This window comes from Plectropomus leopardus, chromosome 13, assembly GCF_008729295.1.
Source record: "Plectropomus leopardus isolate mb chromosome 13, YSFRI_Pleo_2.0, whole genome shotgun sequence".
Lineage (NCBI taxonomy): Eukaryota > Metazoa > Chordata > Actinopteri > Perciformes > Serranidae > Plectropomus > Plectropomus leopardus.
In genome coordinates this window covers 32738428-32810516 of record NC_056475.1, presented here as the reverse complement: position 1 = coordinate 32810516, position 72089 = coordinate 32738428, and the positions used below count along the sequence as shown (strand labels likewise).

Genomic DNA, 72089 nt, shown 5'->3' with positions numbered 1-72089 from the left:
AAAATATATCTTATTTAAATGCAACTTTTCCAAGCTCTCTCATGTAAGAAAACATACCCCTCAAATTAACACACCTGACTATGTACAATTAAACAGAATAGACAGCCAAGGCTACAATTGTTCTTTCAAGTATAGTACTTTAATATGCTTTAAAAGGGTATGGCTTGCCTGTATTTTCTCCAACAACAGAGAGAAACAACACAAGCCCAGCACAACTCCAAACACCACATTAAGGTGTTTGTTCTCGTAGAACAATATACTGAACCACATATTCAAGTAGAACTTGTACTGGATTAGGCTCTATGTACTGTAGTAGGCTACGAAGGCTAATTATCTGAACAAAACAAAACTCACTCAGCTCATAATCACATAGATTAACTACACAAAAGAAATGCATTTGAAAATTATTTGCATTTACTGGACAATGCCAACTAAAGGCACCACTGGGTATAAAATTAGGCACTAAATAAAATAATAAGGAAAATAAATAAAACCAGAAATACAAATCAGAACTGGTCAGGAGGAAACAAAAACTTATATTAAATAAAATAATATTTTTCAGTTTTGTCCATCATATTAACACAATTAATGCTCTTCCAGCACCAAGGAGAGCACCTAGCTGAATTTTTTTTTTAAGTTTTGTGCATCAAAAGCAACAACTGCAGGCAGGCCAGGCACACACAGACAATGCACTTTCAGCACCACAGAAAGCACCTGGTGTTGAAACACAATAATAGAGCACTGTCTTAAAATCAAGCACCACACTGGCTCAGTGCTCACATTGTTCTAATCTATGTCTCTGACAATGTTTATCTTACCTTAGATGTTCCTCTTGGCTTGATACTTTTTGCTTGAGCGTGCAGCGTGCATAGCTGTAGAATTCCTTATAACTGCATTCAAAGTTGGTCTTGACTTGAATTCCACTCTTGATAAGCTCCACAGAGCAGCGGTTCCTCTGGTCAGTCCAGGCTGCAGTCATGAGGGAAAACACTCTCTCTACAGAAGCATTGGTTATGGGAATGCTGAAGAGAAAGGATGCAAAAGCAGTCAGATTTGGTGTCTTTGTGCTTTTAATCAAGATTGACCACCTCTCCACAACAGGAGCTCTTCTCTCCACAATTTCAGTTTCAGGAGTCACACAGTACTCCTCATACAGTTCATCCATGTCCAGTTCCCCCCTATCTGTAGGACCTCCATGGCATCACTGAGCTGGGAGAATGTGAAGCTGCTCTTCAGCGCCAAGCATGCAACATTCTTCTGGTGGTTGTTGTCTGTGAAGTCATGCCATTTTTCCAGGTAGTTGAGTGCAATCTTGTAGAAGTTGGAAAAATCATGTTTGATCGTTGCTGCCTTTTGGTCAGGAAAATGTTGGAGAATAGCACTCTTCTCCATTCCAAAGGACTCAATTTGTCGTTGTTGGAGCTTTGTCTTGAGAGTGAGCATTATGTCATATAGCTCACAGACGGTCCCATCCTGTCCCTCCAACAGTAGCACAACATCATGGAAGATCTTCAGTAGTGTTATTGAGGAAAGCAGGTAGGCCTGTAGGTCATGGGGTATCTCCTCACCATCCCGATCCCTTTTGAACAGCTGCCACAGTGCTTTGGGACACTGATTCTCTCCAGTGACAAGGAGTAGCTCTTGATAGTTGCCCAGTTGTCATTTAGCCTCTGGACAGCAGGCCACAGACTCAACCATCTTGTGGGTACATGTCTCCGTACAATATGATAATCTTCCTCCACAAAGGCAAACACTGCTTTCAATTCCTCTGTGCGCTGTGCAGACACTGAAAAGTAACTGAATATTTTGTTCACTACAGAGTCAATGTCAATGTTCAGCATTTTTTCCAGCATGCTTTGCACAGTTGTGTCCTATGTGGGCCATGCAGTTTGCCTTGATGATACCACTGTTGTCTGCCTTTAACTTTTGGAAAACAGAACTGTTTTTCCCATAGTTTACACTAGCATTATCAGCAGTGTAAACTGAAATCATGTCCAGTTGCAGGCCATTCCTCTAACTTGCTTGTAATCTGGCGGTGTATAGTAGCAGCTGACTCATGGCTATCCTCATAAAAGTTAAGGATCTTGCTTTTCAAACCCAGCTCTGGTGTCCAATATCTCAAAGACAGTTGGAGGAGTTTTGTAGTGCCATGATTAGATGTATCTGAAGCCACTGAAAAAATGGCGTGTCGACTTTTTTATCACTTGGGAGTACTTGAACCACTGGCGTTTTTAATTCTCTCAAACAACTTTCCACAGAGGCAGGTGCCACCACAGCTGTAACTATGGATGCTCTTTGCAATCTCAGAGACTGGAAACATGGTCAATTTTAGCTTATTACCACAGTCTTCTGACCTGTATGATAGGGAGTGTTTTACAGCTGCTGTTCCCTTATCTGCGTTTGAATCTTGTTTGGGTTTTAGCAGGAACGTATGCATACTAGACTTGGAAGCCTCCTTTTGAGCAACACGTTTTTTGTGAGTCTCGCACTGTCTGTGTCATTTCATGTCGTATTCACCTCCATGTGAAATGGAAAAATGACTCAAGCAAACTTCATGCAAAACTTTACGAGACTCGCCTTGCATTGGTTTCACCCAGGAATAGATAGTTTCCCAGTCTTTGTTGTAGCTGCATTTCCTTTTCTTAGCCATACGGGTCCTGCTTTCCTCCCTTTCCTCCATGTCTTGTGCTGCATGCCGATGCCATTCTGAACTCATTTGCATTGCTTCTTGTTGGTGGATGCACCCCATGGATGTATTATAAGGAACTCTGGATGCAGCCGTGGGAGCGAGGCCTCATTCATTCTTATGAGAGCTGCTCAGTGGTGCATGAAGCAGAGAAAACTCTTTTTCCGGGTTTAGAAAAGTGTAAAATACCCCGATCTACTGGCCCATAGAGCATGCATAGAAGTGATTAATGCCAGCCGAACGCGGCGAGTGTACCCGAGCACTGACTTCGACTCACTGGCACGCTCACACAGATGACCCGAGTGCTCGAAGCAAACAGCGCCGGTGCGTGAGCCTTCCTCTTGTAGTAGCTTAGCTTATTAGCAACAGCAGCTAATAATGACAGCGCGACTGTCGGTTTTAATATTTACGTGATTAGCAGATAACACACACACACACACATATACATACAGCTCATCAGGGAATCATATCGTAATCACGACCGGAGAAATCAAATTCAGAATCAGAATGTGTTGTGCTCATAAAAAGGTAATAAAAGGTGGTGCCTTGTAATATTGCCCCGTGTTTTATCACACAGCTCAACTTTTAAAAATACTACGTTCAGTACCTTTCAGTAACTGTTACTAGTGCTCCGCACTGCTCACTGATAACCGGTAGTTTGAATACAGACTGTAGACTGTATGTACAGTCTCTGATACAGACACGGTAAGACATCCATATTACAGGCTTTACAGCCAACAGCGTATGGATGTGTTGTAAAATGGTAAAAATGATGCATTGTGATTAAAAAATGATGAATTACAGCAAAAATATCCATTACTACAGCCTGTACGAAGCCTGTGCTGTGTCAGGGACTCTTAGAGTTACATGGGCGCTCTCACGGTAGAGTCCCGCAGGTCTGATGCGCATTCATTTTATTTCTGGAGAAAGACCGAATCCCAAATCTTGATTCGGAAAATAGCGCATTTTACGTCTTTCGGACTTAATGTTTTTAATATTGGCTGTAAAAAAATGCGTTCTGAAAAGTCAACATGTCTCAAAAAAAATTATCCAGTGATTTAAGGAGGTCTCTTTCCCAATGTTAACAAATGGGGAAAAGTCTTTCTGGGCCAGTGTGCATCATGTGACGCTGTAGTTCCACTTTCGGCCACTATGTAAATTTTGCTTCAGAGGGTGGCGCACTTCCTGGGGGCTTGGTGCACCCGTCAGCGTTGCAGTTTGATTGACATGATCAAACAGCCCGCCCCGCCAACTGATGACAGCCCTCACTGCTTTCTCTGCATAGCCACTTGATAAATGGCTGATTACCGGTGTTGAAAGCGCATTTCAAAACTGGAGTCTGATTGTCAAGAACAATGCGGGACAACGTCTTAAATTGCGGGACGTGTGAAAAGTAATGGAAATGCGTGACTGTCCCGCACAAAGCGGGACATCTGGTCACCCTATATACGTACAGTCCATTTACCATTTACAGTGGGCATGGACCCCGCAGATCCCTGGCCCTCCCCGACTGGCTCTGTCCTCCAAACGAGCCACAGTGAGCCAGGCTTTGCTCTGCTCCATCTCCTTGTACTGCAGCACATGCTGTGAGACTCCTCAGTGGGGAGGGGATTGGACTAGCAGCTAGGCAGTTAAAGAGGCTAAAGAACCAAATAACAACAGCCACAGTATGGCACCCAGGGACTGACTCAAGTTCTTTAAAGTGATCAAAATCATATAACCCCAAAGTCATTCTTATTCTATAAATATATTTCCCTAGAGCCATTAGTCATAATCTCTCCTCACCTGTGAAGCCTCTCCCTGACTGCCAGTGCTGGAGCCTGGTCTCTGTGCTGACCACAGTGTGCTGCCTTCCCCCTGCTCTGTCTATTGCAATAATACAGATAAAAAAAATAATAATAGTAGTTGTGAAATAGCTGTGGAAATTGATTCATTAATTCTAATTAATTCTATCTCAAAGTCTCTTTTATGGTATAGATTTATTTTATCTGCCAATATTAATCTCTTCTTACCTGTGAAGCCCCTGCATGACCATCAGTGTTGCCTTCTGGTCCTCCTTCTCCTCCTTGCTCTTTCTATTGTAGTACTAAAGATTAAAAAAAAACATGTGCAAAGCAACAGTGAGCACAAATTCTGTGTAGAAATTAAGGGGGAGTGGGTCTATTCCTAACATGAAGCTAGCTACCCAGCCATAGGTAACAATGATGTTACTATTCTTGCTATATTGGCATCTAATTAATAATATAATTAATAATAATTAATTATAATTAATAATTAAATAAATAACATAATTAATTATGTTATTAATATAATTAATAACATAATTTAGCTAACATTATCAAAAGGCAACAGTGTTACAGTGACACCCCCACTTACCCCAGCTGTGCTGAAGTAAGGTTAAAATATCCAGTAAACAGGTATTGTCATCTTGCGAGGGTGATGTCATTGAGAGCCGGCATCTGCGCAGTAGCGATATCCGCTGTGGGGGATTTCCTGCCGAAACACCCGTCCGACCAATCATGAGATGTGAAATTTAACTTAAAACATTTAGATTTAATATTTAACATTAAGATTTAATAATAACATTTAGATATAAGATTTAACATTTCGATTTAAGTTTTAGTTTTCACATATAACATTTCGATTTAAGGTTTAACATATAACATATAGCTCTAACATGGAACATTTATATTTAAAATGTACATTTAGTATTAACATTCAGCATGTAACATTTAGATTCAAACAGTTTTATTTTACAGTGACATTATATTGAACATTTTTTTCCAGAAAAGAAAAAAATCTGACAAAGTTCACAAATACTGCTCTAAATGTGGCAGCGCAGCACAGCAGCAAAGCTACAGCACGGCACAGTGGCAGAGTTGCAGCATGACACAGCTGACTCCACATTTATGCTGCATTGACACTCCGAGCGACACACCAAGAGGTTACAATACATTTTCAATGGAAGCTGGTGACATGAAGCATCAAACTGATGCCTGACACTTGTTGCCACTGACAGGCGTGACCGACTATAAATAAAAGTTGAGCTGGCTTCAAATTTGGTAGCCCTCCAATGACGTGGTGAAGCTTCAACCATTCATATGGTTTGTTTTTATCATGGTGCTGTTGTAACCGTGCTCAGTTGCAATCACTGCAGCTGGCTGGTCCAAATAACCCCCTCGACTCTGTGTTATATACTCTGTGTCTGTTGAAATAACATTCAGGAGGCTGGTCTCTCTCTCTCAAGCCGCAATTTATTCTGAACAGAAACAGATACGTACTGGTCACTCATACAGTTGGCTCGATGTGGCAGCTCACACACAGCACTCTCTCAGGCACGTCCCCCGCTAACTGGCAACATTCAGGTACAACAAAATAATGTAGAAATAATAACAACATAAAAATGTGTACCTGAACAGAAACAGGATATGTACTGGTCATTGATACACTGCACTCTCTAGATTAACCAACAGGGTTTTTTTTAGCACAGGGGCTAAGGAGCTAGCTTAGCAAGTGCATTGTGGTGTTGTGTGAATATTTTAGCACATAAAAGAGCACAGCAACCCACTCATAACTATCCTTGTGAACATTTCCCTACATCACAGTGCATCAGTCTTCATACAGTGGACAATGGCAATTATAGCAAGTGGAATCACATCATATACTACTTAAACACTGTTACACCCCCCCCCTGAATTCTAGCTACTCTTACACAAGAATCAGCATGAGATGAAGTTGGCCAGACCCGCCACCACACACAGGGAAAAATATGCCTGTCACATATTTCATCAACATTGCGACTGTAAAGTTTCTCAGTACAGGAATGGAAAACAAAAGAGATTCAACACCACCCATCTGTCAATGACAAATATCTGTTGAAATCAACTGAACACAATTCTGATTAACATCTATAACCCCATCCCTGTTGTCTGATGCATTACCTTAATAAGTCTATTAACAGGTTTGAACAACCTCCCTGCTTTGGATCTGACATGGTTGTTAACTACCCCGCCCCTGACAGCCGCTACAGTGTTGAGCAGAGTAGTCTCAGCAACACCCTGAATCTCTGTGCATGAAAGGGGCTCTCAAGGATAGTCACCAACAGTCAAACAAGTGTCAGCGTCCGTATTGCCACCACTCGTCGTCAAAATCATGCCCATGGAATTTTCAGACTGTGATGGATCGTGGGATGACTAGGTAATAAATGTCTCAGGCAACATATTGCCAGCAGATGGGACAGGAGGCGCATCCAGCTCCTGATCACCCTCAATGTCCTTCGTCTGATCAACATCCTCCTGGCTTGCCTTGCTTTAAGTCTCAGATGGCAGGATGGACACCCACACCCTGGTCCTGTGGTCTGCAGGGTCCACAGAGACATCAGCAAGTGTCTTCCTCTCTTCATCAAGATCCATGAAGCTGGACATAGAGGAAACATCCACCTCGGCTGCGGTGTCAGCAACAGGCAAAAGGAGAAAGTTCACTAGCATTATCAGGTACCACCTTCTCCTGACCTGTGTCGGCATGCTGGATCTTAAAGGCATGACTCTCATCATTTTGAATTTTCCTGGAAATGCCTTGTACGTTTCTTCATTACTCCTAATATGAAAGCTTATTCAATATCAGTAAAACGTAAATGCTGGAGGAATTGCTGAGATGAGGGGGCTAACCACCAACACATTTTTTGGAGCTGCCCAAAAGTACAGCCTTTTTGGGCTACTATTTCGAAGCTCATGCAACAAGTCCTCGGATTCCATATCCCTCTGACATGTTTATCATTATACTTGGGTGACTTACCAGATGATATATCTAAAAATGGGAAAACTATTACTCCAAATAAGGAGCTTGGCTGGTGTGTCTTCTCCCCTCATCTCCTTTCTTTCAAACGCTGTTCACTTACCAACTGTAACCTCTTAATCAAATGGACTTGATTTTGTGTAAGCCACGGACCCTGGGATCATTTACCTTCACAAGGAAATATAAAACACTTCCCACTTGGACTCGTAATGGTAATGAATTTGTTTGATCTGAACTTATTTGTTGCTGACAACATTTGTTGTATCCATTATTATTGTTCTTTCCCTTCCTTTGTTTGTTTCCTTGAAGAAAAATCCAAATAAAAATCTAAGTGTCAAAAAAAAAGTGTTCGCAGCTAGCCGTGCTCTTTTTGGGGTGAAGATGAGGCCTGCTATGCTGAACAGTCTTTCACAGGCTGCAGAAGCAGAAAAAAGTGTGTTGAGTTTGACAACAACTTGAGAACCACAGGAAACGTCTTCAGTACAAGACTTTTACTCAAGTAATTTTCTTATGGGTGACTAACTTTTACCAAAGTCATTTTCAGTTATGGTACTTGTAATTTTACTTAGTTATTTTTTTCAAGTACTTTATACACCCCTGCTGATGTCACAGGTGAGATCTGTTGGTCAGTGTTTTCACTTCTGCTTTGAAATATCTAGACATCTTTAAGAAGAGACAGGCACCACATAACTGTATGTGGTAGACACAATATGAATCCTAATAAGTTCAGTATCCACTAACTTTACCTTTAGTGCCACAATGAGGTTTGTATTAGTGGTTTAGAGTGAAATGTCTCTATGTCCCCCTAAGAATTAATTGTGATAATTTTGATGAGCCTCTGATATGCGACTATCATCAGATCAAATTTGTATAGGTGCAATAATTATGACCAAATACCTGCTAAATATTCATATCAGCCACAGCTGTGCTTTGTGTTTAGCTCTAATTAGCTATGCTAGTTTCCAATGCAATGGAGCCCATCCCAGCTGCCATCGGGCGAAAGGTGGGGTACACCCTGGACAGGTCGCCAGACCATTGCAGGGCGCTCACAGTCAGCCTAAGGGCAATTTAGAGTCACCAATCAACCTAAGCTGCATGTCTTCGGACTGTGGGAGGAAGCCGGAGACCCCGCAGAGAACCCACGCAGACACGGGGAGAACATGCAAACTCCGCACAGAAGGGCCCCCGCCCACGGAACGAACCCTGTTCCAACCGGGTTTCGAACCAGGGACCCTCTTGCTGTGCTAGGTAAGGACAGTGCTAACCACGACGCCACCGTGCTGCCCTTATTCGTCAATAATAATATAATTAATTTTTTCCTTTAGAGTTATGGAAAATGTCATAAATGTACTTAAATTTGTCCTATAAAAATGTGCACATACCCTGGCTGTACTAATGCTAATTTCAGTTTCTTCCATGCCCTGAAAAGTTCCCAGGAAACACCAAGCGCCACCTTGGTGTTTCCTGGGAAACACCCCCGCAACCCTTACGAGGACAAGCGGTTACAGAAAATGACTGACTGACTTATTGACAAATAATAATATAAGAAACAAAAGGCCAAAATTAGCAAAAAATAAAGAAAATAATAGAAAAAAAGTTGAGACAAATTGTGAAAATAGCAGATCTACAAGCTTGCAACGTGAGGCAGTGTAAGCTTGCAGATTAGCTACTTTCACAATTTCTGTATCTGTCAAATTCAGGGAATAAACAAGGAGAGAAACATAAATTTAATTTCTTGACTCTGACAATTCCAGACACCTTGAGATATTTTCAGGCCCTGAGAATTTACAGGACCCTGATTACAGCTGAAATGCTATCAACCTAATTCGAAATTAGACTGATGTATGAAATGAATAATAAAATAACAAATGTAGTAAGTGTACATTAAATTTGTAATTTAATGTATAATTGCTACATTTCCTTTATTTTAAAGATCTTAATGTTGTCTTACCGATTCTCAGTGTAGCATCATCTTTGATCCAGGCCATTCTGAACTTTGGGATGAGAATCGCTGCAGCAATCAATTCAGGGTCTCTTAACATCTTGCTAAAACATTTCTGGATACCCACTTAAATGGCTTCAACCAACGGCTTGCAGTGCTTCAGTGCAATCTTTATTTTTTACAGTTTGCTGCTCAGCAGGGAAATCGTCGGAAGAAGCCATCCTATCTGGACTTTCGCTTCTCCTTGGAGGATGTTGATGGACTGGGCGACAGGGCTCATGGGGGTGTAGTACTCTTTGAGGAAAGTGAGCTCAACTGGATGGAACCTGTTAGGGAGAAAACAAACCACTGTTTTACAATTATGCATGAACATTGTACCCAAAAATCCGTAACCTAGAAATCATACAAAGCAAAGTTTTACACTACATTGTGTATGAACCAGTTCCGAGGTTGTCTACGGCTCCTTATAATGGTTTAGTTTACTTGAGCAATTGAATATCATCACTACTACTACAGTACAGCAGTAGGTAGGTTGGTGAAAACTGGACAGTGTATGTTCAACATATTACTGCATTCTAGCAGTGGTAAAAATATTTAATAGCTCCGGAAAACTAAACTACTAGGAAGGCGAACATAGTATAAAATGATGACTTTATTGGAGCATAGTACTTTCACCTCAGGGATCATTTCTAAAGGGGTCAAGTGGTTTTTAAACAAGTCTCATTTAAATATGATACAAGTTAGGGACATTCACAGAAGCCATGGCAGGCAAAAATAAATAAATAAAAAATATATAATTCCAACTTACATTGGAACCTTCAATTCTGCACAGATCTCTCTCAAAAAGCTGGCTCTCCCTTCTCTCTCAGAACCTTGAGTAGCCTTTCCACAGCCATAAACAGCGAGTTCCACCTGGTGACATTTGGTTGTAGCAGCTGGAGGGAGTAGTCATCTTCCACAGCTTCAGCTGCTTGGCAGGATCTTTCACACTTATTCCACAGCCCATGACACTTGCTGAATGTTGAGCATTGCAGTTTTTTTGTATCCATGGTTGGCTGTTGCTTTTTCAGCATCAACTGTAGACACAAAGTTGAGGAGATGACAAGCACATCATTGATGTTTTGGAAGCTCCAACTCAAAGCCATCATTCTCATCTAGGATCGAAGTCACGTCAACAGATTCCACTACCTCCTCCATCTCATTTCCTTCCTCATCCTCCTTCTCTGCCTCTTCTTCTTCATTGTTGTTCTTGTCCCCACTAAAAACTTGGAAAGCCTTTAGGAAGTTGGAGCCATTGTCGGTTGTTGTCCTCACAACTTTGTTCCTGATGCCATATTCAGAATGGATGTCATTGACTGTGCCAGCCAAAACATCAAAGGTGTGGGAACCTCTTAGTTGTCTGCAAGCTAGGGCTGCTGATTGTCTAGTGAGGTCTGTAGGGTTGACCCAGTGAGCAGTCACACCAAGGAAGCTCCTCCTCCTAACTGACCAGCAGTCTGTAGTGGTGGCGATGTGCTCCACTTTACTCATCTCCTAAGTTACCACGTTTTTCAATAGTCTTTGCTAAGTCTTCAATCCTTGATCGTAGGGTGACCCGTTTGATGACTTTGACAGTAGGAAGAAGATCTGCGAGAAGCTCTCTGAAGGCTCCATTTTCAACAGTTGACAATGGCTGGAGCCCGTTGACAACATACTTAACAATGGCCCTGTCAACTGCACTCTGAGACATGAATCGGGTATCCAGCAAGGTGGTCTGTTTGAGGGTGGAGGTCCCAGCTTCCGAAGCCCTCTTTCTTTTCTGTGAAGTCAACTGCTCATATTTTTTTAGATGGTGTGGATGTGCTCTCTACATGAAAAATACATGAATAAAAGAGATAATATTATTAGTTTAAATGATACTCAAGACATCATTCAACAGTTACCACAATGACAGGTCTGGATTGTTCTAATCACTTCCACCCTGGTGTCCCAATTGTGGGCATGTCCAACATTGATAAAAAAAAAGTTGGTCAACTGTCAACTATAGTTTATCTTTCAAAAATGCCAAATTGTTTAAAAAATAGCAGATCTACAAGCTAAAACATCATGCAGCACACTGAGCTTGGACATCTGCTTTCCCCCCTTTTTTCTTTGTGGTTAACATAAATGCAGTTTTGGTTCCAACCTTTGCAGATGTGCTCTGTATCTGGTAATTATTACATGCACATACATGCACTTTTTTCATATCTGCCGTAGACCCAGACTGGCCAGCTGTGCATGACAACAAATACAATTAAAAAACAAAAACAAAGCTATTTTATTGAACAGCATGCTATTTCACTGCAGCTCCTATGAACAAGAACGCAGATTTTCAATATTGGTTAACTTCAAGTTACAGATCTTGTAAGATCTGTTTGTTTATTTTTCAATAAAAAAAAATGAAAGCACTTGATATTAAAAATTTATCATGCGGGAGAAAAACTGCCTCCTTTGAGTAGGTTAAGATGCTAACCCTGTTTTATCAACACTCCTGCAGAACAATTTGCACAAGATATTATCTAGAATAAAGTGTAATAAAATACTGTGTGTCTGTGTGTGTGTGTGTGTGTGTGTGTGTGTGTGTCACATAGGTTTATCCATACTTGTCCACGCCACCGCGTGTGATACTAAAAATGACACATGAAATGACATTAGCAGCGATTAACGTTACTTAATTTACTAACCTCAATGTGTTTCTTAAGGTTGGATCGAGAGTTCTTAAACACCTTTATCTCATGGCACTTTGGCAGGCACAAGAGGCACTTCATTCTGTATGTTTTAGGATTTTCCCCCATCCCTAGGTAGCCAAACATTGTTGCCAGGTATGACCATGGGGGGGTGACTGTCGTCTACTGGGTCATGCTGTCAGTATGGTATCGTCTACCGTGTCTTCCTCATTAATGTTAACTGCAGAGGTAGCCATGTTGATCTCCGCCGCCCCGCGCATCCCGTCCTTACCTAATCTTCGCGACAGTACCGTACGTTGTTCTTCTCGTCCTCTCGGACACGGCCATTCTAGATAATCCTTTGATGATTAACTATATTTATATTTTAATTTGTAATGAGTAACGAGGTGGCAAACGTCAAAGTAACGGAGTAAAAGTATGTTTTTTTAAACTTTTAAATGTAGTAAAAGTAAAAGTCCTGATTAAAAAAAAAACTCAAGTAAAGTACAGATCCTCAAAAAAACTACTTAAGTAGTGTAACAAAGTACATCTACTTCGTTACTATCCACCTCCGGACATCCATCAGGTGATCCACTATTGGCTTGCTGGATATCTGTACCAAACTGTTTGCCAGTCCATCCTGTAGTTGTTGATATTACAGTCTGGATCAAAGTATTGCTGATGACTAATAACCACACAACTATTACAGACACCTGCACACTTGCTTCAATACCTTTGTCTAGATCATTTGGCTTAATGCAGTTGCATCTTTTTTTAAATTCCCTTTATGATTTAGCTTTAAATTGTGTCTGTCTTTGTTCCTCCAAGGGATGCACACAGAATACAATACAAGTAATAAGGTATGTGACTTTTGTCAGCTTATAAAAAATGAATTAGATTTTCAGTAGTTTGGTTTGTATTTCACTTATTCAAATAATCTTATTTCCCTTTAGGACACAGAAATATGTCATTCTCATTTGTCATTTTAGGTCATGTGACCTGGCTTCACCCTTGGTCAATGAAACATTCGGTTGGTACAAATGATCACAGCCACCGATGTTCATATTTCTTATTCTTTTTTATCAGGCTTTGTGTTAAAGTAGCTTCAGACTCTCAATACTTATGTAGATCTAACATCATATGGTGAGCCTTTCTGTATACAATGTGACAGCTTTCAACTGGTTCTTCCCCTACCTTGGCTTTTGCAGACAAAGACATTCATTATGCCTGCTGGATGTCATCAGGTGTTGAGAAGGACCAATCTCATCCAATGAAAGGTAAAGAAATATGTCAACTTAAGTACACTAATGTGTGCATACTGGGAGACCATGGTCCCCTGAAGCTCAGATTAGATAAAAAAACAAGTGTAGAATATCAGAAAATTTACCAAAGTGTATGATAGCTGAAGAAGTCAGTTGCGAACAGATATAAAATGGTGAAGGTTAGACCACCTGGCCTTTTTGACCTCATATCTAGGATTAATGCTTTCGACATTTGTGAGTTTGACAATATATGAATAACAACGCTGTTGCACCCATGTGGACTGATTCCACAGAGATGTATGAAGCTCCCCTTCAGAGCAGCATGTTGTCAGGAGATGACAGAGTGAAGCAGATGAACGCTTACGGAACACAGAAACATCTACCACCTCAGGTAAAACCACAGTACTGCCACCTTATAGTAATTTGAACACTCCACTTAATAAAGTAACCATGTTGAAAGTGAACCTAAATTGGTGAAGAACTCTGTGAAGACAGAGATCTGGCTCATGTTTCAGTTAAATCACTGAGTATGTTTGTATAATGTCTATAAACAGATAGATGAAGGTTCCAGAGCTGTTTGATTTTGTACCAGTTGCTGTTTTTCATGCCAACAGCTGATAGTTGAGAGGAAAACATCACACCAGGGCAGCGATCTCTCTTCCCTTACCATATTCTAACAATGCTAAAATATGACAGGGCAGCCCCTGTATGAAAAGGTCGCTTCTTGTTTGAAGATAAACTGAGAAGAAATATAAGACATTTTGGATGATTTATCTTTGCTGCTTAGTTGTAATATTTCAGTATTTAATTGATAGAAGTAATATCAGATCTTGAATACTACTCCATTGCAAGTACTGCACTTAGAATCTTACTGAGGTAAAAGTACAGAAGAGATAGTGTCACAAGTAAAAGTACTGATTCTGCTCTAAAATATCCCCTGTGACTGACATATAAGATTATTAAACTGTTTATGCTGGTGCACCGAGCAGCATTTTATTGTTGTAACTGCTTGAGGTGGAACAAGTTTTAATTATGTTATATTAGGGCTGTCAGCATTAACGCGTTAATGGTGATGCGATTAAGGTCCATAATTAACCTCTTAATTTTTTAGAATCGTCTCAATCTCTGGGCGACATTCCCATTTTTGGGAGGCTGTACCGGGCTGATTTTACAGTGATGATACTGATATATGAAACTAGAAATCCAGTATTACCAACCATGTCGTGCTAGCTTCTCAGTGAGGGAGTGGAATGATGCTCCAAATAAGGCTAGATTTTAGTGATGGAAAACTGGCAAGGCATTGAACAGGGGTCCCTTGACCTCTGACCTCTAGATATCTGACTCAAAAAGGGATCTGTGGGAACCCATGAGTCTGCACTTTACCCACTTTATGCTAGTCCCATCCAGTTTCCTAATAAAGACAGTCTGGTAAGAATTGCTTCACTCTGTAAATATGAACTTCAAAAATGTTTTGTAATGTAAAATAATGGAATTGAAAACATGCGATAAAAAATGGCATTAATAATTAACTATAGAAATTCTGAAATTAATCAGAATTACTCAGAATGATGATTAATTCTAAGATAAATCATCATGAAAGATGGCGGGTGTGGATGGCAGTCTGGCAGGTGCTTTTACGCCACCTTTCCAAAAAATACACACTTGGAAACCGTCTGATCCTCCACCTGATCTCCAGAACGAAGCTGGAATTAACCCACAAGCATCTGAGGAGGCTTTGTGAGATTATATACATTGGAGCTCTCATAACAAATCTGCTGATGATCGCCTTTCTACCTGTGTGTGGAAGCTGGTCTGCGGCCTCAGCGTGTTCAGCAGGCTCAATCGGGGATCCAGGAGACCCAGCAGGTTTCCTCGATTCATGGAGCCAATATATCATATACTCCACCATCCTGAACAGAGGGCAGGCAGTTTCTCCTTTCCCCAAGTTTGTTCGTGACAGGAGTAAAACTTTTATGTCTAGAAATGAAGGTTTTGCTGGGCTTTGCTGTGTGATCCTGCTCCTCAGCATCGATATTGATTTAAATCCTGACCCTGGACATGCTCAGCTAATGCCAAATGATAGTGTTCAGGATATGTCTACCCTCGGGGAAGAAACAGTGGGCTTGAAGTGCTGAATCCCTACCTGGTGTCCACGGCACTGAGTGAGATTGTTACTTATTATTAGGGCCCGAGCACTGAACGGTGTGAGGACCCTCTTGGAATGCAAGGAGAGTCAAAGTCCTCTCTTACCTAATTGGTAAACTACTCTAAACACTCAAGGACATTGTGACAGAGAGCGTTGCAGAATAGTGGACAGTGGTGCAATCAGTCAGAGTTTTTATACGGTAAGCAACATTGAAGTACATACTGTTATGTTAAAAAACAATGGCCTCATCTACCTGCAAATGGACAAGATGACCTCAGGTTCCAGGGTACAGGAGGAGAGGACTACAAACATGCTGATTTTATTGTCTTTAGCAATTTTTCAGACCCTCTTTGCAGTGTTATATTTAAGCAGCAACGACAGACACATTCAGGGACTTATTTAGATCATCAGGAAAAAGGAAAAATATACTGTCATTTTTTCTCACGTTTGTTGCTGTGAGTAAACCCACAACAGCGCTGCAAGTGGCAAATCACAAAGCACACACACACCTGCTAAAGTGAGTTCGCTCATCTCCAGCCTTAGCACTACATGGAGGAAACACTAACTCACTTCTGCATGCAGTGTTGCCCTTTCTCAGAGAGACACGGTCGCATCAGTCGGCGTCCAGCGTGTAGCCCCAACATGCGCAAAGGTGTGAGGGCCCGTTCATCACTGCTTGCAGCTTTAATTTATTATTATTATTATTATTATTTCGTCAAATGAATCACTTTTTTGAGGGCTTTATCATACTCGAAAACTCATGAAACTTGGCATGCTTATGGGGACTGGTGAAATTTTTTGCATTTTATAGGTGTCCTGTATAGGTGTCAAAAAATGAGCTCAGTAGCACCCCCTAAATGCCAGCCCCGGCAAACCATTTCATGAAGAGGTATGAAAATTTGGAGGTACATAGAACATGTCAGGACGGACAAAAAATCCTCTTGGAGCCATACTCTAAACCCAACAGGAAGTCAGCCATTTTGAATTGAAATGTCATTTTTTGCGATTTCATGGTGTTGGAATTTGAAACAATAGTCCTACAAATTTCAACGGATTGACTTCAAAATTTGGCAATCCCACCTTCAGATGTGGGCGACCTTAGTTTGTGAGCAGTTTTGGTTTTTGATCAACGGTGTGGAAGTTATGGGGCCATGAAGTTACATGTTTCGCCACCAAACCGGAAGTAGTTTTTAACTCAGTTGTACATTGTCCAATCTGCCCCAAACTTCACATGCTTGATAAGAGTCCTGCCCTGAACACATCTATATGACAATTTTCATTGATACTAAGAGCGCCACCTATTGACACAGGAAAGACAAAGTTTTACACTAAGAGGTCCAGCTCCTAGCAGGTTGACTTGATTGATCTCAAACTTGTGTCAAAAAATCATGAGGTTGGTGATGATGGAAAATGAATATTGTCCGTTTTTGTCGATGTTGCGACATGACATCAAAAATTGTCATAACTTGACCCCAGATGGTCAGATCTTAACAAAATTTCACACATTTGATGACAGTCCAGGCCTGAACACATCTGCACACAGTCATAGTGCCCCCGAGTGGTAACAGGAAGCTAGTTTTTTTACACTTTAATATGTCTCCTTTAACAGATAGTAGTATCTGCAACCTCAAATACTCTCATAATACTGCAAAGACTGATGCACAGAAAAAATACTTTTGAGTTTTCATCAAACGCTGTTGCCATAGTTACGCACTGTTCGCCATAAAAATGGAAGCACTTTTTGAGGGCCAAGTCGTGCACCAAAACTCACCAAACTTAGCACACACATTAGAAGTCCTAAAATGTTAAAATGTGATATTTTTTCTGCACTGTGCCAAAATGGCTCTGTAGCGCCCCCTACAGATTTCAACGAAGCAGCCCCTGCAGTACATTTCACCTAGAGCTACAAAACTTGGAAGGCATGTGTAACAGCCCAAGACCTACAAAAAGCCTCTTGGACCCATACCCTAAACCCAACAGGAAATCGGCCATTTTGAATTGAATATGCAATTTTGGCATATTTTTGGCCATTTTCAGGGCTTGCAATTTTTTGATCTTCTCCTACAGATTTTATCTGAATGACTTCAAAATTTAAAGATCCTCTCAGAATGCCCGGGACATCAAAAGTTGTTACATTTGTGAGTTTTCGTCACATCGTGTGGTTGTTACTGGGCCAATCATTTCCATGTCTCACCATTAGCCAGGAAGTAGTTCATAATTCTGAGGGACATGGTCCAATCTTCATCAAACTTCACGTTTTATGACTCTTGACCTGAACACATCTACATGACAACCATTACCATTACTTTTAGTGCCCCCCTACTGGCAACATGAAATGTCATGGAAAGTACATGCTTTCTTCTTTGATGGACTGCTCCTACAGATTGTATACAACTGACTTCAAATCTAGTGACAAAACCTTTAAGACCTTAATGATGCCTCCCTCTGAAGTATAGGTTCTCCATGAACACTGTTGCCATGGAGACCCAGTGGTGGCCGCCAAAATGGAAGTTGTTGTAACTTCACTTTACATCGACCAATTAGACCCAGATTTCACAGTTGTGGTCAGGCTGCAGCCCTTAACACATCAACTGGACTGCTCATTTTAGTCCTCTGTGCTCAGCCATGTGGTTTTTATCAAAGGCCATTCTGTTCAGTGCCTTTTATGTCATCTTTCTGCACTCTCCTGGGTCTCTCTTGGCCCCTCCATGGTCCCCGCCCATGGTGTTTCATGGTGTTTGGGCGGGGGATGTGGTGGGGCTGAGAGAGAAGGGTTGGGTAGGGTTGGGGAGGTTGTTGTTTATGTCGTTATATGTTTTCAATGTGTGAAGCACTTTGTGCTACATTCTTTGTATGATAAGTGCACTATAAATAAAGTTTGATTGATTGAACAGAAGAACATGCTTGCATGCCGTGATATTCTCGCATCTCTATTACTGCATATCATGCTGGTCTCAGGCCAGCAGGACTGTGACAAACAAGCCTTAAACAAGCCTTAATAGTCTTTGACAGAAAATCAGTAAATTCGCATCATTGTAAAATACTGTCTGACTTCTTAAGCTTTGAAAATCTGATATTGTTTTTAAAACGCAGATTAGATCATAAAATAATCAACAATTATAATTCTCCACCACTGAAGGGCTTTTTTCAGCTCCGAACTCAGATCTTAGCATCCCACTGCGGCAAACTGCCTTTGCAAAATCTGCATTCTTATTTACTGTCATCAAAAACTGGAATATGCTTCCAACTGAGCTAAAAACAGGCAACATGTTTTGATATGTTGATGTTTTTTTATCTGTTTGTATTGCTTATTTTAAAGTAATGTTTTTTTTTATCATGTGTTGTAAGTGTTTTTTCGTGTGAGGTATTTGTCCTGTTTGTACCTGCCCAGGGACTGCAAATGTAAACTAGCAAATAGCTAAATCTGGCATGAATCTGTTCTCTTTTTGAGATTGTTTTTATGTATGGTACTTGTTTAAATAAGACATCGAATCAACAAATCACAATTGAAAAGATTAATTGTTTGACAACCCGACTTTATATACGTAATTATTTAACTTTCCTCTGAAATTTTTCTCTGTTTTTGAAACACAAAAACATTACATATTGTTAGTTCTGAAAGTGTACACTGCATGAAATGTGCATGTGGTTTCTTTATGGCAGGGGGATCAAACTGCAGCTGACATAGCAGAATCAATACACACCACAGGAAGACTGAAGAACTTATGGAATCTGGTGCAAATGAAAACTGGACATCAGAGTGGAGCTGGAAGAGGGCAGAGGACCTCTGAGAATAATGGTGAGTTATCGTGGATTAAGTTTTTCTACCTGCTCAAAAAGCTATGTATAATCTGTTGTCATTAACAATAATTTCTCTTCATCTTCATCATTTGGCAGATGTGTTGAGTAACAACAATCCAGTCCTAAGCTGCATTAGCCTGGGGAAGAGATCTGAGAGGATGCCCTCTAGTATTGCTCCATTACCCCAGCAGCAACAACAACACGCCAGAGACGTCCGTGAGGATCCAAAAGCAGAAGGTATCGAGAGCCCACAGGTTGGAAATAATCTGTGGAACCCATTTGATTGTCCGCAGCCCTGGGCTCCCATATACCACACCTGTCACCAACCTCGACATGAGCTGTGTGGTGGCACCTTCTCACTGCCCCGGACAATGGAATGGGATCATTTTGAGAGTTTGATACAGGAACTGGACAGCAAGCAGTCTGATGTGTCTCCTGCACAAATGATCCGCTCCATCACAGATCTGCAGCTCTCTCATCACACAGTAAGATATACTTTGATGTATTTACCATCAGAACATGAGACCAATAATAGCCTTCAACAAAGTAACAGTAGCGTTTCCAGTACAAGTTTCACCATAAAATCTGGCATTCCTACTGTATGTTGCATCTTAAAGGATTAGTTCAACATTTTGGGAAATCCACTTATTTGCTTTCTGGCAGAGCCTTAACACCAGGTGAGAGGACTGATATCGCTCTCGATATGTCTTTTAATATGAGCTCTACATATATGAGCCCTTAAATTCAATTTACACATTACATCTAGTTTGTTCCATGCAGACATAAACCTACCCAACTGGCAACTTTATGTTTCAAGGACATTCCCTTAATGTTCCCTTTAGGTTATGAAAATGTTAACTTTGAATGTTCAGATAATGTTATTTTGTGATAAGTTTTTTAAGTTTTCCCAGGGCATTATTTCCCTAGTTAGGGGAACATAATTTGAAAAATATTCTTAAAAACATTTTGATGTAACATTATTTAAAGGTTTTTACCACAAGTTCCCCTGAAAGTCTCTCCCATGTTAGGGGAGTGCTATTTGAAAAATAAGGTTGCATACATGTTCCCCTCCAAACATTGAACTCTACACCCTCAAGGAAAAAAATCATTTCCAGTAGTACTAAATTTTTTCTTCAAGTGGCTTTCTCTTTGGTGTTATTGAAACATAGTGAAAGCTTTATTAGCTGTCACATTCACCCATATTCACACACTGGTGGAAACACTACCATGCAATATGCCACCTGCTACTCAGCTTCAACAAACAGCCATCACAAACAATTTGGGGTTCAGTTTCCTGCCTAAGGATATTTCAACATGCGGACAGGAGGAGCCAGGACAGTCTGCTGATTTTCCACTTAGTGCATAGCCCACTCTACCTGTGGAGCCACAGCAGTAATAAGAAACAATTGATATCTTCTAGAGATTAAGTTTGGGAACTCTGAGAAAATGACTTAAATAACATTATCCGAGTGCCTCAGCATGGGATGGGTTTAATTCAGAATACAAATTATTACCAGGCAATGGACACAAACTGTTTATGTTGTGGAGTCACAGGGAAAATGCACACGCACACGCACACGCACACGCACACACACACACACACACACACACACACACACACACACACACACACAAACACACACACACACAGGCTGATAATGTGTCCAGCTGTCACCAGAAAATACACGTTTTACACATTTTAATCCTTCTTTTACCCAAACAGTTGACCAGACTTGGGAGATTTGACAACTTCAGACAGCTTTTGCCTTTAAAGAGACAACGGGATTACGGAAGCACTCTGGTAAGAGAAGCAAACTCCTCAGTCTGTAAGTTTGTCCATCTAGGACTTTTACTTTAACATTTTCCACAGACTATGTACACTGTGTTAATTTGGTAGTTGTTGGGGAGCCCTCTATTTACAGTGTGTTTTGGTTTTAAAGCAAAAGCAGGAGCAGAAAAACTGTCCAACCACACTGAGGCTGCAGAGGAGGGAGACAGAGACGCCATCACATGGTGAAAGGAAGCATATCAGCTTCTCCTCTGAGAAAACAGCCATCACTGTATGTCATGCACTCTACAGAGCCTTTGTTAATATAAGCAGTTTTTACTGCATGGCACCCTGAATTTGTTGTGATTTACACCTAATGAAATAACAAGTGTTACCAACCAGACACAGGTGTTAGCCCCATGCCTTCTCTGCCAGACTGCAAACTATGAATCAAACTATCGGTTTAGATTTAACAGACAGGGCTTTACTCCAGACAGAGTGTTAAAATTAGCACTAGAACAGGGACAGATTGATCCAACACACATGCCAATATTTGTTTAAAATGACTACAGCTTTAAAACATTCATTAAAACAACAATATGAATATGGTGTGAGTCACAGCCTGTGTGTGCAGAAAACTAAGGACCCAAATGTAGACATATGCAGGCATGGGCAGTTGAGTGAAATTGTAGCTGGGGAGAGGGACTTCTGGAGTACATTGCTCAGACTGCTGCCCCTTCGGACCGGCCCTGGATAAGCAGACAACAGTGGATGGATGGAAAACTACTATAATGTGACAGCTCACTGGCATTGTTTTCTTATGTCACATGTGGACTGTATACCTGTGGCTGGTTAAGCTGTCCTTTTTTTTTTTTTTTTTTTTAGAAAAAATGCAGGTGACTTACAGTTTAGTCAAACAAACTAAGAATTAAGAGTTCAACATGCTCTGCCTTCATTTATATGCTTTGGTAATTTGGAACATTTTGAATTGTCTACTTTGTGCTCTTTTCATATAGTCTAATAATCCCCTCGCTTCAGAGGAGTCAGCCAAACATTTTCAGATCAAATCAGACCTTTTTTTTTCTCTAAGCTGCATACCTGTGCTGTTTAAGTGCTGCTTATCCAGCATCTTAAACTTCTGACACTGTGCATGGATAGACTGATCCAAATATTGTCTGTGGGTTTAAAGTCCCTATACATGCAGAGAAGGTTAAGAGCTGAGCACAGGTGTAGCTGGGGATCATGCTTACCACACACCTCCTTCTCATCTATAAAAAGCAAGGGAACTACTGCAGGATTAGGTATGCTGCTTGCCAGAGAATCTGCGTGTCCCAACTTCAACTGGGACTTTGAACTGTTCTGTCGTACGAGGACTCAAACATGGCAGCTTAGGGCCTGGACTCTTGCCTTTGGTGGCACATAGAGACAGAGTGCCAAAAGCATAAAAAACACTATACAAATGTGACTTGGTGTTTTTACTCTGCAGACTGGAAACACACCGAAAGATGAGGCAGAGAAGAGGGAAGATGGTGGGCAATCATTTAGAAAAGGACACAGGTGGTCCGGTAACTCTCTGGAAAGCCTCTACAGCCTCAACAGCAGACAAAGCTCCTCAAGTAAGCACCCTCAGGCTCAGAGCCAAGTGTACTCCTCACACCACAACTCAATGGATTATGCAATCCTTGCTGTACACTCAGGTATACTGTGACTCCCCCTTACATGCACAAATATGTAGAGCCTCGCTAACCTCCGCTCTGACAGTTAACCCCTTGAAACCAAAAATTGGCAAATTGGCTTAATTTCTTTTAAAAAAAAAAAAAAAAAAACATGGACAGAAGGCAATGGGCAAATTGACCTAAAATGAGCAAGAAATTAGTAAAAAGTTACAAGAAAATAACCTGACAAAAAGGGAAAAAAGTACGGGACAAAAAAAATTCTAAATATAGTTTTTCAATATAGTCCTCCCCTCTTTTTTTAGACATTATTTTTTATGTAATCTTCTTGTCACCTTTAGCTATTTTCTTGCAATTTGCTGGACATTTCTTGTCAAGTTGGTCTTTGCTTTTTGCCCTATGTTTTTTCATCATTGAACAATGATGTTGTTTCAGGTTTCAAGGGGTTGAAAAAAAACAATCCTTGTCTCAGACTTGGACTGCCTTATTATTGACATGTGGATAAAAACTGCATAAATGGACATTGTAATTAGCTTGTCCTTTATTGAAGCCTATTGTTTATCTGCTGTTCTCCAGGTGGAGTCCAGTCCTGCTCCAGTAACAGTCTGAGGCTGGATGACAATATATTGTACACAGGACAGTTCTGTGGCAGAGCAAAAGTCCATACAGACTTTGTGCCAAGTCCATATGACACTGAATCCCTCAAACTTAAGGTAAACAAGTCAGTAGGACACTGTTCATCATAGTATAGTTACTGGGGCTGGACAGCTACATGTTCTAGGATGACAACTATAGGTAAATATCCTTAGGACTTCTAGCCATGCTAGCTGTGTGGCTCCAGGGAGCCACATAGGGAGCCACACAGCTGAGCTGGTCTTTGTTTTGATAGATGGTCCAGCTGCATGTGAATGTTAGAGCATGTGAGTCCTGTTTGTGCGTGTCCCATTGGCTTACTAAGCACAACCTCTCTGCATTGCGCTCATATACCGACGATAACTGCAAGACGTCATCACAGAAGTGGAGGGCCCACCCTCAAGTTTCCCCCTTGGTTAGCACTGTTAGCTCTGTTGGCACTGTTCACACTGTTAGCACCATTAGCTGCCAGCCAGCTCCATGGTGAGAGCTGTGGGGTTCCATGGGGTTCATTCCAGTTTCTACTTTTGCATCCAGGTTTCCCTTACTGCATCTTTTCTTTGTGTCTTAATCCCTCCCAGAGAAATGCAAGGAAAACCTGCCAAGAGATAAGAAATGAGGAAATAGAGAAGTGAAGTCTGTCTCTGATGACAGCAGCAGCTGATCACAGCATCATAAACAGACAGTAGAGACTTTTGATGGACACAATTGTGTCTGCACATGCAAACTCATACAAGCGCCCCGTAATCAGTGGCAGAGCAGCAGCATTTTCTATCCGTTTAACTTGCACATGAATAACAACCTGTATTCTGTTGATACTGTGTAGCTACTGTGCCCTGATCAAAGACACAGGGATCTTTTCCACTGGCAGAATGCATTTATATGATTTATTCATTATTTGCTTCTATATTTATGATACTCTTGAATACTCGTGAATTTATCATTAAGAACCCAGACTATGATTATGGTGTCTGGAGACACTTGAAATCATTTAGAAGGTAGACAAGGGTAGATTTAAGGTAGATTTATTTTTTAAACTTTGTTTAAAAAATGAAATTACATTTGTCCTTGATCCTGCTACATCTTTGGAATTGAGGGATGTTGATTAAAACAGCAGCTACTATGAAGATTTCATCTGGGCATGTTGCTGCTGATGACATCATTCAATTCCTAAAATTTGCATCAGAGTCTTGTGTCCTGTCGGATCCCAACAATGTCCGCCCATCCAGTGCAAAAGCCCGATCCAGGATGTTATGGGTTAACCATGTCTCTGTGAAGGTGTGTGCAGAGCAGTCTCTGAAATACCATTGCTGAGTGAGCCTCAGTCACATCTCATCCACTTTATTCTCCTGCAACCAGACATTAGACAGAAGAAGGCTTGGTGGAGGAACAGCTCTTGGTCCAGTGGTTTAGACTCACCCTGATGCCAGCCTTCTCCATCTTTTTGTCTGACGCTTTCAGTTTCGTTTCTCCCCTCTGGTCTGAAGCGAAATGTTAAGCTAAATGTTTCCAGAAAAAAAAAATCTGTAACTCATATCAAACTGTACGGCATGGTAATACAAAGTTTAGCTCTGTCACCTCACAGCAACATGGTTCCTCCAACAGAGACATGCAGGTTCACTAGTGATTGGAAACTGGCCATAGGTGTGAATGTCAGTGTGAATGGTTGTCTGTCACTGTGTGTCAGCTCTGTGATAGTCTGGTAACCAGTTGAGGGTGTTCCCTGCCTCACCCAATGTCAGCTGTCCCTCTGGACCTTCAGTTACAGAGAATGAATTAATGAATAAATGAATGAATATAAAACCAAACACTCAGGAATGATTATCTTTACATGACTAATGGAAAAGACAATCAGTGATGTAAAACATGTTTCTTGCTGACAGACATCCATCTATCTATCTATCTATACATACATATATACATACATATGAGTCATTTGATTTGATGACCATAGGTGACAGTGTTGAAGTGAAAAAAAAAAAAACTCAATAAAATATTAATGAAAAAAAAGGACTGTGAGGGCACAACAAACCCCCATTTTGATGCGGGAGTCTAGTGTTCTGAATCTGGTGGTTTTTTTTCTACACTTTACCATGTGCCTCTGTCTCCTAATCCTAACCATTTGTGCCAACATTTGCATTTGATGATGTCCCTACGATGGTTGCCATGTGCTTTTGTTGCCTAAAAGCACAACCACATGCAGCGTCATTCCAACATGTACTTGTGTTGACATCACCATAAAGGCATCCCAGAGCATACACAGCAGACGCAGAAGGATAGCTAAATCATAATATGTAGACTTGTAAAGCGGGAATATGTGATGAGTTGGGATGAGAATGTGTTGGCTATGGTAAAGTGTAGCCCAAATATCTGGGATCTGGCTGCTACCATCTTGGTGATGTCATTCGGAGCCATAGTCTGCACAGTGATCTCCACGGTGTTGGCGTTCCTGCTAAAACACTTGTCAGACCAATCGCAAGCAGTGCCATTGAACGTGCGTACATGGATTGGCACTCACATCTGTCAATCATGACAGAAAATTCAGTTTTTGTAGAATTACATAACTCATTAAAATGACACTAATCAGAAAAGTGATCACTTGAGCAAACATCAGGGTGAAAAGAATTACCTTAAATGACAGACACCATATTTGGGAAAAAATTTAGTTTGGCTGACATGGAGGGGGTGAGGTTTGTGACCTGTACTGCAGCAAGCCACTAAGCTTCACTTTGGGGGAGCTGTAATGTTATCCATCTTTATATACAGTCTGAGATCTAGCATGACTGTACACTGTAGTCTTGATAATAAATGGCCAGTTTGCCTCAACATATCAGTCTTGTTCCACTTGGTCTTAGTGGTTGCCAATAGAAATATAAAAGCTATGAAGCATAATGTATTTACTGAATCTCTTCTCTGAGTATGAGATTAATGTCTTTTATAATCGCTCCTATTCAAATAAATGTAATGAACTAAACTGGACTCAACTTTTGTTCAGGTAGGGGATGTGATCGACATAATGGCCAAGCCTCCTATGGGAATATGGACAGGCATGCTGAATGGCAGAATAGGTCATTTCAAGTTTATCTATGTGGATGAGATAACAGAGGAGAGTTCTGACAAACACAAGGAAACACACATCCACAGAGTGAGACAGAAATCAACTGTCCAAGAAGTGTTAGAGCACCTCAGTATGGAGGTAAGCTATTTTGCTTTTTGGAGTTTATAGTAGCAACAATATCCTTCCATCCAGAGTACTCCTTGAGCTTCTGACTGGTGTTTTTGCCACTTGCTTCCCCAGGAGCATTTCTCATTCTTACAGCCAAATGATTACCAAATAGCAGAAGACTTGATGAGGATGAGGGAGCATTACCTGACAGAGCCAAATGTGACTGATCCAGAGCACAGGCATCATCTGCTCACCACTGTTGAGTCCCTGCAGCAACTGCGCTGTGAGTAATGAGACACACAGCGATGGTCATCCAAGGACAGTGTCATCACACGCACTTCAAAAAACTCAAAAAAGATATGCTGAGACATTTAGATTCAGAAAGGAAAAGGGACAAGTGACATTGCACTTCAGGTAGATAAGAATGGGAGGGTATTCAGGTTGAGAATAACATGATAACCCCAAAGAGAGTTACTGAGCATAGAGCAAAGATAGCTGTAAAAGATTACTGCTCATCAATTAGCAAATACAACCAGTGTGTTTTCTCTGCTTCACAGGTAGTAGTCAGTTGGAGAGTGAGTCCAATCAGGAGTCCATGACCCCAAGCGAGAACATTAAGACAGATATGAACAACTGCCCACAAGACTCTGGCCGCCACATGCCATGCGATAGTCCAACCAACAGCACAGAGGACACACACCTTCAATTTATTTCTGAATACCCTGTGCCCTGAGACAACAGCTTCATGAGAATAATCCAGTCTTCATAATACTTGTTTTATTCTGTAGGCAGTTGTTGAGATGAATCACAAATAAAAAACATTTGAATGAATTCTTGACACAGCATAATTTGTCATTATGTACAATAAAAATGCCAATGCTGAGCCTTTATCACTGCTTATCCTCAACTTTTATGAGTCAGTATTCTTTATCACATGATTCGTTTACTGTGACCTATAACAGACATCAGAGAGAATCACCATGAAATATATAAATGCTCTTCATTGCATTTAACATTGCAGTTAATGTGCTTTGACTCCACTCACAAACTATCCTATAAAAAGTAAACTTTTTTAAGTAATAGCCTACCAGCCTGCTCTCATTCCGAACTCATAAAATAGCACTGCTTTGACAGTGCTTTTAGCTGAGTCTGCAACACCAAAGGCTATCTTTTGCATCTGCATGAAACACTGTAGGATTGCATTAGGTTGAAACACTGTCAGTAACAACGTAATATAAAAAGAGTGAGGTTGCCTATAAGGTGAGTAGGTGGGAGAGGTGGTAGATGGGTCCATCAAACCCTGGAGTTTCATGCTGGAGTCCAGTGTTCACTTTCTGTCTAAACCTGATGGGGTTTTTTTCCACACCTTACTGAATCCTAACCGTCCATACTAGCATGTGCGTTGTTTGCCATGTGCTTGTGTTGTCCCAACATAACCACTTGCGCAACATCCCACCATGCGCCTTTTTTTGACATCACGGTAGCTGCATCACAGAATGTAAATCGCAGATGCAGTGGGATACCTTAAATGTAATAAATAGACACAGAAGTCCACTGCAAAGTGGCACCATGTGACGAGTTGGGATGAGAATGTGTTGGTAGTACAGATGTCTCAGACTGCTGTTGCAGCCAGCACTATATCAGTATGTCGTAGATAGTTACATGAAAATTTCATCACTTACAGGAAGCTCAGTTCCATTTAAATATGAAGCATCAAAATATATATTTGCACTCCTTGATGATTTTTTTAAATAAGCAAATAAACAACATTCTGCCTGGAAATATCTGAACAAGGCTGAGAGTCTCCAGCCAGCAGTTCTGTGAGGCTCTAATCAGCCCCAGTGGTGCTTTGAGTTAAATGCTTGTGTCATCATACTAACAAACTTATAGTTACAATGCTAACACGCATCTTAATTTAGCATGTTAGCATGTTAACACTAGCTTATCAGAATATAGCTAACACAAAGAACATCTGAGGCTGATGGGGATATCATTAGTTCTGCAGGTATTTGGTCAGATTGCTGCACACAATGACATTTTGACCTGAAGATGTTACAAGATGGAAGGTCAGAGGGTCATTTAAGATGTCACAATTCATCCTGTGGGGGATATACATAGCCTACATGTTTGTACCAAATAACAATCCATCCAGTGGTTGAAGACACATCACTTCAAACCACAAATGTCAGTCATGGTGGCACTAGAGGAAAAGTCATGAGATTTATCCTTTTATAGATTTTTATCCTTGCTGTTTAATATTTCAGTGTGGACAAAAGTGGTGGACTGACTTGGCACTGCCACTCACAAAGTCACGCTAGAAATTCACATGAATTTTTAATGTCTTCACTAGAAGCACGCTGGTAGACACGGCAAAGAAACTACCAAAGTAGATCCATTTTCTGACCTGTTAGAAACAACGTCAGTAACAACGTAATATAAAGTACTGTACGTAATAAAAATACTGTTAGATCTATTTGTTTTAAATCTTCCACAAAAGATAAATTGCACATTATCAAAGAGAAAAGATTGCTTTTATTGAACAGTCAACATGTGTGCAGCTAATATCAAACTAAAAGATAAAAAATATAATCCGTACAATTTATTCTCAGGGGTAGGGTTTGGATTCTATATGTATTCCCTAATACTTTACTATGTATTCCACTAGTCTATTCATTTAACAAAAAAGGCAGCCATGTGAAAGTTGTAATAACTATTAAGACTATACAGTAAATCAATCATGGCAGGACAGAAAACAGGCAGAAAAAAGATATCAACACGAGTTACTCTGAAAACAACAGCCCCCATTCCCCACCCTGCCCTGCAAGAAGACAAGTTGTCACGTTGGCTCAAACCTGACTCCCAATGCTCAATCACTTATAATGGTAATACATGGAAATAGAAAATATATAAATGATATGACCAAATCACTGAAAAAATAATTTAAAAAAAACAACAGTTTACAATACAGAACACTACATAGCCCATTTCCTCTGTTATAAAACAACAGTGAAGTAGCCTTCATGACATGAAAAATACAACATTAGCTCAAATACAACTTTTGAGAATATAACTCAAGCAAACAGACTGAATGACCAAACATATCAACAAATTTAGCTGGTAATGATGAATCAATCAATCAGTCAATTAGTCAGTCAGTCAGTCTATCAACCAAGAAATCAATCATTATTTTGTCACATGGAATTACACAAGGTACAACTCCAGAGAAATGTGATCTCATCAGCTCCTTTAACTTGTTCTCTGTAATATAGTTCTTTTTGCATCTTCTTACATCTTTGGCTGCTACTCTATAATGGTCCATGTTTGCGGATGGTTCTGGTAATCCATGGTCTCTGGATGGGGAATGATATAACTGCCCACACATCCTGACCTCAACATAAAATTTAATGTTGAGTGAGTGGAAGTCATGTTTCTACATTAAAATGTGATATGACAATGTCTTAAAATTCTGATTCAAAAAAATAATTTGAAAACATAAAAATACAAATTCCAGTTTCACGTGGTCATTGGATTCAGTTTGTGTTTTTGAGACATTTGCTCATTGGTCAGCTGGCCCCTCAAGAGAAGACAACATGGACCCATGCCAGCCATGTGTTCCTAGTTAAGTTTATACCAGAGTAGAAAATGACCTCTTACAGTGACTTTAAAGGTAAATGGTGATCTATCTGAGGTGGCTTAGATTGGCAGTCTTATTCAATATTACCGAAAAATACATACAAAATTATTTTACATACATACATATATGACATATAACTTGCACATAAGCAAGTGAATAAGATGTTATTTTAAAACCTGATTAATCAATACGCTAAATTAAAGAAACTTTTATTGTCCATATATACATTTGGTATCACACTGCTGTCATACTTCTGGAGTAAGATGATGAATAGATCAGCTCTCCTGCTGTGCTCCTTTTGATTGTGACAAGAAAATAACTTTCAGTCAGTAACACTCTGAAATCAAGCTAACATCCCAGACTTGCCAGCTTTAGCAGTGTATTTTGTTCAGCGACCTGAGCGGCCTCCATGAGATTATCTGGCATAACCATTCTCAGAATACAGAGAAAGCTCCTCTGTGCTGCTGAGCCCATTGTTGAGTTCTGAAAAAGATGACAGAAGAATTAATAATTATAACAAAAACAATTTATTCTTGTCTCAGCTCTGGCAGTCCAGAAGCTTGCAGATCAGATAAGCAAGCCTACTATTTCTGCCGGATGCCGGATCACTCCGTATAAATTAAGCCGAATTTAACACAGAGCAGATAGGAAATCATGAAGTTATACAACATTAAAACATCTGGTTAATTTTCAGAATAAAACATTACGTGTTTATGTCTGATTGTATTTCACTTAACTACATCAATAAAACTTCAAAATGAGCGGATCCAGGCCTGGAGTCAGTTTTTGGAGGTCATTACCGGCAAAACGAGGAAGAGAAGCCATCATTAACGGTGGAAATCCGGGGTAAGAGTCACTATGCTTTGCAGTTTGCTGTGTGTTGTTTCATGTCAGTTGTCTCTGAAACTGACAATGCAGTAAATAAATAAAGATTTACTGCTTTTTACCTTTTGAGGGGTATTTTTTCTTTGTTTGTTGTCTTGCAATATATCAATTATCGCAGAATTGCAATATCCTGATAGCATCATTATTGTTGGTCAAGTATAATGATAGTATCTTATAGCAAGTTATCCTGTGATTCCCATCCCCAGTGTAAAGGCAGATTGACTAAATAATCATTTACCATATCTATTTGAAAGACCCCGTCTTTTGATGGAAAGTACTGTTTAAATGTCTGTGTGCTGACTGAAGGAGTTGATTTTAGAGTTAAGTACCTTCAAAGTCTCATTGCTGTATTTCCACCTGGACTGCATATTTACTTTGTCCTGTTACAATGTAAAACATTTATTTCCAGGTTAGAATGTAATCAAAGCTGCACCTGAGAATATGAGCTTCTCCTTCATGATGTTGACGTCGCAACTGGACCGATGTGTCACAGCACACAACATTATCTGTTCCGGGTTATAGTTCTGCATCCCACTCATCTTCCACCTGTTACAGCACATACACATGCAAACCATTCTAAGCATTTGGAGGCAATGATTCCAACCATGTCATTAAACTATGCAATTCAAAAATGATGGTGCTATACTGGATCCTTAAGATATTGATACATATAAAATGATACATCAATTTAATGTACATTGATAAACAAGTACAGTAAACAAGAAAGGAGTGGACCTTGCATTGTCAGGCAGAAAATGCAAAAGAAGGTCAGACAAGGAGGCAGAAAAAAAGGCCGTGGCAGTGGCAGTAGTTACCTGATCATATGATAGCTGACAGATGCCAGGGGGCAGCAGAGCAAGGTTGCATGCAGATTAGGCAGAGCATAGGACAAAATATGAATGTCAAAGGGAAAAACAGAAAAATAGGACAGAGGACGAGATAAGTTAAAGCATGGAGGAAAAAACATGGAAATCTCAGAAGACATAAGACAGTAGAAAAGGAGAAAAGACAAAAAAGAGATGAGGAAGAAAGGGTAGAGCCAACAGCCAGTGTAAAAGAGGCCAAAGCTCAGCTCAGGTCATATGACAATCGGAGGCTGGTAACTACACTACACAGTCACAGAAACACCTTGCTACACCAACAATTCAGATATGTGCAACTCCTGTTTACATTAAGATAATATGTGATTGAAAACATAGTGAAAATTTAAAACTGATGAACTTCAAAAAAAAAATTAAAGCTTCTTTGGATCTGGCTTCAAGCTGCATGACAAAAATGCTGACCCCATATCAGCCAGTTTGCAGCCTTAGATCATCGGGTGGGGCCCCTCTGGCTGTTCCAAAGTCGAGGCTTAAACCTAAAGGTGACTGTGCCTTCGCCATCAAGGACCCTTGGCTTTGGAACGACCAACCCAAGGAGATAAGGCTGCAGAATCACTGACTTCTTTTAAACAACTTCTCAAAACCCATTTTTATAGAATTGCTTTTATGTGAGGTGGTCTATTTTAATTAATCTGTTTTAGTTTTTGCTATGGGTTGTTATTGATTTTTTTGTTTTGTAATTGTTTCTCTCTTGTTTCATTTTCCTTTTGATTTTGTCTGGCCTCAGTTCAGCATCATTGTTTGGCTATTATTATTATGTTGCCTTCACAGGAAACCCTTGTTGCTTCTGCTTTGCCTTGTTTGCAAAGCACTTTGTAAACTCTGTTTTTGAAGGTGCTATATAAATAAATAAATAAATAAATAAATAACATTCAAGTGTCTTTTCACGGGACAGTAAGCCTTCATGCTTTCACTGAAGCAGATAAAATGTTAAATTGTACTAACAACAGTTCTCAGCCATAACAACACACTTGTCACTGTGTGGTGAAAAATTAAGACTTGGTTTTTTTAAAGGTTCAGTTAACCTAAAACTATAAAACCTACTAGAAAATTTCACAAGAAATTTGGACTGTGTGCCTGCTACCTCTCAGTACAAAGTAAGCATTTACAGCAGTAGCTGCATTATTGAGATACAGAGGCCACAAGGTATGTGTGTCTACTACATGTAGCTACTGTAGACCTATACACTGTACAACAGTAGTGTAGCTGTGGTAGTAGTAGTGGATAATAGACTCAAGACACTGATTTATAATGTTTACATGCTTTTTAAATTTGATCCTCTTGTCTGTATATGACATTCATCAGCCAAATGGTGGCAACAGTCGTAGTTTAAGTAGCACCCCCTCGCCAATGTATTTTTTTACACTTTTATAATATTTACTATTATTGTATATATATATAGTCATGTTCTGACAGTGTAGATTAGCCACACTGTTTGCCAAATCTTTTTTTGACATGTAACTTAATATTGTGCTGAAGGTTAAGTTAAGTTAAGTTAAGTTAAGTTAAGTTAAGTTAAGTTAGGTTAAGTTAAGTTCTGTGGATCTATTTCAAGTTAAGTTAAGAGGGTTGTTCCTACAAAAGGAAGAACTATAGGAGAATCTGCGAGTCATACAAATCAAGCTTGTACAGGTGCCCTGTCTTAAAGATCATAAACATCTTTGTAAGCTAGCTGGTCAATTTATATTGTAGCCTATTTGACTATAATGAGTAGTACTTGAGTCTTAGTTATATCTCTCTGTGTAGTTGTACCTGTTTATCCGTCAGTTTGTCTTTCTTGTTAGTACGCTAACTAAGTTAGTTAGCCAGCCTAACTTGCTGCATTAGCTAACTTAGCGGCATCATTTTGTTTTTTTTATTTCCTCCAACTGAATTAAGTGTGTTGTTTATTTTCATAATGGCGCTGGAGCTCGTGTGCAGTGAACAGCTGCAATCAACGCAGTGTATTACACCAGATCTCACTTGCAGAAACCGCACAACATATTGACTGTCTCTCTTACTCACTCTCTTCTTACCATCTCTCAGCCACAGCGCACTGCAGGAAGGATAGAAATGTTATTGAGGTCCACCTCTATTTAAGTTGAAAGTTTTCATTTTCCACCAGCACTGGCATCTAAAAGTTCTGGGCATTGGAAAGTGCACAACTTTAAATCAAAAATTAGAGTCCTGTTAAAATAACAAAGAATAAGAAGTGCTGCAGTGCTGTCAGGGCCACTCTCAGAGGTCAGAGTGGCAGATCCAGGTAGACAGAACACCTCCAAAACGTCCCATAAATGCATTTCAATGATGATGATCTTATTTGTTTTAATTTTGGCAAAATTTCTATTCTTCGTGCAGTTCATTGTGGTTGGTGTGTGGTGATACTGCTCACCGCACACGAGCAGCCAGACGCACTTTGTCACTAGAGTTCTCAACAAGCCAAAAATATTACAACTCAAACTGAATCGACTCACGTTTAAGCCCAAACCCAGTTTCGGTTGAGATTGAGAATTCTACTTGTCACTACAACAGTAGAAGTAGTAGTAGTTGCAGCAGGAGGAGACGGTAAAGAAGAGAGCGAGTGAAAGAAACTGTCATGTGTTATGCTTTTTGTTGTCTTATTTGCAATCTGATAAACAATGAATTCATCACATTAAGTGCCATGTTTTCCAAACTACTGTAGCTGTTATCTTTTCTTCTAATCTTCACTATGTAGTGTGCATAAAATAGAAACTATTTAGGGAAAAACAAACAAGATTTCAGACACTATGTTGGAATTTTTCCCCCCGGAAATACACAGCCAAATTGCATTGTGGTATACGAGAGTTAAATGTAGAGTACATCGTATGTACACTCAAATTTGCTTTGCATTGTGGGTATTTTACAGTGAACTATATAGTGGATGAAATTAACCGCTGAGAATTTGAACACCACTACAAAATGGTGATCACACTATATAGTGCACTATATCCGTGACAGGGAACGTTTTCGAACTCGCCTCAATCGCTGCCTCGATCAGCTATTGTGGAAGGTAAAGAGGAGCAAACATTCAAATACAGTGCACTCTTAAACTGATGTTGATTTTTTAGGTGGCAAAAATATGTTTTGTGGCAGCAATATATGTCTGTGTCGATCAACATGATCACAGTCAAAGCTGTGCTTACTTCTGAAAACAGAAAATCCCAATGACTATGGTGAGGGAGACAAGATCCGAAGTGATCCAGATGAAGTTGTACGCTTTCTGGCTCTGCAAGAGAAGAAAAGTAATTTCCAGTCAACACCACTGGAGGTCATTGTTAACATGCATGTCTCCTAAAGCTAATTCAAGGCCCTGGCTAAGGCAAAAGCTGCTTTGTAGTTCAGATCTGTGCCCTTGTCTCAATCTGTCTAAGGCATTTTCCCATGGTCCTGTTGTTCTCTAACGCCACGCTGAGCTAAAGTCCTCTGCTGAGTGTAAGTCTGCCGCTGAGCTCCCTCATATTTCTCGCCGTCCTTGCCCTCGGGTCTTGCTGGGCCCTCGTCAGTCTCTGTCTCTCGTCTTGCTGCATGACCTTGTCTGAGTGTGCGTGTGTGTGTGCGTGCGTGCGTAGTGTCAGATAAAAGACAGTGAGAGTAGAGCTGTTTACCATGAGCCAGATGGGGTAAGGCACCTTTCGGAGGACTTGAGGGGCATCAGAGGATACAGAAGGCACCCCGCTACACCACAGAATGGAGTAGAGCCAGGGCTCATTCACTGGGTAGACAGTCACACTCACATTATTCGCCAGATACTCCCTGGAGAAAGGCAACATACTTGTCAGTGTTTGAAAAAAAATCTTCTCCCTTTCACTCCTTAACCCCTTTGAACACTGCACTGCATTCCTCTAACGTTTCGAAATGATGTACAGTTAAAAAGGAGGATCACAATGGATGCAGCAGAAGCAGTTATATAGTCTGTTTTTTATACCACTCATTCTTCTTCAGTGTCAAAACCCCGAAGATCTTTCAACTGGAGATTGTGTTAGGTTAGAAGTGGCTAATACCCTTTTCCTAACAAATTTGTCCCGTGCACATGGATTTTTCAAATACAGGTAAACCTGCTTAGAAAAGACTATAGACTGCTTTCTCATTGCCAGTAGAGCAGAGCAGTGTACACTGCTTTTCTGTGTTTGTGTGAGGGGTTATTTGTGTTGATGTGTCCATTCAACATCACAGAAAGACCAAAGAAAAGGTTAACAGTAGAAAGCAGCATGGGCTGTGAAAACTTTACTGTGGTTACTTGTCTTTATGTATCACTGACTTATTCAGTCTCTCTTTCAAACATGTTGCAGACTAATTTGGATCTGTGTTTGAGTGCTGCTTAGGAAGAGATAAATGGTGATTGGTGACAGCACATCATTGCATCTCGCTGGTTAAGGAGCTGAAATGAATGTGTTCAACCAGGTGTTGTGTTAAATACCAGTGACTACTGGAGTGATTTGGCCCGCATTCCCATTACATTAAAAAGCCAGATGTTAGCAGGTTTTTTTGTACAGTGTGAATGAGGCTATACAGTGTTACAGCCACAGCTAGGCTCCCTCTCCTCCTGATAACCCTGTCTTGTAGCTCTCCTTTATGCTAATTAGAATGAGCAGGCCCCTGCATATCTTTCTTGTTAGACACACTAGGTGCATGGGTGCTGTTTTGAGCTGTATGTTGTTTTAACCAAGCCATTTAGGACGGACAAGTTTTTTATTTCCCCTTTTGATTTCAAGTCAAAAGTTTCAAAGTTTAATAGCTCTTGTTTCAGAGTTATATTTTTTTTCATTAAGTTGAACAGCACTCCTTTCCTTTTTAGTTTTGCATCACATTTTGTCTGTTAGGATAATCCTACTTTTCTTTGGTAATAAATCATTTTATTTTACCAAAAACATCTTGTTTGATGGCGCTTCCATTTCCTTTCATGAGCTGGGTAGTAACACAATACCTTTAGACACACAGACAGAGACAGACACACAGACAGAGACAGACAGATGTTTTGTCTGTGAACCCTGTTAATTTTGTCACATTACCTTAGTTTCATATGAACTGAGAAAAACTCTGCTAATCGCTAGGCTAAACTATGCAATGTAAAATGCTTTCAGCTTGTGCTTATAATGTTAGCATGCTATATTTGTGGGGAATATGTGTCTTTCAAAAGACAATTGTATTTTGTCTATGAACCTTTGTACTTGTGTTTAATATTTTGCTTATTAGCCATGTTTAATGTGTTTTACGTGTGTTCTGAACTTAAGAGCAGACCTGGGAATTACATGGCCCGCGGGCCAGATCCGGCCTACCTGATGGTTCTGCCTGGCCCTAGAGGAAACCCCACAATTGTGTGCATGAAAGTTTGCTTCTTCCTGTGTCACAAGTAGCGTCAGCTGCTTTGACATCTGGCTGAAGCGCGTCAATTTTTGTGAACGTACCAGAGTTTTGTTTTGTTTGTGCCTCACAGACACAATTTCAAGACACCTGCTTCTTGAAATGAGCGTTAAAAAAAAGCATAAGGTTGACCACGAACGTAGTGTTTAATAAGTCATGGACTGCTATGTATTTTTTCAGGGATGTTGGTGGTAGCTTGCTTAATTTGCAGCGAACATGTTCGCTGTATTAAAAGACTATAAGAAAATGCGGGAAAATATAGAAATATGTCGGCAATAGCAATGATAAAAGCAGCAAAACCAGAAATGCTCACAGTCTCCTGTCCTTATACATACGACGTGGACACTGTCCCGTGTGATAAGACACTTGAACTCACAGGCTTGCAGTTTCATGCACAGCTTGCACAGTGCTTCTTTTAAAGAGGAATGCTTCCCACACGAGAACGAGAACAAGAAGACTAGCTCAAAGGATGCTCTCACGTTATTTTGTCATGCTTTGTTAAGTTCTCCCCCATTTTTCTTTTTCTTTCTATTTTCTTTTACATTGACAATACAAAGTGACAAACAAATTAATGTCCTGATAAACTGTAAAATAAGTAACATGCATGTGTGTTTAGGTCAGGAGATGGTGCACTGGTGAGGCTTCTCATGTGGCCCCTCAAGAAAAATAATTGCCCGCCCCTGCTTTAAGAGTCCTGCACAGACACTTAACACAGTGGCATAGAAACTTCACTGCCATTTACTGTTTAGAGGTGTAATTGCAGTGTGGCCCAGACACATCACCATCCATGTAGAAATGCTCAAAAATGTAAAGCTGACACACGACTGTAAATCAGCCTTATCGCCTTCCTAATTCTCAGAACTGTGCTTATTGCCTGGCAGTAGATGCTTGCTCTTACTGTATGTCTTTGTGGCTGGCCTTGCCGTAGTGGAGGGTCAGGCTTGTTATTCCCCGCTGCCTTATCTCTTCCACTGACAGCTTCTCATTTGTGGTCTGAGGAAGCCCTCGCACCCTCCCCCTATCCGTGTCAGGGGTCCACGTCACCTGGCACAAACACATATGACAAGGAAAGACCCTGGTCAGGCACAATGCAGTGCGTGCTTCATATCCACTGATGTGTCACTTTCATGATAAAAAAAACAGTGCTAGGGCTTACTTGTACAGTAGAATTTAAAAGATAAATATGATGATCGCAAACAAACTGTGATCTTTGATAATTACAGTAAATGGAGGACATGGCGAAGATATCTGGCACTTGGGCACTATTAGTCAAACTTGAGACTACATGTAACCATTCCTTTATGGGTGAACAATAAAAAATTCCTTTGGCCTTTCAGTCCTTGGAGCAGTTTGCAACAGTTTTCTGCTGAATTAACAGTCCCCTCTGTTTTGTGCCAAAGAGCCATCCTGCAAATGTCCCATGGTAATAAAAATCATAAAAATCAGTAACAGCTGTCAATCTCTGTTGTGTACCGAGGACTTGTAGGGGTTATAGAACTACAAGCAGCACCTTGAAGTAGTCAAAGGATTATTAAGGAGGAACCTACAGTCCTCACCCTCTTCGTGGGAATCCCTGCTTTCTGCACAGCCCACAGTGTGTCCATGAACCAGCTCCGGTGGCGTGGGTGCTGTGGTGGAGGCCTGCGGACATTGAGCAATGCAGAGCCGTTGGTCCTAGCTGCCAGGCGCAGCATCTCCACCAGACTGCAAACTGTCTGGTTGCTTATTCTGCTCCGGTCTCTTACTGTCAGGGTTTCTACTGTCCAGTAGGGGTCACTCTGAAAGCAGATGAAAGTACAGAAACAGACATAGTGATGTAACACAATGTTCTGCTGCAAGACAGTTTTTCGTATTTTGCTTTTTTATTTATTTATTTTTTAACAATTGCTAACAAGTGTTAACCTATACTTAGATACTTTTTCTCAGCAACACAGATACATCACACAATGAGCCAAATAGTTGATTTTGTGCTCATAACCACATTTTGTTTATTACAAACCAACAACACAATACAGCAGCTCCATCATCACAAGGCAAACCAACTTGATATGAAATAATTCTTTCACAACAGCAGCATGTTTTCTGTCAAAGAGGAAGGTATAGTTTATCCTTGCATAACAACAGCTGATGGCAATACAAAAACAGCATTATTTTTCACGTTTCACTTCTGCCTGCATACAGTGAAGTCTGTTCTTTATCATTCACATTCCTTTTACTCAGAAATTTACTCAAATTGAAGGTAACACATTGGAGACTTTCTACAGAGCAATGTACTGATCCTGACAAAACTTTAAACTTTTAGGGTGAATATGTCTTTGAAGATTTGTAGCTTCAGCCGAAAACCTCTAAAAAACCATACAACAACATCTGAACATTACCCGAGCAGAGTTTCTAAAAAAAGGAGGCAGAAGACATTAAGAGAGGATTTAGTAAAGAAAATATTTGGGTGAGATCTTCAAACTGGCCTTTTTATGTACATGTGTGCACTGTCTTTGACTCACAGATAAGTAAGAAACACATTTGATGTTACTTAAACAACAGTTTATGGCCAGCTCATGTAAGCTGGGCTGGGGGATGATGTTTTTCTCTTTCTCTAAGCTTACACATTTTTTCAGGAAGATATTCTCTATAAATGAACACCACTTTTGGGATTTTTAAAGCCTAATGCAGTCGCCAGAAGTAAAACGCTAACTTTGGGCTATAACAGAACAACTCTACCACTGCTACAAGGCTGTAAAGCTGTGACGATTGTGACGATGTTCTGTTGTCTCATTTAGCCACTTGTTAGCAACCTCCTTTTTTAAGACACATAAAAGCTTCAACGTTCACAGTGGGGTATTTACTGACGTGTTTTATGGTGAAGAACAAAACGAGTCTCTTCAGCTTGTGTTTACCATAGACCTTAGTTCAGGTTTCTAAGCAAAAACCCATTGACTTTGAGACGAGAGAACTGAAGGTGCTGAAACAATAACTGATTTTCGGGTTTTAGGACACATAACTGAAGTTCTCTATAGATTGCTGTTTATAGACTAAAGTGGTCTGTTAGAAGCACTGGGACTGTGGTTTACTGAATTCTACAGTTTTATGCAAACAGACACAACTTCTGACCACAAAAACAGCACAAATAAAACTCAATGTGTGGTTGTAAATGTACGAAGGGGAGTTTGTTTGTTGCTCTGACGATGTGTGCTGTGAGTCCATGCTGCACAGTGATGAGAGTCACACTGCATGAGCTTCTAGGGATCCTTTTGAGGTGTTGTTTGTGTGCATAATGTGAAGTAAAAGCTATTAATGTTGTTATGTGATTGTGCACAGGGTTTAGAGAGAGATCGCAATTTGCCTGTAAGCTAAATTCGGAACATAGACTGTATATAAAGATGGATGATACAGCCCCACTTACACCCGTTATGCTTAAGTGAGGTTAAAATATCCGAGATTTGGGCGTTGCCATCCTGCGATAGTGATGTCATTCATGAGAGCCGGAGTCCAGCTCCATTGAATGAGAGCGCACAGATGATTTTCTGTCACAGCTGTCAAGCATGGTGGAAAAATCCAAAAACAAAAGGGTCAGAAAATGTTGGACTTCAGAACTTTTATGATTTTGCTTGTTTCATAAAGGGAAAAAAAAAAATCTAACAGCAAAGGTGAATTGTGCTGTTAATTATCTCCCATTGTAACATTTAGCTGCATCTCTCTTACATACACTCCAAAAGTTTCGTGCATCCTACATCTCAGCTGTGGAATGTATATGTAGAATTTATATGAAAAAATTCACTAATACCAATGCCATTACTGATTCTGCTTATTGATCAGGTTATTTATTGATTGCCTGACTGACTCCTGATCAATTTTCTATGTTGAAAAAGTACACCTACACAGATTCTCTGCATCATTGCAAATGTTGTATGGGTGGATGAGTCAAACAAAATGGACTTTCACCCAAGAGACAGGAGTGCAGCTTGGATGGAAAGCAGTGACACACACATTCAAGCCGACATTGCATAAACAGATATTTCAGCATTTAGCTGGCGATTCCACCCCTACTTCAAAATATCATTTTAGACATTACAAGCAACACTGCTGTCATCTTCCTTTGTGATGAAACCATGCTTTGGACCATTTCTTCCTTTCTGCCTTGACTACTTCCTGTTGCAAATGTCCAGCAGAGTAGATTCATAGTTTGACACCATTATTTTGCAATGTGCAACTGTATATATATATAAAACAGTGTGCATATATGTATATATATGTGTATATATATATATATATATATATATGTGTGTGTATATATATATATATATATATATATATATATATATATATATATATATATAAAAACAGAGTGCATATAACAGCACATAGCAACATGTTGAAATGCCTTGTAACGCGCAAATGAAGGAACTGTGATGGCGCAACTGCTGGAGGCTCTCAGGAAGAACAGTTTGTACGAATGTTGTGCTGTTAGTGTTAAAAGTTTTCAGACAGGATAAAACGATGCTAGCAATTCTAAAAAATATATAATAAATACTATAAAAGTTTGTATTTTCTAAATTAATCATATAAAGCTAATTTGTACATTGTTTTATATTCAAGATTTTATTTAGACTCTCTCTCTCTGTCTTTGTATCGCTGTTCTACTGAAAGGATTTAATGCATCTGCACAACCATTATAGACATGCAGTTTGTTGTTGGAATTGGTCACTGAGGCCCTTGTCTTAAAATCAGCACTGTTTCCCTGCAATTATGCACAATTGTGATACTCAGTGTATGACCCACAATTGGATGCATGTCAATTGTGGAATGAGTATGTAGGCTAAATAATGAATCTGAGTGTATGAAAGAAGCTTCAACATAGAGCATGTTTATCAAAAAAGTGAAAGGGGAGGATCCCCAAGACCTCCCAACAAAGGCCCTGAATGTCCTCAAATCCGAGAAATTTCCCTGCACACAGCTGACCTGTGCAAGGCAACTGAGACTGGATTTGCATAGTTTTTGAATTTGAACTGATATTGTCACAGCCCCTGTCTCTCATTCCCCTCCTGTCACTCTGCTGAGTACTTTTCCACTCACCATCCCTCTGCTCCACTCTACCTGCAAGCCACGCCCACCTCTTCAGCCAGCTCTGCTCACCTGCCTCACAGCTGCAGCTCATTACAATCAGCTCTGCATATAAGCCTCTCCAGCACTCTCACTCACTGCCAGATTGTTCTACAGCATCATGCGAGACTTTCCAGCGTTCTTCTGCCTGATCTCCCGAAGCCGACTCTGCCTGTCCCCGACCTGCTCTCCTCGTCTGCCTCCCGGTAAACTTACCTGCCTTCTGTCCCCGACCACGTGCTCTGCTTCGGCGTTTCTGGAATCGGACTGCTCTGCTGGTAACGACTTCTCTGCCTGGCCTCGACAATCCTCCTGTCTGTTCCCCATCGGTACTGCTACCTCGCGGACTGCTCAGCTGGCAACGAACCCCCCGCCTGCCTCCGACCATCCCTCAGCTCCCTATCTCCACACGAACTGCCGGCTTGTCGGACTATGGAGCTTCCTCCTCGCCGACAACGGTTGTAGTAAGCTTCGTCTCTTCTCTTCGTCTGAGCCCCAGAGACTGTGTGTGGGCTTTCCGCCCGAAGAACAAACTTTACTCATTACTCATTCATTCTGCTTCGTACCTTGTTTGTGGTGGTAAAAATAAAAGTTATTACCAACTGTTTCTGAGCGCCGGTGTACTGCATTTGGGTCCAAACCCCACCCGTTCTAGATACATATTATTTTGGTTTATTAGCTGGGCCCTGGGCAAAGCAAGTTGAGTATCCCTGCTTTCCCATAATCTCAAGAAGTTTTCAGTGGAACAGTGTTGCGGCCCCTGCTGTTATACAGTGGCGTCTGTCTTGTATAGGATAGGCCAGTCATCAGTGCTTTTTGGGCCCAGTGCTGCTGGATTATAAGTGGATGCTGTGTAACATTCTCGTTCTCTGTCTCTCTCCTCCTGGCAGGCACCCTCCCTACTGGTGATGTATCGACTTTGAGTTCATTCTTGGTTCCCTTTTTGTTTTGTGCTCCTTTATAACACTCCCACACCACACTGATCACACATGTACTTCATACATTATTGAGCCCACTGGCATTAATATCCCGCTCTTTAGATTGTTATATTCTTTAAGACTTTTACTAAAGCAATATTCTAATAGGTGATTATCAAAGACAATTTTATCAAAGACATTTTCTGGTGAGATATCTGTACTTTTACTCAAGCATGGCAGCCAGGTATTTAATCAGTACAGCATTTTACAGTACAACTTCACCATGATGAAAAACAGTTGCTGTCCTGTAAAAAGTGCACAAGTCCTCAAAGATTCCCTCAAAATTGAACATTTTTATATTTCTGAATGACTTTTTGTGATAAAAGAATGTGGTTAATGATGTGCATTCTAAGGGGATGTGGATTGTTACAGCTGTGCAGTATTTTTTATTAACATATCAGGGCAAGATGACGTAACGAGATTTCAGTACCTCCAAAAACCACTGTCCTGCATTCAGAGAGCGAATCTCTGTCCAGTTGAAGAAGGAGGCATCATCATACTGTCTGGCTGGGAAGACCTTACTAACGTCGGTGGTCCGTCTCAACGTTTGGTCTCTCATAAGAAAGGGAACAGCGTCCACACTGGAAGAAACAAAAGGGTCAGAAAATGTTGGACTTCCAAACTTTTATGATTTTGCTTATTTCATAAAGGGAAATAAAATACTAATACAACATCAAAACAGCAAAGGTGAATTGTGCTGTTAATTATCTCCCATTATAACATTTAGCCGCATTTCTCTTACATGCACTCCAAAAGTTTTGTGCATCCTACATCTCAGCTTTGGAATGTATATGTACCATTGATTTGAAAGAATTCACTAATACCAATGCCATTACTAATTCTGCTTATTGATCAGGTTATTTATTGATTCCCTGATTGATTCCTTGATTCCATTCTGTGTCAAAAAAGTAAGCCTACACAGATTTTCTGCATCATTGCAAATGTTGTATGGGTGGATGGGCCAAACAAAATGGACTTTCACTCAGGAGACAGCAGTGCAGCTTGGATGGAAAGCAGTGACACTTCTCATAGACTGTCAAATACATGTAATTTACTGGAATTCAAGCCCACATTGCATAAACAGATATTTCAGCATATAACTGGCATTTCCACCCCTACTTCAAAATATCATTTTAGACATTACAAGCAACACTGCTGTCATCTTCCTTTGTGATGAAACCATGCTTTGGACCATTTCTTCCTTTCTGCCTTGACTACGTCCTGTTGCAAATGTCCAGCAGAGTAGATTCATAGTTTGACACCATTATTTTGCAATGTGCAGCTGTCAGAAAAACATACAGGCATCAATAACACTTATAACAGTTTAGAGTCATACAATTCAGATGGACTGGAAAGTTCGGATCCAGTTCTTAGCTGAAACTGGTTCTTGATTCCCATCCTCATATCCCCACATAGAAATGTTACTAATGTGTGGTTAATAACCTGATAGTGACATCTGCCTCCAGGGAGCTCGCCCCATGCTGCAGGGCTCTGTGAAAGGACACGATGGTGTTTTCTGGGGCCAGCTAGAGCAGAGAGGAGACTTCTGTCATAATGCGAGTAGAAAACATGCATCAAGGGGAAGTGATATCTCTATAGAAAAATATTTAATTAGAGAAGAATAATTAATTGACAACACATTTCTTTGAAATGATTAAAAGTGAGACCACTAAAGTGCAATCTCCTTTCTACTTCTTACAGTTACAACACAGTGAGTGCTTAGAGGAGAGGGTTCACTGACAGTCTGGGCAAAACAATTTTATTTCTAATGTCATTTCTAATGAAAAAAATGATACAAGCTGTTCACATTTGCTGACTGATGACTCAATAATAGCAGGGGGTGGTTTTGATGAGTGATGACTTACAGCGTTGAAGAGGAGTCTGGGGTTGGATTATGTTTATTACTAAGGTCATTATAATACTTTTCTCCAGCCATTTTTACTGCTTGATTAAAGGTCTTCTTTAGGTCGCTCAGAATCTGTGAGTCTTGTCTGGAACCCCTTCGTTTTCATCAAGTCCTTCTTAATAACTGCTTTAAGGATCTGATGCCGCTGGTTAACCAAAGCTGAGGTGTGGTTTTGAACAGGGGTCAAGTCAAGTCAGTTTTATTTATAAAGCTCATTATCACAAAACACAGTTTGCCTCACAGGGATTTACAGCATACAACATCCCTCTGCCCCTAGACCCTAATATTGTTTAAGGAAAAACTCCCCCAAAAAAAACTATAACGCGGGAAAAAATGCTAAAAACCTCAGGAGGAGCAATTGAGGAGGGATCCCTCTTCCAGGATGGACAGGTATGCAACAGATAACAGACAGATGTCGTAAATAACAATTAAATTACAATAATGACAAAAAGGAAGAAGGAAGGAGAAAGAGAGAGAGAGAAAGAGAGAGAAAGAGGGGGGGGGGGGGGGGGTGCAACAGCAATAATGGTAACAGTAGCATGTCATATTACAATATTGATAGATGTCGTTAAGCAGGATCCCAGCATCTACACAATCAAGGCCCACGACACAGGCAGGAGCGTGGTAACTGAGGGCTCTGGCTCCCATCCTACATTTGGAGACTTTGGAAACCATGAGTAACCCTGCATTTTCAGAGCGCAGTGATCTTGAGGGTCGATAAGGAACTGTGAGCTGTGACAGATAGGGCGAAGCCTGACCATTCAGAGCTTTGTAGATAAGGAGGAGGATTTTAAATTAAATTCTGGATTTTACAGGGAGCCAGTGCAAAGAAGCTAAACCATGAGAAATACAATCCCCTTTCTCGGTTCCCATTAGTACATGTGCAGCAGCGTTCTGCACCAGTTGGAGAGACTTCAGAGATTTGCTGGGGCAACTGGATAATAGGGAGTTAAAGTAATCCAGCCTAGAAGTAACAAGTGCGTGCACTCATTTTTCGGTGTCTGCTTGAGGCAGGATATGTCTAATTTTTGCAACATTACAGAAGTGAAGAAAGCAGTCCTTGAAGTTTGCTTTATATGGAAATTATATCCTTAGAAAATAGGGGTGCAGTCAGAGCTTTCATCCCACTCCACCAGCAGGGGCTAGGTGTTTGACAGCACTCTGTCTTCCTCAACCAGTGCGGAGACAAATAGATGAGAGTGAGATCGACTGCAGCTCCCATCATGGACGTCATCCCAGCAGATATTGTCCAGAGCGTTCTCTGGAGCAACGGCATCCTCTCCTTGGGGTCTGCAGATTGCATTGCCAGCACAAAGGCCAGATCCAACCGGCAAGCCAAGAACGAAGGTCATTCTGCTCACGTAGAAGCTCGTCAATAGCATAGCATCCAAATCAATTTCAGCTCCGATGTAATGGTCCTAAGCTTGTCTGTGGTATTCACTACAGAAAATAGAGGCACTTTGAATGTAAAACTTTGAACAGTCCCTCAGTAGCTAGTGGCTAGCTAGCTGCCAGCACTTCACCAGGACCATGTATGTCCTTGCCCTGCCTGAAAGATTTACTTTAGACCAGCTGTAGACTCAGGTGGGGAGAGCCTGTTGTCAGCCAACAAAACAACAGAACAAAAGGGAATTAGAGTGTAAGGTTGTTCAAAATAACCTAAAACCAGATAAAACACTGAAAAACCACGCAGGGTTAAACTAAAACACAACATAAAAACTGATGGCCCCTGATTATTCATTAGTAAGACGCTAAAGACAAAGCAGAGAGAAACCAGTGAGTGTGGTGTGACAGCAGTGTGTTACTGATATATAAAATATACAGTGATGTATGTGAGGACAACTGATTATAATCAGACAAATGATTATGAATGTTATATGTCATTTGTGTTGATATGACCTTTATTTCTTTTATAAACTGCATGGTGAAATAACTCTACATTTCAGCAAACCCTCTTAAAGATTCTTTTTTAATCTCAGTTGAAATATTAAAAAGTTTGGTATAAAGTTATTTGAGGTGATTTAAACTTTAATTTACTGAAAACTACACATTTAAATAACTCATGCTAAACTGTCAGTGTGTTACAATGTCCTTTCAGTAGGATGCCCATATTTTCAAGCCTTTAAACTAGGATACTTAAGTATACTGCACATTCATGCATGTGCACCTGTATGTAGTAGTGGAATCTAGGTACATTTATTCAAGTACTGTACGTAAGGGCAAATTCCTGGTATTGTTTCTTTACTTGAGTATTCCTATTTCATGCAATTCTATACTTGTACTCCACTACATCTTAGAGGTTAACATTTTTCATTTTACGTCATTTTTAGTGCAGGAAAAAGTTACTTTTCAGATTGGAGTTTTTCATCCCCTTCCTGTTCGGTGAAAACCATGTATCTCCAAACGGGTTGATTTTGAATGTTTGTGACAAACTGAAGGATGGCATGTTTCTAATTCAATACACTGCTCAAAATAATCTAGCCATGATCACCACCTGGTGATAATGGGCTCTATAAATAAAATTGACTTGACTTGACTTGACTTGACTTGACTTGACTTGACTTGACTTGACTTGACTTGACTTGGTGGTGAGTTGGATCAGGTGTCGGTGAAGGCTGCTGGACAGACCTGGTAAACCCAAGAGTGTATTTAGGGTGAACTGGAAACGAGAAGTACTTGTTCAAAACCTCCGCTGTGGAGGCGGCTGCTAGAAGCTGTGGTCAGAAGGTCGTTGGTGCTTGTCGTGGCGGCAACCGAAGGACCCGCCGGTGGACACCAGCAGTGAAGGAGGCTGTCAAGATGAAGAAGGACCCCTACTGGGCTTTGTTGGCACTGGCGTCTCCGTAAACAGAAGGGCTGCAGCGGAGGAGGTCGCCAAAGCAGAAACTTGGGTGTGGGAGGAGTTGGGGGAGACCATGGTCCTCCATGGTCTCCCCCAACTCCAGTTTCAGTCACCCTTTAAGGAAGTTCTGGCAAACCACGAGACATCTCCGAAAGGGGAAGCAGGGCTTGTCTCAGGCTGTCCTCAGCAGGAGAGGAGAACTGCTGACCCAGACTGGGGACACTGTCAAACGATGGAAGGAACACTTTGAGGAACTCCTGAACCCTGCCTTCACGTCTTCCGTGGTGGAGGCAGAGTCTGAAGACTTGGGCGAACCTTCATCCATATCCCTGGCAGAGGTCGGTGATGTGGTCAAAAAAGCTCCTCGGTGGCAAGGCGCCTGGTGTGGATGAAATTCACCCTGAGATGTTGAAGGCTCTGGACATTGTAGGGCTGTCTTGGCTGACATGCCTGCTCAGTGTTGCGTGGAGGTCGGGTACGGTGCCTCTGGAGTGGCAGACCAGGATGGTGGTTCCTATTTTCAAGAAGGGGGATTAAATGGTGTGCTCCAATTATTGGGGTATCAGACTACTCAGCCTCCCAGGGAAAGTCTACTCCAGGGTGCTGGAAAGGAGGCTCCGTCTGATTGTCGAATCTCAGATTCAGGAGAAACAATGCAGGTTCCGTCCGGGCCGTGGAACAGTGGATCAGATCTTCACCCTAGCGAGGCTGCTGGAGGGGTCGTGGGAGTTTGATTTGTGCTTTGTGGACTTGGAGAAGGCCTACGACCACGTCCCTCGGAGAGTCCTGCGGGGGGTACTGCAGAAGTATGGGGTACCAGGGTCGCTTCTGCGAGCCATTCAGTCCCTGTATCACCAAAGTGGGAGCTGTGTCCGCATACTCGGCATTCATGAGTGAGGGTAGAATGGAGTGTGAGATGGACAGACAGTTTGGTGCGGCATCCGCAGTGATGCGGGAGTTGCATCGGACTGTTGTGGTGAAGAAGGACCTAAGCTGGAAGGCAAAGCTCTCGATTTACCAGTCCATCTATGTTCCAGTCCTCACCTATGGTCATGAGCTCTGGCTAGTGACTGAAAGAATGACATCACGGATACAAGCGGCCGAGATGAGCTTCCTCCGTAGGGTGGCTGGGCTCAGCCTTAGAGAAGAGGGTGAGGAGCTCGGACATACAGGAGGAGCTTGTAGTAGAGCCGCTGCTCCTTCATGTCGAAAGGGGTCAGTTAAGGTGGTTCGGGCAACTGATCAGGATTGCTCCTGGGTGTCTCCAGCTGGAGGTGTTCCGGGCATGTCCTACTGGTAGGAGGCCCCGGGGCAGACCCAGAACACGCTGGAGGGACTACATATCTGGTCTGGCCTGGGAACACCTTGGGGTCCCCCCAGGAGGTACTAGAAAGCGTTGCTGGGGAGAGGGACGCCTGGAGTGCTCTGCTTAGCCTGTTGCCCCCACGACCCGGCCTTGGATATGGGGACGAAAATGAATAGATGGATGGATATCACTAGACTGACTGGAATCCTGGGTGTGACTTTTTGGCACAGGACTTAACTGGTTTAATTTCTACTTATAGGATAGGGACAACTTTTTATCTTTACATAATTGAACATTTGAGCAGACAAAAATGAGATGCTGAGTTCCTCAGGGCTTCCATCTGGGTCCTTTTCTATTAAACATCTACATGCTTCAGTTGGCTCAAATGATGGAATCACAAACTATGTAACCTATGTATGTAATTATGCTGACAACACACAGATTTACATATCCATGACACCAGGGGACTATGGTCCAATACAAGCTTTGACTGAGACAATTAAATGTGCAGCAATTTTTCTTCAATTAAACTTAGACAAAACTGAGAACTGCTGTTGGAGCCAAGGAGGCATGATGTAAAGTTAGCGCTCAGCTTCACTTGGCAGTTGTAAAAGATCAAGCCAGAAATCTCAGTGTACTCATGGACTCACACCTGAATTTCAATAGCCACATTACATTTACACATTCACTCTGGCATCCTGTCTCTCAGAGAATTGATTTTAAAAAACTACTGTTGGTTAATAAAGCATTGAATGGTTTAGGGCCCAATACATTTCTGACGTTCTGCTACACTCGGAACCATTCAGACCTCTCAGGTCTTTTGGAACAGGTCTGCTTTGTGTCTGTTTGCCACTCACCTTTACTAAATCAAATATGAATTCTTACACTGCACTATAACTTTTTTCTTGTATTTGAAATCTGTTTTAGTAGTACTTTTATAATGTTATTCTTGTATCAATATTTTTGATGTTTCAAGTACTTTAAATTGCACTGTTTCCGCAATGTGCTACATAAGTAAACTTGCTTTACCTTTAATATATTTGCTAATATTACAATGTCTACCACGATACCATTTCGATTCAATTTGATTTAGGGGCCTGCGATCGATATGGGCCAATATTATCTGGTCATTTAACACAGTCGATTACAGAAGAAGTTGCCACCCTTTACTTTTGGCCAGAAAAGATAAAAACAGCATGTAGATAATTGGAAATAATTGAAAGTGGTTCATTCTGTATCAAAAAGCTTTCTGGAAATTTTTTTCTTGTTCGTCAGGTCATCTTGTTCGTTTGCAGAAAGATGAGGCCATTGTTTTTAAACATAACAGTATGTACTTCAATGTTGCTTACTGTAAAAACACTCTGACTGACTGCACCACCTCACACCCTTGGTGCTCGGGGCCCTAATAATAAACAGAGCGATTACAATAGGGTCCACGCACCCTTGGTGCTCAGGCCCTAACTATCAGGGATCACAACAAAACAACTGTCCTTTATAGGTTACGTTTTCCCCAAATACACAACATGCTAACTTTATTAGCATAAGCCTATGGCATTTTACATTGCATAAATTAGCTTAGAAGCTAGCTGACTTTTCCACGCTCATAACTTAACCAACTTACTATTATTTATGCTTTGTCTTGCTCACCGCTGGTTTAAGTCCCCGTATCTCCTGACAGAACAGGGTGGATTTTTTTTTCAGTCAACATTGTTGAAACAGAGCAGCTAATAAGAAGTCAGGGAAGTGGCCCAGCAGGCACTTCCTGTTTCCTCAGTACAACTTTTGTTACATATGACATGCTCTTTCTGTAGACTGTTTCAGTTTCTCCAAAAACGAAGCTCAAAAACAAGATGAACAATCAAACATTTACACTTTGCATCAATGTTACGCGACCATTGCTCACCCCTTGCCCTCAACCAACCTGACCTCAGACACAGGTAATTTGCGTGTAATATCACATGCTATAATAGAGTGCATCTGGTAATTTTATGTCTATCACTATTGTTATTTGATATGCTATTGTTACCGTTATGATGGGCTTCTCTCTCTCCCTCTCTCTTCCCCTCCTTCTTTCTCTCTATTCCTCTTTCCTCTTTGTCATTACTGTAATTCAACTGTTATTTAGGACATCTGTTGCATGTCTGTCCAGTCGCTCTTCCTGAGGTTTCTACCATTTTTTCCCCCTGTTACAGAGGTTTTTTGGGGGAGTTTTTTTCACAGACGATGTAAGGTCTAAGGACAGAGGGATGTCATATGCTGTAAAGCCCTCTTAGGCAAACTGTGTTTTGTGACTGTGGAAACTGTGTTCTCCATATTTCTGATAATGGTATTTGACTAGTTTCAATGCCATTTCAGCTTCATTGAGTAACACTGCAGGGGTGATTGTGTCCAAGTCTATAAAGTCTCTGTCCATCACTATAGATAAGTCATAGCTGAGAGATGTGTGTATTGACTCTATAGACCATAGTAATATCTAAATAATTCAGATGTTATTGTGTTGTTTTTAGTCATAAAAACAATATATGTATGTATGTGATTCATTGAAAGTCGACACAGAGCTTAGATGAAGTGTGAAATATAGTTAAGGGTCATCCACACATTCAGCCTATGTACCCAGAAACATAAACAAAAATCAACTGATTCATCAGCAGAACTACAAACTTTCTAAAAAGATGAGACGTGAAAGTCTCCGCAGTGATGTGTTCCGCCCACAGAACAGGGAGGTCTGGCTAAGCATCAACTCACCATAGGAGCTCCCCGTCGACCAATGATGTCTGGTCGAGGTCTGAGGCTGTGGCGATCCATGATGCAGGGGCAGGTGAATGTGAGCGGTGCCAAATAGAGAGCCAGAAGGATGACGATGTACAACAGCAAAACAACCATCTGGGAATCTGAAAGGATAGGGTAACTTTATTCATCTTAGGTCCAACAAGGGGCCTTCCTCAAATAAATCAAATGATTTTACTTTATAACACCTTGTAATACTGGTGAAAGCTTTAGCTTTATTCATGGTACAATCATTAACCCCTTTAGCACCATGTTGTGTTCCAAAGACAAAACATATCCTCAATTTCACAAGTGGGTATTCTGTGAAAGTAATCAATGAGATGCATTATAAGGTGATTGTATCATTGGAAAATCAAATAAGATCAATATTCCCCCTGCTTAATTTTCCGATAACACTCAGATCCACCGTGCAGTCCAACAGACATATATTTTTAAAAAATATCTTGAGTGAAAGTTATAAATCTTTAATAGGATATTCTGACATGTATACATATTTATACATATTTAGATACATGTATAACTTCTAATCTTTACTTTAAAAAGTGTATTTGTGCTTCCTATTATCCTCACTGTTGGCCATGCTTGTCAGAAACGGTGGCGTGGTTCTGATGACGATGCGAAACAAATAAGTCTGCGTATTTGGGTGGAGTTAGATGACAGCTGTCATAGATTCAGACATTGTAGAAAAATTATGTCCATTGGAATGGATGAGGAGACTAAATGGGTTAAAATGATCCTCTGGTCCTCATCACTCATTAAACAAAGAAATCTAAAGCTAAAATCTGTACCGTGGGTGATGATGGGAATCTTTACTTGAAATACAATTCAGCACTTACTTGATCTCTCTTGGCGGACCACATATCCAGCTACCAACCAGCTCAAAGCTGTGACAATTGCCAAGGCTCCGATGTGCAGGAACGGTGCTGTAGACTGGTGACAAAACAGACACAACTGGTGTTTATTGGTGCTAACTTATTAGAAAGAGTAGGCCGACAACAGATGAGAGACTGTCAACTATGAGGACTGTCACAGACAACTAATTCAACATGAAACTATGTGAATGTCATCATGAAAAATAGTAGTATGGTATGGAGAACAAAAAATGGCATAAGTATAAATAAATAAATAAAGTATAAATAAATTTAAGAGCAGAGGAGGAGGGGGGGACGTTTGGACGAGACGTCCACGTCCAAACGTCGCTCCCTCTTCCTCTGTCACCAAGCGGATTTGAAGTTAGTGGGCAGCTTCTTGGAGACCATCTAGCACCACGTCAACTTCTATGTCCCCATCAGCTGAGAATTGAGCTAAATCTTCGAGTAATCTCTCAAAACGAAACTGAAGATAGTCAGTAGGTTCGCTATTATCGAAACTGTCCGCTAATGCTCTTAAATCAGCAGCAATGGCCCTCACAAAACTATCCATTGCTGATAGCAAGCTAAAGGCTAACGTGAGAGCCAGCCAAATCAAGGCAGCACTAGTAGATCCGATCCAATCACATTGACTGACGTAGGTCTGCCCACCTAATTAGCATATTTACATTTCTGTGTGACACTGACACAGAAATAAATAAATGTATAAATAAATAAATAAATATGGAAATAAAGAAATAAATAAATGTGGAAATAAATAAATGTGGAAATAAATAAAAATAAATAAATGTAGAAATAAATAAATAAATAAATGTGGAAATAAATAAATAAATGTGGAAATAAATAAATAATGTAGAAATAAAAGAATAAATAAATATATGTAGAAATAAATAAATGTAAAAATACAGAAATAGCCTTTTTTATTACCAAAATGCCCTTGGTTTTTCATTTATTCGTGTATTTAATTATTTATTTTACATATATTTATTTATTTATTTATTTATACTTATGTCATTTTTTGTTCTCCATAGTATGGATGCATGATTCATCCATGGTCATAGTTTGTATTTTCAGAGGCCTCAGAGTCCTTCACTGTCCGCAGGCAGGCATGTGAGGAGGCTGCGATGTGATGATCACAGCTTTCTTAGTGTGTCACAAGAGGAATAGAGTAAATAAGTCCCTTCAAAAACAGATCTGAGTGCTGTATCAGGGGTTGATATGGTGGTTGCTCAGTACTATGTTGTTGGTAAAAAAGTATGTGCGGGAATTTTTCTTGGCTGGGAGCAGTGACTTCATGTCTTTTTGCTAAGCTATGCTAACTAGCTCTTACCTCACATTATTAAACTTCCAGTGTGAAGGATGTAAGGGGATATATTGGCAGAAATGGAATATAATATTCCTTACTATGTTTTCATTAGTTTAAACACCCCCACCCCCACCCCCCCACCCCCACCCAAAAAAAAAAAAAAACATACAGAATGGGTACCATGGATGTATTATAAGGGAGTCTGGATACAGCCGTGGGGGCGGGGCCTCATTCATTACTATGAGAGCTGCTCAGTGGCGCATGAAGCGCTATTTTACACTTTTTAGAAAAGTGTAAAATACCCGGATCTACTCGTCCATAGAGCATGCGTGGAAGTGATTAACCACAGCCAAACGCGGCCGAGTGTACCCGAGCACTGACTCCCACTCACTGGCTCGCTCACACAGATGACCCAAGAGCTCGAAGCGAAGAGAAATCAGATTAACAGAATCGGAACGTGTTGTGCCCATAAAAAGGTAATAAAAGGTGGTGCTTGTAATATTGCCCTGTGTTTTATTACACAGCTCAATTTTAAAACATACTACGTTCAGTACCTTTTAGTAACTGTCACTAGTGCTCTGTGCTGCTCACTGATAACCGGTAGTTTGAATACAGACCGTAGACTGTATGTACAGTCTCTGACACAGACACGGTAAGACGTCCATATTACAGCTTTACAGCCAACAGCGTATGGATGTGATGTAAAATGGTAAAAATTGTGAATTGTGATTAAAATTGATTAATTACAGCAAAAATATCCATTACTACGGCCGGTACGAAGCCTGTATTGTGTCAGAAACTCTTAGAACACTTAGAGTTACATGCGCGTTCACGTGGTAGAGTCCCGCGGGTCCGATGCGCATTCATTTTATGTCTGGAGAAACACCGAATTCCAAATCTTGATTCAGAAAATAGCGCATTTTACGTCTTTAGGACTTAATGTTTTTAATAATGGCTATAAAAAAATGCATTCTGAAAAGTCAACATGTCTCAAAAAAATTATCCAGTGATTTAAGGAGGTCTTTTTCCCAATGTTAACAAACGGTGGGAAAGTCTCTCTGGGCCAGTGTGCATCACGTGACGCTGTAGTTCCACTTTCGGCCACTATGTAAATTTTGCTTCAGAGGGTGGCGCACTTCCTGGGGGCTTGGTGGGTACTCATTTACAGAATCTGCCATGGTAAACTACAGTGTCCCAGATTGGACAAACTAAACACTGGCTACTCCCTACAGGCTTTGCACATCAGAGAATTTTCAGTTGATTGCAATTTGCATCCCCACAGTTCTGTTAAACAGTTGTGAGAGCTTTAGCAATCTCCTCTAGCTGCCAGCAACAGAGCAAAAAAGTAAGTAACAATGACAATTAAAATTGTGATATCATCCTGTTGATTACACCCTTAAGTGATGACATTTCCAGCTCTAAGAACCGTTTTTGTACTGTTGTTGTTGAAACGTAACCCCCATCCCACTTTAAATCCCTTTTTCAAAGGATTAACTGTTGCCCCCACCCCTAATTTCAATAAAGGAGGATCAATCAGTTCTTAGAGGCTTCACAATTCTCTCATAAACGGCTGTCTCAATACAGAAAAATCAAAAATTGGAAATTTAAACCCCATTTTTTGACAATATGATTGCTTGTACACATGTGCAGCAATGCATCGTGTCTATGATGAAAAGTTTAGTTGTTGCTAACTCAAATAACGCTCCAATCCCGAGTGTGTGTGTGTGTGTGTGTGTGTACACAATTAATGTACTATCAGATTTGGATACGAGCCCCTAACATGGTACCTAATTAGCCCAATAGGAGTTGCAAGGAAGTGTAACTTCCACTGGCCCTGCCTGTGAGTTTCTGCTTGGTGTCATGGATGTATGAAGAGAACTGTATGCAGCATTTGAGCTGGGGCCCTGTTCATCCCTATGGAAATTGCTCAGTCACACATGACATCAAGAAGTTAAACTTTCATGTTTAAAAGGACTTGTATTTCCAATGCCTCTGCATTGTTGAGTTCATAGAGAAGGCACACTGGACTTTTGCCGCCAGAGCAGCAGATTCACAAATATCTCTTTCATAATGTAAGTCTACAGTAAAAGTATTTTTGGGCCCAATGGCATCTCGTATCGAACCTGGAAGTTGTAATTTCAGTTTTGTCGCCACTATGATAAAGGCTTCAAAGTCCGATGCTGTTCCTGATGACTTGGTCGCCCAATAGACTTTACACTGTGATGATGCCACAGATTTTTATATCACTTTTCTCAGCACAAGTCTTACAGCAAAGTCTACAAATATAAAAACTACATGGTTTCAAAGTTCATGATAGAAAGAGTCATAATTGACTTTGCAGTTCAAGGGGTCCTGTACACAGCTTTACAGACATCTCTTGAATAATAATGGTATGAGGAAAATGCTTCTGGGCTCCTGGGCTGTAGGGTTTTTTTTTTCATAGCAATACTGGGAGTGGACACAGTGAAACTGCAAAAATAAAACATGCAAAAACAACAGCAAAAATAAAACATGCAGTAAGCTGATGGAACAGTCATTTCATTCTGACTCTTGACCAACCTGCAGTGACACCAGCAGGATGTCCCACTCATCTCCCCATATGTCATCAACAGAGACCACACCAGAGATGGTTGTGAGTAGCGTAGCCAGCACTCCAATCTACAGAGATAAGACGGATGAAGAGGAAGTTGGATTTTATTTCAAAAGTTAGTGTGAAGCTAACCCAGGAGAGAAATAAAGGATGTAGATCACAGCACCTTGTGAACCCAGTAGAGGTTGAGCTGCTGGCCCAAGGATATATGGAACAGTGCTAAAATCTGAGGAAGAAGCAGGATTCAGTCAGTTATGTCATAAATGAGCAATAAGCAAGTTAGCCAATGTCTAGGTATTTGTTAAAAGACTGTTACCATTAAAAATGTGATGTAGCTGAATCCCACAGTGGTGGATGTGAGGATGGGGATGGTCTCATCCCTCCACTCTCCAGAGCGGTTGTATACTGACCTGGAATGTGAACAGGTAAGGTTTAAAACTCACTCTTGTCAAAAAAGAGACCTTTGTCTCCACTATTTAGCTTGGTAAGAACCCACTATACAATGACATTAGTTTTCAAAACACACATGTTGGCAGATCAGCACCCTGCTGTTCACAAACTTATCTGGAGCTAGCTGCATATTGATATCCTTATTAAATATAGTGTTTACAAAAAGCTTTTCCCTTATAGTTGGATAATTGACTTACCAGTTGAACTCATTAAAATCATTTTGAGCCACCAGCCAAAAGTAGGCCCAAAAGACAAGCAGGAGAAAAGAACTGCACAAGATGACGAACCACGTACATTCCCACTGTAAAGGAAAACACAAGCAACAGTTTAGCTTAGCTTTTAGAGAGTCGGATGATTATCTCAGCACTCAGAGTTGGTGAACACCAAAACCAGAGCTTGAAGGAGAGTGAGTATCTGACTAGGATTTACTAGATGGGGTCTATAGAGTCCATGGTCTACTATGGAGTCTATGGTCTACAATGGAGACTTTTCACTGCACTAAGAGATCACTTTTCAGTCACATATTCCTGTGGATTTTCTCTCATTTAGCTCTTTTCTGTCTGCACAGTCATGGTGACTATCACTCCTCAAGATTATTGATGATTTCTTGTAATTCCTGTCAGTCTTGACAAAGACATGGTCATGGCAAATGTTTCTAAAAGCATATGTTTAAGTGTTATCACTTCAATATGTGTTCTTGTTAGCCTCTGTACAGTCTTCTGGCTTGACATGTGGAACAAAGGTACAGAGGAAAACTGGTGCACCACTCAAGGACTCTTCCCTTCAGTAGTTAACAGGATTAAAAGCTAATGCCATGTGAGGGGAGGTGTAAAGTATGATAGGCCAGTCATCAGATCCTGTTGAGCATTGATCAGCTTTTCACCACTGTGCCTGGACTCACCATTTCCAGCGGCTTATGTAAGGGGTTGGGAGATAATTCGATTTGTGAGCAGGTACAGAGCAAACGGCTGCACAGATGAACAAGTTGAGGCTATGCAGACACACTTGTGAAAGGCCTCAATTTTAGCTAGGAATGGAGAAGGCATTATTATGCATCCATGAATACCTGATGTAGCCAGCAACAACATGACAGTACCAGTACATGTGTCTGTTTTTCATTGGAATAGCTACCTGCAGGTCAGGTGACTGTAGGCACTGAGCCAGACTCACTTGCGTCATGTTTATGGACTCCAAAATTTTTTACAGAAACACAGGATTTTCCATTTACCTAAATTGCTAGCAAAGGATGGAAACTGGAGACAGCTGGACACCACTGTAAAAAATGATTGTTCAACATTTTTCTGGAAAAGTCATAACATTATTAAATTCCCTGATAAACCCTTGTTTTCCCAGAGACATGAACCTAGTTCTAAATGTATTGATTACTTGAGATTGCTTATTCTCCTCTATCTATATGCCTTCTCCAGAGACCCCTAAATAAGTGAAGACAACACAGAACATTTTCATCAAACTGATGCAAAAATCCTCTAAACTCAATAAAAGCAGCCCTGCTCATTGATTTTGCAGCACTAGCTTGAATGGCCTTCACATGTCCGAAAACTGGCCAGGAAGCATAAAGTTCATGTTCTTGAAATATTGTGCTTTCACCGTGACCTTTGACCACCAAAATGAAATCTGTTCATCCTTGAGACACCAAAATCTTATCAGCACATCCCTTAGTCCAAGTGAACGTTTGTGCCAAATTTGAAGAAATTCCCTCAAGATGCAAGGTCATGGTGACCTTGACCTTTGACCTATAACCACCAAGATCTAATAGGTTCATCCTTCAGTCCAAGTGAAGGTTTGTGCCAAATTTGAAGAAATTCCCTCAAGATGCAAGGTCATGGTGACCTTGACCTTTGACCTATAACCACCAAGATCTAATAGGTTCATCCTTCAGTCCAAGTGAAGGTTTGTGCCAAATTTGAAGATTTTTTTTGGGATGTAACATTCACAAGATTGAGACAAACGAGATCTCAGTTACCTTGTCCTTTGACCACCCAAATCTAATCAGTTTATCCTTTAGTCCAAGTGACTGTTTGAGCTAAATTGAAAGAAATTCCCTTCTCTGAGCTACCACCTTATCGTGGTGGAGGAGTATGCGTGTCCCAATGATCCTAGGAGCTCAATAGCTTGGGCTCTGGAAGCAGTCTTCTCTAGGTTGGACTATCTTCCACTCTGGAGTTGCCACTGGTGAGAGGCGCCGGGTTGGCTCCCCTCCCCCCGATCTGAACCCAAGTGGTGTTTTGTTATTGGACTTCTGTGCTTGCCAGAGATTGTCCATAATAAACACCATGTTCAAGCATAAGGGTGTGTGCACTTGGCATCAGGACACCCTAGGCCGCAGTTCGATGATCGACTTTGTAGTTGTGTCGTTGGACTTGCGGCAGCATGTCTTTGGACACTCGGGTGAAGAGAGGGGTGGAGCTCTCAACCGATCACTACCTGGTGGTGAGTTGGCTCTGATGGTGGGGGAGGTCGCCGGTCAGACCTGGCAGACCCAAACGCATTGAGAAGGTCTGATGGGAACGTCTGGCAGAGTCTCCCGTCAGAAGGTGCTCCCACCTCCGGGAGAACTTCAACCATGTCCCGGGGGAGGCGTGGGACACTGAGTCCGAGTGGGCCATGTTCCGTGCCTCCGTTATTGAGTCAGCCGATTGGGGCTGTGGCCGTAAGGTGGTCGGTGCCTGTCGTGGCGGCAACACCCGAACCCGTTGGTGGACACCGGTGGTGAGGGATGCCGTCAAGCTGAAGAAGGAGTCCTACCAGGCCTTCTTGACCTGTGGGATTCCTGAAGTGGCAGACAGGTACTGGTAGGCCAAGCAGAGTGCAGCTATGGCAGTCACCGAGGTGAAAACCCAGGCATGGGAGGAGTTCAGTGAGGCCATGGAGAACAAATTTCGGACAGTTTCGAAGAGATTCTGGACCACCATCCGGCATCTCAGGAGGGGGAAGCAGTGCTCTGTCAACACTGTGTATGGTGGGGATGGTGCGCTGCTGACCTCAATTAGGGATGTTGTGGATCGGTGGAGGGAATATTTTGAAGACCTCCTCAATCCCACTGACATGCCTTCCAGTGAGGTAGCAGGGCCTGGGGACTCAGGAGTGGGCTCTGGGAAGAGCAATGCGGTTTTCGTCCAGGTCGTGGAACTGTGGACCAGCTCTGGACCCTTGGCAGGATCCTTGAGGTTGCATGGGAGTTTGCCCAACCAGTCGATGTGCTTTGTGGACTTGGAGAAGGCATTCAACCGTGTCCCTGTGAGGGGGGTTCTCCGGGAGTATGGGTTATGGCGTCCATTCTCTGTACAACCGGTGCCGGAGCTTGGTCCACATTGCCAGCAGTAAGTCGAACTTGTTTCCAGTGAAGGTTGGACTCCATCAGGGCTGCCTTTTGTCACCAATTCTGTTCATAACTTTTATGGACAGAATTTCTAGGCGCAGCAAAGGGCGTTGAGAGTGTCCGGTTTGGTGACCTCAGGACTGGGTCGCTGCTTTTTGCAGATGATGTGGTCCTGTTAGCTTCATCAGGCCGTGACCTTCAGCTCTCGATGGATCGGTTCGCAGCCGAGTGTGAGGCCAGCCGGAAAAGGGTGGAGTACCCTCTCCAGATCGGGGAGGAGATCCTGCCCCAAGTGGAGGAGTTTAAGTACCTCGGGGTCTTGTTCACGAGTGAGGGACGGATGGAGCGGGAGATCGACAGGCGGATTGGTGCAGTGTCTGCAGTAATGCGGACTCTGCACCGATCTGCTGTGGTGAAGAGGGAGCTGAGCCGAAAGGCAAAGCTCTCGATTTACCGGTCGATCTTCGTTCCAACCCTCAAATATGGTCACGAGCTTTGGGTAGTGACCAAAAGAACAAGATTGCGGGTACAAGCGGCCGAAATGAGCTCCACCGATGGGTGGCTGGGCTCTCCCTTAGAGATAGGGTAAGAAGCTCGGTCATCCGGGAGGAGCTCGGAGTAAAGCCGCTGCTCCTCCATGTTGAGAACAGCCAGATGAGGTGGCTCAGGCATCTAATTAGGATGCCTCCCGGACACCTCCCTGGTGAGGTGTGCAGGGCACGTCCCAATGGTAGGAGGCCCCAGGGAAGACCCAGGACACACTGGAGAGACTATGTCTCCCAGCTGGCCTGGGAACGCCTCGGGATCCCCCGGGAAGAGCTAGACGAAGTGGCCAGGCAGAGGGAAGTCTGGGCTTCCCTGCTTAGGTTGCTCCCCCCGTGACCTGACCCCGGATAAGCGGTAGACAATGGATGGATGGATGGATGGATGGATGAAAGAAATTCTCTCAAGGTGTTCTTGAGATATCATGTTCACAAGAATGGGAGGGATTGATGGACGGACCTACGTACAAAGCGATGCATAACTGAAAACATAAAAAAGCTCTTTGACACTTCCAGCATCTTGATGAACTCTTGTCATGGTGAAAAACCTTTTTTTTTTTTTTTAATAAACAGCCTTTTATTTTTGCTGCTAGTTGAGACCAAAAGATTTTAAATTGTGTTATTTCTGATGTTTATCTGTACAATAAGAGGCATGCTGCCTAAGGAAAAACCAAAGGGGCAGAAAACTAATAAGCACGGACTGTTTTCACTGTTCTCAAGCTTTAATTATTCACTCAAATCAAAGATGTGTACACACTCTCTCTTAGCATACAGATTAAGTTTTATACTTTGTTATTCATACAGTGGTATATGAAACAGAGAGAAATGGACCCTTTCATTTTTAGTGTAAGTAAACTTTGCAGCATTATTCAGCCCCCTTCCTGAGACACTAGCATGACCTCAGGATTCCTCACTTCTTCTAGTTTCTTATGATACCAGCATCATCATTCAGCTTTAAAACGCAGCTGTTACAGTCTCTTAAAGACAGGAATGTTGGCCAGAGAAGGGAAACTGACTGATACAAAGGACACATGTGTTCTAAAAATAAAAAAAAAAAATTAAAAAAGAAAGAAAAAGAAAACCAAAATTTGCAGTCATGTTGTCCCCCATCATCAATGCCCCTTGTGGAAATCAGAAAAATAGCATTAGATTTAAATGACTAAATGTGGTCAAAAATAGAAAAAACTATTGTTTTGAAACCAGGGCTCTAGACTAAAAACCTGATATAATAGATGTCACAACTTATGCCGTAATGGCCCTGGGATCAAATTTGTGGTTTTAATGGAGATATTTTTGTCCTTCAGAGTCTGAGAGTGTGTTTTCTTGCCACACAGTTATTGATAGATTTATTAAGAGCTGAGGTTTAACTTCAGAAAACTCACACCCTTGTCAAACTTTATGCCATATGCATTGACATCACCAAAATTATTGAAAAAAAAATATAAATAGAAAAATAAAAATAAAAAATGTCCTCAGAGGATGCATAAGGGTTAAGCAATTGCACTGTAAATGATGTGGCTTTAGTGCCTATAATTAACTTAATAACCACTGGTCTGCAATCGTGCCTACTGCAGCTCCGACAGCTGAAGTGTAATAAGCAGTTGAAAGTGACACTCTGTCTTTGTCTATTGTCTGTTTGTGTTTCTGTGTAATGACTGACTCTCTTTAGGGCTGCAGCAAGGGCTCGGACACAGTGCTCTGGCTCTTTCTACCTAGGTGCAGGGGCTTGATTTGGGTGGTTGAATATACAAAAATGGGAGATATGCAATTTGGCTTTCTTTCTAAAATAAAATGGGTTATGTAGTGAAGGATGTTTTCCATTCTCAAAGTAAGATATTGTAAAAAGTATTGTACTGTTACTAAAACAGTAAAACTATAACCAGCTTTAATCAAAGATGGAAGATTTGATCATCAGTCTGCAACAATTTAGAACAAGCATGTCATTATTATCATGATATCCAGAATAAATGATCAGTCTTACCCTGGAGCTGTCGTCTTGGGAGCGCTGGTAGCGTTTCCAGCGGCAACCATAGATCCCAGTGACAAAGGACACAAAGACCTGTTTCTCATAGACCTGTAAGGGTTGGTGTTTCACCATGCTCCTTCAGCCTCAACACACAACCAGTCCATGAACATCCCACACAGGACTGGGAACCTGAAGGAGAACGAAGTGTTACTAAACAGAACAAGCTATCAAATCATTAACTCAGTCCGTGTACATACAATGACATGTTCACTGACACACCATGTTACGTCATGTAGCGGAGGTCCATTTTTACATTTTGCAGATGTTTTTACATAACATGGTGAATATGTTGTTAGATCTGAGCCTTGTTTGGAGTGACAACACCTGAGAGAAGAAGTCAACACCAGTGTTGGGGGTAACGAGTTACAAAGTAACGAATTACTGTAACGATATTACTTTTTGGGGTAACGAAGTAAAGTAACGCATTACTCTAAAAATATCGGTAACTACACTACTTTACTAGACTACAGGAACGCGCTTTCCTGCGTTACCTAGGCCATGTTTGCCTGTGCTGTGTCTGTCTAAGTGGCGCAGGAATTATGTGCGTGCTGCGGCTGCTGTCTGTGTGCGTGCGCGACGCGTGCTGCATAGAGAGGGGCGAGTGACGTTGCTGCCGGTACGAACAGGAGAGAGGGAAATGGAGACGGAGACTGGGGGGTTCGGCCAGTGGCGATATTCCCACTACTTTCAGTTTATAGCTCGAAAGGACAAAAATATTCGAGTGAAATGCCCAGGCGACAGGCTCCTTTCAACTGCTGTCCTGTATCTACTCGGTAAATTAAGAAATGGGAAAGTAAAGTAATAAGTAGTGAAGTTACTTTTCAAATGCAGTAACTAGTAAAGTAATTTCATTACAATTTACAGAAGTAACTAGTAATAAGTAACTAATTACTTTTTTTGAGTAACTTCCCCAACACTGGTCAACACACTCTTTAATAGTGAGTCATGTCTGGGACAGACATAATTAGATACTTATCAGTCACTGAGGCAACCTTTAGGGTCAAAGCACCTATCTGTGTGAAAAGGAACCAGTAATATGAAGTTAATGTGTTGGTGCCTCAGGACAGTTCCAGTTCTGCCTATATAACAAGAGAACATGACTGAAGCAAACACTGAGGTTGCGGTTGGACTGCCAATAGCAGTGTGTCATAAAATGAGGCCTTCTTGTTCATCAATCATCGATGAGACAGCTGCTTTGGAATGACAAAGATGACTGCAGAGGGCCTGGTGCGGATATTTCACATGCCCACCTCTGATCCTCATACTACCAATGTAAACAGACCCATGTGGTGCAGTGTAACCTCCATCATGATGGTGGTTCATTGCCTGGCTGAACAGAAGAATGACAATAACGTTTTGGAGACAAAGAAGCATTCTAAACCCCTGAACAGAAAACATAGTAAAGCTGGAAACGTAATTGAAATAAAATCTTCGTGATAGGCATGTCCTGATTGGATCTGAGGGATTGGTATTGGGCCCGATTAATGCATAATTTTATTGATCAGGATCTGTTATTTTGAGCATGCACCCTGAATGAGAGTTTGTTTACGTCCGCTGTCACAAAGGTATGGTACACAGACCATATTCAGGTTTTGTTGTAATGCTGCTACTCCCATAGGTAGAATTGTTTTGGGGTTTTTTTCATGTTCAACTGAAGCTGTTGCACTGCTTTAAGTAGAACTGAAATTTCTGTTGTTCATTTTTAGTGAACTATTTTCCTACAATGCTGTAATAAGCTGAATTGTGAGCGATTTTTATTTATTGTGACTGGGAATCTTAAAGTTCATCTATGACAAGACTTTGATTACATCATTCATTCATAGTGTTCTGTACTTAAATTACAGTGCTGCACAGAGTGGATTTGAGAGCAATTTCTAAAGGCACATAAGATTTTTTACTTTGTTATTTTGTTGAAAAAACACATACTGCACTAAGTGGAAATGAGAGCAATTTCTAAAGACTTCTTAGTGTATTTGCTTTATAAATAAAAATAAAAGTCCCTTTGGGAACTTTGTGGATGCAGACAGTTGTTCTTGTATTGCATTGCAGAGCTATTAACTCATTGAGTACCAGTCCTGTTTTATAATGGAAAGTGGCTTGTGCCAGCTTTTCTGGCCATTTTGAGTCATCTTTCAAGACCCACAGAATATTTTGTACAAAGACTCTGAAAACACAAATAGCTTAAATGAAAGAAGAAACTCTCTTTTTCGTCATGGAAAAAACATTTGTCTGCAACTTGTTCCATTCTTGATTTATCTGAAGTTGAATAGAGGCTAGTTTCATCAAAAAGACCACTTTTTTCTAGAAAGCTGAGAAAAATGCATTTTTGTGAAAGGGAGTCTGGCTAAGGCTAAGTGTAAATTTGTTATTTATTATATATTGTTATTCATGCCGGTGGCAATGACACCCGGTTACGCCAATTGGAGGTCACTAGAATTAAGGTAGAGTCGATGTGTGAGTACGCAAAGACAATGTCAGACACCATAATCTTCCCTGGACCCCTTCCCAATGTGACCAGTGACCATGTTTAGCCGCATGTCATCATTCAACCACTGGTTGTCGAGGTGGTGGCCAGCAAACAATGTGGGCTTCGTAAATAATTGGCACTCATTTTGGGGAAAACCTGGTCTTATCCGGAGGGATGGCATCCATCCCACTTTGGATGGCGCTGCTCTCCTCTCAAGGAATCTGGCCGAGTTTATTAGAAGCCCAAAGCCATGACGATCCAGAGTTGGGACCAGGGTGCAGAGTCGCAGTCTTACACACTTCTCTGAGGTTCCTCTGGCACAGTCACACACCCATAATGTAAATGTTATAAAAACAGTGTCTGTCCCCCGACCACTTCATTTGTTTAAATCTGAAATAAATGGCGATAAGTACAAGAAAATCTCATAAAACTTAATACATCTGCTGTCAAACAGCATCATAACAGGAGAATTAAATGCAGACTGTTGAACATTAGATCACTACCATCCAAACCTCTTTTAGTCACTGATTTAACATTGAATAACCATATTGATTTATTTTGCCTCACAGAGGCCTGGCTGTGTCCTGATGAGTACGTTAGCTTAAATGAATCCACTCCTTCTGGTCATATAAATACTGTAGCTGCTCAAGCCACTGGCCGAGGAGGGGGAGTCACTGCTATTTTTGATTCAAGCTTAGCAATTCATCCTAAAGGTAAGCTAAGTTATCGTTCATTTGAAAGCCTTTTTCTTAGTCTTTCTAACCCATCCTGAAAAACTCTACAGGCCATTCTATTTGTTATAGTTTACCGCGTCCCCGCCCTATTCTCTGAATTTTTATCAGAATTTTCTGTATTTATATCAAGTTTAGCACTTAAATCAGACAAAGTTAATATCATAGGGGATTTTAACATTCACTTGGATATTAATAGTGATAGCCTTAGTGCTGCATTCTCCACACTTTTGGATTTAATTGACTTTAGTCAGTGTGTTCATAGACCCACCCACCGCTTCAACCACACCCGAGATCTTGTCCTTGCATACAGTATCGAAATTGAAGATTTAATAGTCTTCCCTGAGAATCCTGCTCTGTCAGACCATTATTTAATAACTTTCGATTTTTCATTACTCCATTGCACGCCTCTCAGCAAGAGTTACTATTCTGGATGTCCATCTGATGGTGCACTAGCTAAATTTAAGGAATTGATTCCCTCTACATTGACCTCATTACCATGTCTCACAGTGACTGAGAACGCTATTACTAATTTAAGTCATTCTCAAATTGATTGTCTCATTGATAGTGCTACTGGCTCACTGCAATCAGCTCTCCACTCCATTGCACCTCTCAAGAGGAAAATAATGAAACAAAGAAAATTAGCTCCATAGGTTAACCCCCTGATCTGCAAATTGAAACAAACATCGCGAAAATTTTAAAGAAATTGGCATTCAACCAACCTGGAAGAGTCCCGTTTAGTCTGGCAGGACAATCTCAAAATGTATAGAAAGGCCTTCCACCATGCCAGAGCAAACTATTACTCATCATTAATTGAGGAAAAAAAAAACACAACAAAATTCACCCCCTGTGCAGTTGTCATACACCAAGGAAACTGTAAAAGGTAATGAGTCAGTGATAGCGTTCAAGGAGCCAGACTTTGGTGTTACTTCTATCTGAGTCAGTGGGTGTGCACAGCAAATCACTCTATAACCCATCACATCTATGCTGTTTCAACTTAAACTGCACCGGATTCATAAACACACATTATGTGATGCATCATTACCCATCGTCTTTAGAGAAAATGTCTTTTCCGAATGCTTTGCTGATACTTCACTATAACCCCCACCTGCACTTCTTGCATGTCTTTTTATTTTTTTTATTGGATGTTGAGTCATGTGACCATGGCGTCATTCATTTACAGCCAAATGTTAGCTTTTCACTATTGGTGATTACATTTAGGCTTCAGAAATAATCAAAGTGGTGTTCATTTGCAAAGATTAACTTGCTGTGTAAGATGTACACGTATCATAAATGTTTGTTTACCACAGAGCTTATTTTATGCAAGGATCCAAAATCCAATGGTAAATCCTCAAGGCTTTTTGATGAGGGAACCAAGGTGACGTTAGCCTCTGGGATGGCCTACAGAGAAACGTCATCCCTGGAGCACTGTATAGACTACTCCATAGATGCCATAAAATATAAAATAATGTTGTTGAGTCCGGACGGACAGAGGGAGGGAGGAATGGGTGAATGGATGGATGGATGGATGAATAGACTCTAAATATATACTCAAACACCATAATCAAATATATCAATAGGATAACGTACTACTCACAATAGTGACAGTATAGTTTTCAAAGTGCAGTGAGGTAGATTGGGAGAATAAAATGTACAAATTTGCCATATGCAAGAATACAATGTGCACCTGGACTGAGAGAGCTCTCTCCCAGATTCATTGGCAAATTGCTAGCATTCATATCCTGACTCTGTCCTTGAACAAAGGCCAACTGGAGCTGAAATCACAAGCGCCTTATTCCACCCAGATTGGCTTAGGTCTCATGATGGATTTCCAGCATGGTGCTACGGTCACAGCACTTTGGTCACCATCACACCTAGTCAGAGCTGAGACAAGATTTCAAGCTTTTTTACAGAGTGAACTGATAATAACCCCACGTAAATGACGTCTGGTAATAATGCGTGTTAAGTGAAAGAATGCAAGAATGAAAAGCTTGTCTTCCCATATTTTTCAGTGGGTGTAAACTGGACTCCAGGTGATCTGGTTCCAAATGTGGATACAGGTCCAGTACAGATTCTCTCAGGGTAAATGCCACAATAATCCCATGTTTTTGATGGAGTGAAAGGCACTGCACTGAAAAATATGATAAAAGAGATCCTAGAAAATCTGTTATGGAAAATGACACTGTTATTGGATCTAGGACCTCCATCAATCCTTGGCAGTAGGGGTGGGCAATATGGCAAAAAAAAATCACATCACAATTTTTTAAAACATTTTGCATGTTGCATGAACAGTACAACCAAGCTAATTTCCCAATTTAAAAAATAAAGCCCTAAAATTAAAAAGAATGACATAACACTAAGGCCAAAGTACCTTTTTTTTAATTTGTGATTTGATTGATTTTAATTTGTGTGTACATCTTTGTTTTCCACTGTTTTGATGGGAACCATATCTTTTGTCATGTAAAATATTATCACTGTTGAGTTTTTAGGGGAAAAAAACTCTTAGGTGTTTTTATTTTCATCCATGACTTCCCACTTGTGAAATAGGGAAAATAAAGACAAAACTCAATGGTTTGCTATGATTGATTTATCTGTGTATCTACAGGGAAGGTGTGAAATGGACTAGCATAGTGCTTCGGCTGAGAAAAAACAAGACTAGGTTAAACCCTAATATATGGCTGGACTGTGTACAGTGGTTCCCAAACTTTTTCTTTCAGGGACTTATTTAGTATCACTGAGTACACTGACGACATACTTTGGGGATATTTCATATTAAATAAAGGGAAAGGTTGAAAATAAGGCAATGTGCCTGTGGCCCCAGGCCCCTAAATCACATGCCTGACCCTGGTAATAATAATGAGCGCTCAGTGCGAGCTGCTGGATGAGACACGCAGCGAAATACTTCCATCCAAAGTCCGACTGAACCTGACACAAAAAATAGTCTTTAGAAGTCTAAAGAAGTCACTTTCCACCTCTGAATTTTTGTCTGTTGGTTCATTCAGACACTTTGGTGCTTTGAGGAGAAGCTACTCTCTGTTTGTCTCTAACCACGCTGCGCTGTCGGGCGATCAGCTGTTTAATCCGTGATAATGAAACGCTGCTCTGTTGTCAAATAATCAGCCGTATTCTACAGTCAGTCCTTCACTGCATTACATGATTGTTCAATATTTCTACTGTTGCGGTGCTTTGGCGTGAGATTTGCTTTGGTGTCATGAGAGCGCAAGACTGACAGCGAAACCGTTTGTCACTTTCTAGCAGCGTGAGAGTTGGCAACCCTGAAATATGTTTAAATGCAGAACAATACACTTATATCGTTAGACGCAGTCACATAGTGAATGGGAGCTGTTTTCTCTGGAGATGTACCCACTGATCATTAACACATCCTACCTCTGCAGCTGCGCTCGGACCCGGGGAAGAACATCCCTATTTGACGGGCGGAGATTGCGCCACAGCCAAACTACATGCTGTGGTCCAGCCAAAAAGTTTGGATGCATTGTGTGTATGAGCATAGAACTACAACAGATAGAATTTGCACTGTAGCACGATATAACGATCTCTCCTTGATGGCGAAACATGGACACCTTAAATTCTTCACAATCTAATATCGTCATATTGCACACCCCTACTTGGCAGAAAAGATAAATGTGCTAAAAAAATACTTGCAGCATAAACTATGCTGCTAAGATGTGAGAGCTTTGTTTTCACATCCATGAAAGAGTTTTCATGAACCTGAAAACAAAAAAACTGAGAAAAATTATTTGTCGACAATCTTTTTTCCATGCCGAAAAGAAGACGATGACAAGCTAAAAATAGATCTTAACAATAGAAACTATGATGAACTGTAAGTTTCATTTTTTGGCGAGATGAAAGAAGTTGAAAGTGTCAGTGGCGTATCGGACAATCAAAATGAGAGGAAAGGAGAACAGAACGGCCAATAACCGTATGTAAAATTGTTTTAATGCTGTATGAACTTTGAGCAACAGTATGAGATGCAGTCGCTCAGCAGTAAAGAAGCAGCAGCGTGTGTTTGGCTGTGGATGATGGAGCTGTTATCTGTATCTGTGGAGTTTGTTTGTTGCAGTGTTAGCAACACTGTTAGCATTTACACTATATGGACAAAAGAATTGGGCCACCTACACATTACACTTTTATGAACTTTTAGGCATTAATATGGAGTTGGTCCCCCCCCTTTGCAGCTGTAACAGCCTCCATTCTTCTGGGAAGGCTTTCTACAAGATTTTGGAGTGTGTCTGTGGAAATTTTTGCCCATTCATCCAGATTTTATACACCTGTGAATGAAACACCTAAATGTAATGAGTAAGAGGTATGGCCCAGTACTTTTGTCCATATAGGGTAGCTCTAACCCCAGCAGAGTGAGCCGCCACCAGCCGCCACGCTCTCTTCACATCTCTTCCTTGCACAGCATCTGACAGGCAGAACGGAGGTTCATTTATCTGTGAGAGGATCTCTGCTGTATAGAGACAGTCTAAACTTTTCTCTGACAGCTACAAGTTTAATTTTCATCAGTGACTTTGTAAGAGGATCCGAGTTTATACCCCCAGACTTAACATGTTGCACAATTAGAGGAAAGTCTGACTGAAATAAAGTTATTTACTGTGAGATCAATAAGTCAAGGATTGGTGGTGTTTAACTGTTTGAGGCCATAACGGAGTTCCTGAGCTTTTTGAATGATGATCAGTAAGTGGTGCTTGTAAATCATCCTTTAAACCTGCGAAAAACTCTGCTGGAGAAATGTTTCTATGTTTATAGGACATTTTAATACAATGTGTCACCTTGAAAATAATTTCTGGGACCTGTATTAGACTGACTAGATAAGTTTAAACAGAAAAAAAGCACCTTGACTATAATTAATGACTAAAAGCTGAATAAAATGTCATGAATTTTCCTTGAGTAAAACGTTAGTTCCCATCAACTTAAACTATGAAGGATAAAAATGTCTAAAATGTGACTAAAGCTAATAAGCATTTTCAGCTCAAAACTAAAACTAATTCTGCAACAGCTGCAAAAATTAATACTGACTTGATGATGAACTTTCTTGGTCAGTAGTTCCATATTGTTTATGACATTTTCGACAGTGTGTGGGCCATGACGAGTTAGCAGTATAAGAACTTTAAACCGGTTATTGCTGCTTTACAGCCAACACTCTGTGAAGTAGAGAGCTCTTTAAATATTATTCTCCCCAGCTCACTTGTCCTCAGCCTTTGATCAAGCTCTCTCTTCAGCAGGCCTTTCATTCAGCTGGCTTCAGACCAGTTCCCTCTCATGAACTTGCCGTTTCACTGAGAAGACTTTACTACTCTCCTCACCTTCTTGCCAGTATCAAAAAGTAACCTGGTTACTGTCAGTACACTTAGAGGGCTGCAAGCAGCTTACTGTGTCAGCGTTGTCAGTAGTGTTAGATTTATATGCTCATTGAATGATAATACTATAATCCAGTAAATCTGAGCCAGCCAAGTGCACACACCCTCTGCTGAATCTTTCTATTATTAGCCTCTATCTTGGTCAATGTTGCCTCT

At 40.9% G+C, this 72089-nt stretch overlaps 1 protein-coding gene across 1 annotated transcript; it reads right to left on the bottom strand.

Moving 5' to 3' along the window:
• Positions 1–30485: 30485 nt before the first annotated feature.
• On the bottom strand, positions 30486–63426 carry gdpd5a (glycerophosphodiester phosphodiesterase domain containing 5a). The gene is made up of 16 exons (XM_042499816.1): positions 63310–63426; positions 57644–57747; positions 57313–57406; positions 57163–57222; positions 56966–57064; positions 53068–53161; positions 52190–52335; positions 44834–44916; positions 43821–43971; positions 38873–39094; positions 38215–38360; positions 35561–35708; positions 35099–35181; positions 31890–31904; positions 31508–31620; positions 30486–30672 (listed from the first exon to the last, which is right to left on the bottom strand). The coding sequence occupies exons 1-16, from the start codon at positions 63424–63426 to the stop codon at positions 30605–30607; spliced, it is 1743 nt and encodes a 580-aa protein (XP_042355750.1). The 3' UTR covers positions 30486–30604.
• Between the last annotated feature and the right edge of the window lie 8663 nt (positions 63427–72089).

What these genes read in the sequence shown, in the direction of transcription:
- gdpd5a (XM_042499816.1), bottom strand. Translation starts at nt 63,426, where the DNA reads ATGGTGAAACACCAACCCTTACAGGTCTATGAGAAACAGGTCTTTGTG. An exon ending in CAGGACAGTGGTTTTTGGAG is followed by an intron (nt 39,095 to 43,820) that starts GTACTGAAATCT and finishes ATCTGCTTTCAG; the next exon opens with AGTGACCCCTACTGGACAGT. An exon ending in CTTACCCCATCTGGCTCATG is followed by an intron (nt 35,182 to 35,560) that starts GTAAACAGCTCT and finishes CTTCTCTTGCAG; the next exon opens with AGCCAGAAAGCGTACAACTT.